Below are 72,089 nucleotides of genomic sequence, written 5' to 3'. Positions count from 1 at the left end.
AGGAAAGAAGGCCTAGAACAGAAACCTGAGAGACTACAGGGTTAAGGAATGACAACTGGGTCTTCTCAAAATGACTTATAAGCAAGTGACCAGAGAGGGAGAAGCGTTAGAAAGTATCTATTCCCTAAGAATGTCGGGAAGGGAACAGAAGCCTCAAGGACTGAGGAGAGGGCTAATAACTGGTCAGTGGATTTGGCTGCTGGACAATTACTAATGACTTTTCTAAGGTGTTTTTAAAAGGAGGTGGCACCTAACCGACTGGACAAAGGTGAGAGAAATGGTGAGGGAAAAAAAAAAAAACAAAACAGGAGTGTAATGTCTTTCTAAAAATTTCTCCGATAAATAGGGGCGGTGGCCTAGAGTGCAATACTAAGAGAAAAGTGGATCCAGTAAGCAAGTGACTGTTCTTAGGGGCTTCAGTGTATTTGCAGGTGGCAGAGAGGGAGCAGTGGAAGAGAAGTCAAAGATGTCGATGTCAGAGAGACGGGATGAATGATGGATGGATGTCAGGAGGAAGTATAATGTCAGGAGGCAGCAGAAAAGATCCTGTTCTCTGTGTTCTTCAAACCAGCATCAGACACACTGATAAGAGAAAAAAATCCAAGTGAGGTTTAATAGCAACATGTACAGGTGGGAGAGACCCAGCAAGAGGGAGCAGCTCCCCACAGGGCCACAGAGGCCTCTTAAATAGCTTAGCCGAGACATGTAGACAGGAGGCGTGGTGGTGGAAGGGAGTGTCAGAAAGGGTTTATCAAGGGAGGCACAGTAGACAAAGGGGTGTAGGTTGAGTTTTGCCTTCTCTAAACAAGGGAGGTAAGGACACTGGTCTTTCCAGCACCACGTGAGAGGGTGCCTTACCAGAAAAAGGTGACATTTAAATGTCTTTTTCAAAAGCAACCTCCACCCGGTCTTCAGAGCCCGTCCTTGTACCAAAAAGGCATATTTTGGCGCAGCGCACTGCTGCTGCCCTACAAAGGAATTAGGAACAAAAACACAGCTGAGAAGGACGAGGCACAAGTCTCCTTGAGGTTGGAGACAAAGTTTGACGGGGGGAGGAAAGAAGTTCTTGACTGCGATGGCTAGAATTGCTGCTGCGCTCACTGAATCTACAAGTGCAGGACTGAAATTTATGCAGGACTGAAACCTGCCTTTTCCTTGTCCATTTTGGAAAGGTCTAATATTGATAGTCCAGCAGGGAGCCATCAGCGCTCTCACCAAGGGCGTTAATTTTGAAGACATCTCATTAACGCCCGAGAACCACCCACCCCGTTGTCCGTCAGCAAAGACAAGCTCTCGTTGGCAGTCCACAGCTTCTGCTGTCAGGCTCAAGGAACACAGACCAGGGCGAAAGTTCTCTCTCTCCACTTCCAAAAAAAATAAAGGAAAAGAGTCCGGAGCGCTGAGGCGTCCTGAGGCAGCGTGTGGCGGGCTCTGGCCAGGAGACTCCAGGACCCCGGCAGCTGCCTCCATCCTCTGTGCTGGACCCCAGCGCCCCGCCCAGCGCCACTCCCGAGCCCTGGCACGTCTGTGGGAGCAGCGACAATGGACAAATCTCTGGTCACAACCTCAGGAGATTTTTTAAGTGTGATATGAAACCACTGCCATCCATGGAGGGCCTGGAAAGATCTTAGAATATTGTCATATGTCCTTGGGCAGCTTCTAGGAGCAAGGAAGGCAAACAGAATGTATACTGATGGGAGAAGAGACGGTGGTAGTAGAAGACACTTACGAGCTAAGAAATATCTGGAGGATATGGAGAGAGAAATCACTGCACCTTCCAAGATGATTCTGAACAACCACTCAAACTATTCTTTTTTTTTTTTATTAAATAATATTTTTTTTTATATTCCCCCATACAACTGCACATGCCCCATTCTGACCCCAATCCTCCCCTCCCGGCCCCCACCCCAAAAAGTGTCTCTGGTTCATAGTTTTTTGTTGATTTTGATTTTCACTTTCTTATAGTTATTCATTTTCCTGATCCCTTATTTAAGTTTTCTAGATTCCTGCTATGAGTGAGACCATCCGGTATTTTTCTTTTTCTTTTTGGCTTATTTCGCTGAGCATGATCCCTTCCAGCGCCATCCATGTTGCTGCAAATGGCATGTGTTTATCTTTTTTGAATGCTGAGTAATATTCCATGGTATATATGTACCACATCTTCTTGATCCAGTCATCTATTTTTGGGCATTTGTGCATTTGTTCAATAAATGGTGCTGGGAAAACTGGGTTGCTACATGCAAAAGAATGAAGCTTGACCACCACCTCACACCATACACAAAAATCAACTCAAAATGGATTAAAGAACTAGACATAAGACCTGAAACCATAAAATACATAGAAGGAAATATAGGTGAAACACTACGTGATTTGCATATCAAAGACATCTTTACAGACACATCACCCAAAGCAGTGATAGTGAAGGCAAAGATCAACAGCTGGGACTACATCAAATTAAAGAGCTTCTGCACAGCAAAAGAGACAATAACAAAAACAAAGAGAAACCCCACCAACTGGGAGAACATTTTTGCACCCAACACTAATGATAAAGGACTGATCACAAAAATCTGCAAAGAGCTGATGAAACTCAACAACAACAAAGAAAATAACCCAGTCAAAAAAATGGGCAGAAGAGCTAAAAAGAAACTTCTCTGAAGAGGAAATGCAAATGGCCAACAGGCATATGAAAAAATGTTCAACATCACTTGTCATCAGGGAAATGAAAATCAAAACTACCATGAGATACCATCTTACACCAGTGAGAATGGCACATATTAAAGAAACTAGCAACAACAAATGTTGGCGAGGGTGTGGAGAAAAAGGAACTCTCCTGCACTGTTGGTGGGAGTGCAAACTGGTCCAACCACTATGGAGAGCTGTGTGGAGATTTCTGGACCTACTAAACATAGAGCTTCCATAGGATCCAGCAATTCCACTCCTAGGTATTTACCCAAAGGACACAGAAACATCCATTCCAAAGAACACCTGCACCCCTATGTTTATAGCAGCACTATTTACAATAGCTAAGCTTTGGAATCAAACTATTCTTTAATGCCCAGAAATGTATGGCTTCTTCTACTTAATCCATTTCTTCTATACAACGTGAAGAAAACAAGTGCAAAGGATAGACTAAGGTCATGGACTACAGGTGCTTTGCTGGTTTCTGGGTTCCTGCTATGAGTGAGACCATCCAGTGTTTTTCGTCTTCTTTCTGGCTTATTTCGCTGGGCATGATCCCTTCCAGCGCCATCCATGTTGCTTCAGATGGCATGAGTTTGTCTTTTTTGAATGCTGAGTAGTGTTCCATGGTGTATATGGACCACATCTTCTTGATCCAGGCATCTATTTTTGGGCATTTGGGCTGTTTCCGGGCCTTAGCTATTGTGAATGGTGCTGCTGTGGACGTGGGGGTGCAGGTGCTCTTTGGAGTTGATGTTTCTGTGTCCTTTGGGTGAATACCTAGGAGTGGAATCGCTGGATCCTACGGAGGCTCTGTCTTTGGCGGGTTGGGGAATCTCTACACAGCTCTCCATCATGGTTGGATAGGTTTGCACTCCCACCGGCAGTGCGGGAGGGTTCCTTTTTCTCCACAACCTCGCCAGCATTTGTTGTTGCTGGTTTTTTAAATACGTGCCATTCTCACTGGTGTGAGATGGGGTCTCATGGTGGTTTTGATTTGCGTTTCCCTGATTGCAGGTGATGTTGAACATTTTTTCATGTGCCTGGTGGCCATTTGCATTTCCTCTTCAGAGAAGTTTCTTTTTAGCTCTTCTGCCCATTTTGTGGCTGGATTATTTACTTTGTTTTTTTTGAGTCTCTTCAGCTCGCTAAGAGCATTCATTATTCTATGAGGACATCAGAAGTCTGCATACTTAAATCTCTAGAAACTTCTAAATACTGATTTTACACATTATCATCACCAAAGAAATCTTTCAGGATCAGTACAATCCTGATTACTTTCTGAACTGTGTAGGTTTTTCTTCTGATTCATCAATGAAAAATACTTTAGACTTGAAAAATCCCCATACTTTGCCCCCTCTTGTCACCGATGAAGACAGGGAGGTGCTGCTGAAAGCCATCTTCCCTCGGCGCCCACGGGCCCTAGGAGGAGACAGTGATGATCACTGAGGGAAGGGAAGGGAAGGGCAGCCGTAGTCTCTTCTGACTTGCTGGAGAAGCAGCTGTCAGTAGTTCTCCTGAAGCCGCCTAATAAAGGTTAAAGGCTCCATTTAACTAAGCCCCTGGCGGGGGCCTCCAGGTATGGCCTAGGGGTTAGTCTCAGCGCTCTCACCGCTGCGGCCTGAGTTCGAGCCCCAGCCAGGGAGCTACCCGCAAGGAGCGTGGGAGTTAGCCCCCAGAAGGGGGCATGGAGCTAGAGCGCATGTGGTGCAGCAGAAGGTCTCTTCTCTCTGTGCCTGCTGCTCAGCTATGCTCTGTGCTTCAGATCTCCTTCCTCGCCCCGCCCCCTCCTTCCTCGCCCCGCCCCTCCTTCCTCGCCCCGCCCCCTCCTTCCTCGCCCCGCCCCCTCCTTCCTCGCCCCGCCCCTCCTTCCTCGCCCCGCCCCCTCCTTCCTCGCCCCGCCCTCCTTCCTCGCCCCGCCCCCTCCTTCCTCGCCCCGCCCCCTCCTTCCTCGCCCCGCCCCCTCCTTCCTCGCCCCGCCCCTCCTTCCTCGCCCCGCCCCTCCACAAGTTCTTCCTAGTAAAATCTAACACCTAGATACTCCCGAGTGCAATGTGAATATCAGTCGATTAACAACTACCATGCCACTAAACACCCCTCCGTATGTAAAGCATCTATTACCCCGTAGTACCTTGAGTTTTTGTCATAAATAAACTACACCATTTGTTCTCTTCCCCCCCCCCCCAAAAAAAATATAAAGGAAAAGAGAAGACGTGAACTGCCCTGTTACAGACACTGCACACGCGGGCAGGTAGTGGCGCTGGAGCGATCCTCCAAATGCAACAGCTGCTTGATTACGAATAGATGAGCACAGCTGGCTGTTTACTGTGTAGGGAAGTGAAATAAGGAAACAATCACAGAATTGCCCAGGAGAAATCAGGCAGGCAGCAGTGCTAACCTCCTCAGCCAGCACTCATACAAAGATCCATTCTGGAAGTCCTAATCATTCTCTTCCCGGCCGGAAATTTGGTTCCTGCCCGTCACTCCGCTGGCGCTACAATTCCCAAGGTCACCAGCGACCTGCTGATGGGCGGGCTCAGGGGCCTTCCTCATTTTGCTCAACTTTTTTTTTTTTTCCCAACTCTAGATACCACTAAATTCCAGCTCTTTTTAGAATATGTCTCTGCATTTCTGTTAGACTAAGCAACCCTGTCGTATGAGGATTCTGGTTTTTTTTTTCTTCTTCTTCTTGTAATTGTGTACTTCTCCAAAGCCAGAGCGATCCTTCTACTCTTCAAAATCATGTCCAGGGCAGAGTATGCGGTGGAGCAAAGGTGAAACAGGGTTGGCTTACTGCTGATGGGCACAGAACAAGGATGGAATAGAACTAAAAGAGCAGTCGCGAGGAACAACACAAAAGCCAGGGAGACCACACAACAAAGCACATTATGACTAGTGTTTTTGGTGATGGGCCAGATAGTAAATATTTTGGGGCTTGAAGGCTGGTCTCTGTGGCAACATTTCAAATCTGTCATTGCAGCATAAAAGCAGCCATAGGTAAACAAATGAGCAAGGCTTGTATACCAATATACCTTTCTTTATAAGAACAGAGGTCCATGTGCTGAACACTAAAAAAAATTGATAAAAAAATTGACCATTGGTTTATAATACTAAGATTAAGAAGTACTGCTTCACAACTTGATACATGCATATACCTCACCATACCCACACTGGAGCTGTAGTGCCATACTGACCCCTTATCTTTTCCTTCCACCCAACTTTCCCTTCCCCTCTGGTAACCATCTTTTTATTATCATAATCTAAGAGATGCTAGATTATTTATTTTGTTTCTTTATATTCCACATTTGGGTGAAGCCATCCACTATTTATCCTTCTCAATCATGTGAAGTTCCATCCATGTTATAAAAAAATGGGGGGGTCTAGCATGTAACAAGATTTCATCTTTTTATAGAGCTGAGTAGTATTCCATCGAATATGTATATACCACATCTTCTTTATCTAGTCATCCATTGATGAGCATTTAGGTTGTTTCTATGTCTTGGCTATGGTGAATAATGTTGCTGTGAACATAGGGTGCATATATCTTTTCAAATCAGTGTTCTCATATTCTTTTTTTCTTTTGATACATATCCAGAGGTAGAATTTCTGGCTCATATTATGTTGTGTTTTTAATTTTTTGAAGAATCTCCGTGCTGTTTTCCAAAATGGCTGCACCAAGTTACATTCCCACAAGCAGTGTATAAGTATTCCTTTTTCTGAACAACCTTGTCAATATTTTTTAATAAAGACCATTTTCACAGGTGTGAAATATGTCATTGTGGTTTTGATTTGCATTTTTTTAATTAGTTATTTATACAAGCACTGGGTACAGTCAGAAGCGCGGGAGGGTGAGAGAATTCACCAGAGCGGGGAACAGAACAGGCAGACTGACGAAATACACTGCTGAGGGGAGCAGTGGGCGCAGCAGAGGTCTGCAGTGCCATGTGGGACCCTTGCCAGTGGCCGGGGAATGAACCGGCACTGCAGAGGCTGCCAGCAGCTTTGCAGCCCAGCGCTCAACCGCTGTGCCACCGGGGAGGCCCTGATTTGCATTTCTTGATAATAAGTGATGATGAGCATTTTTCTTGTGCATGTTGGCCATTATCTATGTCTTCTTTGGAGAAATGTCTATTCAGATCATATGCTCACTTTTTGATTGGTTTTTTGCTATTGTTTTGTTCTTTACATATTGGTTATCAACCCATTGTCGGATATGATTTGCAAATGTCTTCTCTCAATCAGTATGTTGCCTTTTTGTTTTGTGTTGGTTTCTTTTGTTGTATAGATTTTTTTTTTTGTTTGATGAACTAGTAGTCATCCCATTTGTTTATTTTTACTCTTTTCCCCTTGATATTGTAGTCAACCTCTTCAAAGGCATTTCTTCGGTTAATGTCATGGAGTGTATCATCTGTGTTTTCTTCTTTGTGTTTTATGATTCAGGCCTTATATCCCAGCCCCTTAATTCATTTTGAATTCTTTGCATGGTATTATACAGTTATTGAGTCTCATTCTTTTGTATGTGGCTGTCCAGATTTTGTTGAAGAACACCTTTTGGTGAATTATTTCTTTTCTTCATTGTATGCTTTTGACTCTTGTTGTAAATTGTCCACATATGTGTGGGTTGATTTATGGGCATTCAATTTGATTCCATTGCCTGTTGTTTATCCCAGTCCCACGCATATGTTGAACTATGTTCAGCTCAATTCTAATGGAAGCTAGTGAGGAAGAAAAACCCAACACCTAAGTCCTGCAGGTGGAAGCCATATATGTAGCAAGAGGATCCTGCCTCTGATGGTGAATAGGAGAGTTGTTTGGAGACTGCCAGAGAGACTACCACTCGAACGCCTTTTATACATGTCATTTTAAGTTTAAGAAATCCCACTGGAAACTGAGGCGCAGCCTACAGATACTGCCCCATTCTTGTCTTTATGCTAAGACAGACCTTACCTCTCCCCTAAGCTCCAGGACTTTATCTCAGTTAGTCAGGATGGCCCCCACACTTGCCATGCAGAGTCTTGTCCCCACGTCATATTCTCAAATAATGGTTTTTGGAAAGAACAGGATTTAATGTGTGTGTGTGGTAATGTGAACTACACTGACTGGGGTAAACATATGTGTATATCAAATCATAGCATATGCCTACAACTAATAGAATATAACATGTCAATAACATCTCAATTTTTAAAAGAAATTGTATTGCTTCACTTTGAAATTCTTTTTTTTTTAATTATTTTTTTAAAGATTTATACAAGCACTGGATACAGTCAGAAGCGCGGGAGGGTGAGAGAACTCACCAGAGCGGGGATCAGAACAGGCAGACTGACGAAGTACACTGCTGAGGGGAGCAGCAGGCGTGGCAGGAGAGGTCCGCGCACCATGTGGGACCCTCACCTGGAGGCCAGGGATCAAACCGGTGCTGCAGAGGCTGCGGGCAGCTTCGCAACTCAGTGCTCAACTGCTATGCCACCGGGGAGGCCCCACTTTGAAATTCTTAGCAAGAAAGATTATTTTTCTTGGGCTCTCTGGTCAGATAGATTCCTTTGTGTACTGGCTGTTCTTTTCCTTTTCCTATTGATTTTTTTATTCTTACCGGGCAAGTTTTAGATGTATCCAAACTTGACAGAGTATGGTTTCTTCCCTCAGGGGTAGTCCTGTATTTCTCCCACCACTGTAGCACCTGCGATCCCTCGCCACAGTCCCTGTGCTCTTCCCACCCCTGCTGTAGGCCTCAGGTCTACGGTCAGCTTGAAAGTTTTGTTTTCCTGACCCTTTGTTTGGCCTCTTTATATTCCACATATAAGTGAAATCATCCAATGTTTCATCTTTTTCCTTCTGACTTACTTCACTTAGTGTGATGGAACCGGGAGGGATTATGCTGAACACATTTTTCTAATTTAAAAAATGAACACAGTTGACTACTACTCGCCTATCAAAAACCTTCAAAAACTCTCAAATTCTGTAGCCATCATTCAGATCCTAAAATGATGAGTGCGTGCTCTAGAAGAAAATGGAGTTTGAAGTTTGGGCTGGTACTTCAGGCAACCCACTGCCCTCTTAATTCAGAGACCCTCCCTCTTCCATTCTGAGGCCAGTCGCTAGTCTTCCTCTCTGCTCTCAACAAGCTGACGGGAAATTAGAGTTTTCCAAAAAAGCACGTGTTTCTGCAGACCCCCCTCATGGCCGCTGCTGGGAGGGGCCTCCAGTGTGACATTAGGAGGTGAGCTCTGGGGAGAGTTAGCTCATGTGGAACCTGGGCTGCTCTGAGTGTCTTCCTTCTCGTTTGCATGACTGAGCCCCTCTGATTCAGCTATATGAATTCAGCTGGCACATGAGTACAAATGACAGCAGGATTGTTATGAAGATGACATTAAATAACTTAGGAAAAATGCTTACTGGTGTACCTAACCCATAAGTAAAGTACCTAAATACTAGCTATTACTTTTAGTCAAATTAAGTTGTCTTTTGTTTTCTGATTCCTTCTGTTCTTGTAACAGAAATAAGGGAAGGGTTAAAAAATCCTATACAAATGTAAAGTAAGATAGAACATAAAAAATCAAAATTATCCATAATACTGACAGCTAAAAACTTAAAAGGACACATATTAGTGTTTTCAATGTATTTGTTTCCAGACTTTATGCACAGGTACACATACATTTTGAGACATGATTTGTTGGATTATCTTTTTTTTTTTTTCCTTACCCTTTGGTAAGAAAATGTGATGTTTTTTAAATGTCTCTTAGTATTTGTTTTTAATGGAATTTTACCACTCTTCTATTAGATTTTTTTTTCTAACCATATTCTCTGAAAGATTCAAATAGGAGTTGAGTTTTTTAAAGATAATTAACAATAAATACTTAGAAACAGTCCTTCTGTTCTCCCCCAGCTATTGAAATCTTTGCCACTGCAATTATTTTTAAACCTTGTAGTCGAAGCTTTGAAAAGACAAAGGCAACACGTGGGTCTCCTCTTTCGCTGCCTTCTGAAACTTGGAAGTTGCAACCTTCTTCCCTCTCTGACAGGCATTATGCCAGCCACGCTAGGCTTCGAGTCCAGAGCTGTGTCGGGGGTGAGCTCGGTAAGGAAAACTGTGAGCGGCAGAGCTGTGCAAAGCCTGTGTCGAATGACATCCTCATGAGACTTGGCTCTCTGCAAACACACCTGTCAGAGCCGCGGTACAGCACCAACCTTGGGCTTTAAACTCACTAATGATTTCGAGCCTCTCAGCCCCCCACATTTGCCCTCTTCTCCAAAATCTCTTTGGAGGTCCTGGGAAAAGCAGGTCCATTTTATTTGCAAAATCTATTATTTCATTTATTCCATTTTAATAACTACCATTGAGTCCCTCCTGCTTAGCAGCCACTGCTCACTGGGCGATGCAAGGACGGAGAAAATGCAAAGATAAAAGGGACTGGTCTCTGCTCTTGAAAAGTTTAAAATGTACTAGAAAGCAATAAAATGTGTGAACAAATACCTGATAACAGGCAGAGTGAACTAAGGCTGAGCAAAGATGCCTGCATTATGCTCACTGATTGCAATGGAAAATATTTAACCAATAGACAAAGAGGGGATGGTGGGTCCTATTTCGGGGTTGCACTTCTCTGAATGCTTTAATCCCCAGGCCCTAATGCTTTGGCTAGGAAATAGCAGATATTTACTGATGAGGAATCTGAGTAATATAATCATGTCTGTAAATGATAGAATTGGGACTTGACCTAGGCGTGACTGCAAGTCTCCCTGGAGCCCTTCGAGACTGAGGGAACAACACAGGAATAAGCATGACAGCAAGAACATGCAGGGTGGGCTCAGAACATTGCTGGCAGTGTCTGCCACATATTGATAGTAGATGGTCAGCAAATTGTACCCAAAAAGCAATTTTCAGTTCAATTTAGTAGGTACAACACCTTAGCAAGCACAACATCTCTTACCCTAAGGAGGAAGAAAGGGTGCATATATGTCAGGTGAGTAACCTGCAGTTCTTGCTCAGGGGTCTGCTGCAGGGCTGGTGGCCCTCAAGGGCAGGCCCCTCCTCAGCTGTGACATGGGTCTGCATATGGCTAGCATCTTGCAGCTGCACTGGCCAGAGCACCCCAGCAGTTAAGCCACCCACACCATCCAGGCAGCCCCAGGAGGAGAGACAGTGTGCAGTGAACGCACTCTCTTTGGCTCCTCTGTGCTTTGGCCTCAGTGTGGCACATGTCCTAGCACATCCTGGCAGATCTGGTCCCAAGGTCCATCCTAAAATAAAGGTGACTTCTTGTGTGCCCAGAAGACAATGAAAAGAGGCGTGGGGAATACAAAGCATAGCTTTCAACAAACAAGGCAGTGATAATTTAGAATATATTTTGTGTGAATATATTTATATAACACGTATAATGGCATGACATGTAAAACAACATACATGTTCTAGATGATACAGCATGCACATTATAGTATGCTTATATAACATGTAGGTATATACATATACGTATAATACATGTATAGTCTATACACAAGGGATAAGTATATATACACAAAAATATAAAACACGTATAATACATAAATACATATGCAAATATAATCAATATAAAAAAAAATGGGAGGGCAACAGAGACGTTTGTGTCTCACAGCTTGTTTTCACTGTGACAATCCAAAAAACATTCCTCATACTTTCATAAAATAGCCTTAGTTAGAATTTCAGCACCTGCAAAGGTCTGTGGTTTTGAAAGTGCTGCCGATACAGCTAGGAAGAGGCTGTCCAAGGATGTGTGGCATCAACTGGAGACGATGCTGAGGGCCCCCGCCAGTGACAGGATGACATGGCATGACCCCCACTCCACAGAGGAGTGGTGTTCTGAGAGTATTTGCTAGAACTTAATGGCAGTGATTGGCTAAGGGGCGGGAGGGAGAGCGAGCAAGTACAGATTCATGGCTCCCGACAGACAAGGAGGGAACAGTGGGCCAAGGCACTCTTGGGCACTGAAGTGGAGGAAACAAGCAAACGCCACATTCAGGGAGGGCAGGAGATAAAGGAGCCTGCAGGGCATGTCATTAGAAAATAAGGAGAAGCATCTGGGATCCCCGAGGAAGATGCCTGGACGTGGTGCTGAGGCCCAAGACAGAGCCATGGCAGTGGGGAACGGACAGTAAGCATAAAACACTTGCTTGTCTCAAGAAAAAGAACAAAATTCTAAAAGTGAGTGTAGGTTACTCAAAAAATTCTTAACTTCTCTTGACTACAAATCTCCAAGTTGACTGGGCCAGAGGTCAGGTGGCACTCCTGAAGAAGCAAAGACAAAGGGTTAAATCAGACAATACTGTTTTAGAAACTGTATCAGAAAACACTGGGGGGGGGGGAAGCTACCCCGCCCCCTGGAAGCTGCAGTTCTGCCATCAGATTTCAAGAGTTTGGCTGAGTTTCTTCTGCTCCTTTATATTTCACAGTATTGAAATAATTTGGTACTTGTCATATCTGACTTATTTCATTTAGCATAACCCCCTCCAAATCCCTCCATGTTGTCACAAATGGCAAGATTTCAGTTTTTATAACTGCGCAGTATTCCACTCGGTATATACATATCCTACCTTCTTTATCTGCTCATCTGCTGCTGGACATTTAGGTTGTCTCCATTGCTTGGCTATTGTAAGCAGTGCTACAATGAACATAGGAGTGCATTTATCCCTTTGAATTAGTGGGGTTTTTGTATTCAAGTAGACACCCAGGAGTAGAATTGATTGCAAGATCTATTTGTAATGTTTGGAGATATCTCCATATTGTCTTATAAATAGGGGCTGAAATTAGTTCCTACCAACAGTGTAAGAGGGTTTCTTTTTCTCCATACTTTTTCTCTAACACTTGCCATTTCTGGACTTTCTAACATGGGTCATTCTCCCAGATGTGAGGTGTATCTCATTGTAGTTTTGATTTGCATTTTTCTGATAAGTGATAATGAGCATTTTTCTATGTGCCTGTTGGCCATCTGTATGTCTGCTTTGGAGAAGTGTCTATTTAGCTCTTCTACATTTTTCAGTGGACTATTAGCCCCTTGTTGAATATATGATGAATATGTTGAATATTTTCTCCTATGCAGTGGGGTATCTTTTCTTTCACTCCGAAGAAGCTTTCAAATTTGATGCAGTACCATTTGTTTATTTCTAATTTTGTTTCCCTTGCTCTTGGAGTCTAGTCCCCAAAGACATCATTTAAGAGAATGTCACAGATTGTTTTGCCTGTTTTCTTCTGTGTTTTTAATGGTTTCAGTCCTAACATCCAAATCATTGATGCATTTGACATGATTTTTTGTGTACGTGTGATAGTGATAGGGCTTCATTCTCTTTATTGTGGCTGTCCAGTTTTCTCACATCATTAGCTGAATAGACTTTTCGCTTTGCATTGTATGTTCTTGGCTCCTTTGTTACAAACTGAGTTGATTTCTGGCCTCTCAATTCCATTGATCTGTGTGTCTATTTTCATGCCAATACGGTATTTTTTTTTAAAGATTTATTTTATGCATGCAAGAGCTGGGGTGTAGGCCAGAGATGTGGAGAGTGAGAAGATCCACCAGAGACAGAGTAGGGAACAGAACAGGCAGACTGACTGAAATACACTGCTGAGGGGAGCAGCGGGCGAGGCAGGAGAGGTCTGCTGTGCCATGTGGGTCACCTCCCTGGCCAGGGATCAAACTCGTGCTGCAGTGACTGAGGCTAGCTTCATAGTGCTGCATCTTAACCCCTTGCGCTACCAGGGAGACCCATTACCGTGCTGTTTTGATTACTGTTGCTTTGTAGTAATGGATAAGGCCCATTCATATGTAGATGTGTGCTTTGGTTACCCAGCTAGACACTGACAGTTCAGGAGTGTCCTTCCCAAACTAGCTGTTTCACAGGACTCAAATCTGTGACCCCAGCATCACCACCATCCCTGCTCTAAGTTTTACACCCCAAGCAATTCAAAGGCCAAGTTCTCAGGAAGAAGGACAAACTACAGCCTAGAGATGCAGGGATATTGGTGCAGTGCATCTTGGGTCTGCTCTCCTTGTCCCAGTTTATCATTTCTTCGATTGGGTCAGCTCTTTTTTTATCCTAAGACCTCAACTGTAATAAATGTTTGTGCACATTCAAGGATGTTAAAGAAACCACCTGTCTTAAAATACTGAGCATATGCCATTTTCCAAACTCCCAGCCTTAATTCTCAATATAATTCCTTATGCCAGAGGTCACAAACTCAAACAAAATCAATGTGAATTGGCAGGTCCCCTAAATATGTGACATAGAAACAGTTGGGAATATGAACTAGAGAGACTGCATCTTCTTGAAAGGGGTAAGCAGTAAGTTCAGCCAATTTTGTTGATAATTAATACAGACAGTGGTGAGCTGACTTGTAAAGGTTTGCAAAAGCAGACTATATGCATCTCTTCAATAACATCACATTGGTAACTTGAAATCGGTCATTCTGGGAATATTTACACCATAGAAAATGGCAAATGCTACAAATCAAGACTTTTTTTTCATCAGCACATCATTGGAAATAGGTGACGTGCTCCTAGATTCCCCCAATATTTTAAGAGAAATAGAAAATTTAGATGTTTTAGTGAACACTTAATTTTTAAATCTTGACACAGTGTTAAAAAACCACATTGGCAAAGTAAAACCAGCACCATGGGCTTCTGCATGAACCACTGCCTTATGCCAGCACATCACACCCTTACTCAAGGTGCCTACAAAAATGGTTGGGCGCCAAGCTGTTATAGAGCAACCCCGATATTAAACGGGTTCCTGGCTGTGGGTCCTCACCCGCGCGCTTTAAAGGGACTTATGAATACTCTACTACAGACACATGCAAAAGGGTTAATAAAAGGTTTATTTACAAAAGAAAAGGAAATAAGGAAAATGTACAACTCAGGGAAAAAATAGGGAAATAAAGTCTTTAATGCGTCCTACCCGATCCGATGACCTGGAAACCCCAAAGTCACTCTCAGAGCTGACCGGACGCTGCTGCTGGCCAAGAGCCCCAAAATGGAGAGAGCCCCAAAGCCCACGTGTCTGCCTTTTGTATCCACCTGGCTGCTTAACCTCACCCTCAGGTCCCAGCCACCTTCCCTTTGGTGGTGATGGGATTTGGAGTTCCCAGTGTCTTTGGCTTTGACCTGGGGTGGGGGTGGAGTCCACAAAGCCTATATGGAATTTGCTTTGGGACATCCTTTTCCCCCTAACAATACCACATTGGCAAAGTAAAACCAGCACCATCGGCTTCTGCATGAACCACTGCCTTATGCCAGCACATCACACCCTTACTCAAGGTGCCTACAAAAATGGAGCAAATCTCTTATCACAGGTGGTTCCTTTAGCATCCTTGATGTAAATAAACATTTATTATAGTTGGAAAGACATTGTAGATATGGAAAAGTCAATTGTAAGGCTGGGAAGAAAATCATTCTGTCTGTTAAGCCACAGTGATTCATAGATATTAATGATCCAGCCCTACTTGCATAGTGAAATACTTTGTAATGAGAAGATAAATACCTAGAAAATTGGATGTCCTTATAGGAGCAAGGGAAGGCAAAAGTGGAACATTGTAATCCATTTTACTTGAATCAGAAGAAATTACCAGCTGCTGAGGTCAGAGTTTGACATCAGAGGTGATAAACACTCTATCCTCTCAAGGTCCGAGATGTTCCTCTCAGAAACATTTGCTTGCTTTAATCTTCCCCAGTCTTCTGAGCACCTGCCAAAATCTTGGCCCTTTCCATTATAGCAGTAACATGCGCTCTCTAAAATTCAGCCAGTTTACTTTGCATTTCCAATTTGAACTTCCTGCTAACATCCCTGAGGACAATTCATCTTACCTCAGCTTAGGGATTGTTATCTGGGTTTTGTATTGTAGTATAAGCAGGTTAGAAAGATAAGAGAGTCTCCTCGGGTTAATCACTGTGGCACTGAGATACGGAGATGACATTTAGTTCAGAACCTATAATGTAATTGGGAGCTATAATCTCCTGTTTGCTGCTCTTCAGTGACTTGTTCCCCAAATGAGATAGAAGTTTTATAAAGTTTCATAAAAAAAAATTAAGAGCAAAAAACTATATACAAAAATGTCTAAAGTGCAGTGACATTTTAAAGACTGAAATTTAATTGTGCTGGTTTCCCAGTCTCTTTTCATGGGCAGTTCTTTGAAATGCAGAGTAAATGTTTCTCATCCTTCCTTATTTATGGTACAGATGAAAATTTCAACAGCTAGGTCACCCCATAATCTCACATACCTTCATAAATTTTCTGTCTTTATCACCAACAGAACAGTATCCTCACCCACTTTGAAATGGAAAGCAGGCCAGGACAGAAATTCTTATCCTTTTACATTAGTTATCCTGTTACAATGATCTGAAAATCACCTCGACTCTGTTTCCTTTATTAGTGGCCCAAGCTCCAAAATAAAGATGACACCAAATTTGTTAATTTCAACTTGTCACTGTAATTTCTAGAGGAATGTGTATGCACGTCCTCATTAATATTATGAGAGCATAACTGCTCTCAATTTAAAGTAATGCTGAAGCAGATCAGAGGGGAAATCTCAGTATATTGGGTGCTTTGAGATGAGCAGGTTCTCAAGGAAGATATTTATATCATGTGCTCACAAGGCAATTTGGAAAATAGTCATCCTCTGGGTTCATTCATGGAAGCCAAACATTGGGACTCGCTTGACACTGTGGACTTAAGTTAAAAGAAAAATCTACTTTAAACCAAATAAGGTGCCAGTTCTTTCTATGGTATAAAGTAAAACAATGGCCAGGATGACAGGGCTACTGGCGAAAGCACATGGTGGTAAACCTTGAGCGGCCAGTAGGAATCCAGTGATCTGAATTCTGAGAGTCTCTGAGTGCTAAGATTAGAGTCACAAACTTTTTTTTTTTAAGATTATTTATTTATACAAGCACTGGGTACAGTCAGAGGCACAGGAGGGTGAGAGAATTCACCAGAGCGGGGAGCAGAACAGGCATACTGACGAAATACACTGCTGAGGGGAGCAGCGGGCACAGCAGGAGAGGTCTGCAAGCCATGTGGCACCCTTGCCTGGTGGCCGGGGATCGAGCTGGTGCTGCAGAGGCTGTGGGCAGCTTCACAGCCCAGCGCTCAACCGCTGCGCCACCAGGGGAGGCCCTAAAGTCACAAATTTGACAGCTTTGTTTAGGTAAAGCTAAACTCAGTTTATCCTATGCATTCTTGTATTTCGCTTTCAAATTTCACCAGGGAAGCCTGTTTTCATGTGGGTGTGTCTGCTATGTGCTTGGCCAATGCCCTTCGGGGCCCTCTCATACTGGCCACATAGGTTTGTTAGTTTTCTCTTGTCCACAGTCCCACGAGGGTTGGGGTCTCATCTGCGTTGCTCATCCTTAAAGACCCAAGAACAGGGCGGGGCACATTGGGCTATTAAATATTGATAGGATGAAGGTAAGATATAAAGTTACTAGTCCTGACCCTCACTGCTCCAAATTATGTGAAATTTGTCAACCTCTGCTTTTCTTTTGGTCTAATTAAATGTCATGAGTCCTTACAATGGACCTGAACTCCAGGGACGGCCTGTCACGATCTCTATGATTATGGCAGGTCACTTGTTTTTTAGATTTTCATTTCCTCATTTGCATATTATGGGTTTGTACTTGATTATCCTTCAACCATTCATGGAGATCCAAATAGACATAAGAAATTAGGGTCTGTTGAGGTTCATGTTTTCATTCAACAGATGTCTACTGAGCACCTGCCATGTGCCAGGCAGTGTCTAGGCACTGGGGATACAACAGAGAACAGAATGAAAATAGTTGTCCTTATGGGGCTTGTATGCTGGTGAGGAGAGACCACAAACAGACAAGAAAGGAAAAAATATACAATGCCAGATCATAAATCCTCTGGAGAAAATACAGCAGGAAGGGAAAGAAAGTACAAGATGGTGGTAAGCGGGACAGGTGAGGCTGTGATTCCCAACAGGATGTACAGAGAACTTTGTCCACGAGAAAATAACTTTTGATCAAAGACCTGAAGTGGTAGGGGAATTACCGATGTATTTGGATATTCTAAGGAGTGAGCCTAGAATAAGTTCTGTGCCTGAGTAACTGGATGCATGTGCTGCCATGTATGGAATAAAGGGCTATGGGAAGAACAGCTTTGTGTGGACGGGGGCACAGTAAGGTAAGTTAGCTCAGGGGATGGGTGTAGACATGTACTTTTGGAGCAGCTAACAAAGTGAACACGTAGGCAATTGGAGAAATGGCTGGGAGCTCAGGGGTAAGGTCTGAGCTCCAAGAAGTAACAAGTAAGTTATCAGAGGGAGAGTGAGGCGTGGGGCTGTCAAAGTTTGGAAGTCAGGACAATGAGAAAGACAGCAAAAGCAAAAACATAACTAGATAAACCGACTGGCCGAAAGCAAAGGGTGTGGATTTCTAGAGGCCAAGAAAGACTCGTGTTTGAGAAGACCATGTAAAAATGCAGCTGGCAGAGGTAGGAAGACGTGCACTGTGAACTGACCCCAGAGGTGGCATGAGGGAGTGAGTGTCAGAGGTGAAAGCTGACGTGGAGTGGGGTCAAGAGAGAATGGGAGAAGATGAATTCAAGATGGTGAATCTGGCAATATTTGTAATGTTTGGAAGCAGAAAAATGGAGTAGTATCTGAAAGAGAGAGTAGAGTCAAACAAGACATTTCTCCTCTTTGAAATAAAGTGTTTGCCAAAAGAGATTGTGATTAAATAGAGATGGTAAAGTGATGATTCATCAGAGAATGACCATGAACAGATCATGGAGTCTGAGAGGGAATGACCCCTAACGTGCAGGTGGAAAGGCTGATCTTAATGTAAAGAAGGACCAGTTTGATCATAACACGTAGGAAGGCGTGATAAATGGACACAAATTCATGTAGTTAGTTATGGTGGTGAACACCTTCAGAATTTTCTTTTTGTTTCTATTATCTCATTGAAATAGAGGAAGACCACTCAGCTGAGACTTAGGAGAGGAAAGAGGGTGGAGTTTTAAGAATACAGCATACACCTGCCATCTAGAAGAGGAGCTAATAGCCAGGAAAATGTGATAGGACTTTAGAGCTACACTAAAGGCTTGAGGTTAGAACTACTAGGAGTCTAAAGTTTAATTACCATCATTGTCTTAGTCAATTCTGGGTGCAGAAGAAAATGTCACTTGCTGTGTGGCTCATAATCAATAGTGACTCACAGCTCTGGAGGCCAGGAAGTCCAAGGTCGAGGCCCCAGCACATTGTGTTTAGTGAAGACCCCTGTCATGATGCACAGGCTGGTGGTCTTCTCACTGCCTCCCATGGGGGGAGCTCTCCTATAAGGTTGCCACCATCATGGCCTAGACACCTCCCAAAGATCCTACCTCCAAATACCATCACACTGCGGATTAGGTTTCTATGTAAGAATTGGGAGGGAAGGCACAAACATTCGTCAATAGCAGTTATGTTTGAATTTCTCTAGCCATGTTCAGTAACCAGGACAGACACAGAATAGGTGGAAGATTGATTTAACCGAGGCTGGGATTTTCCGAGGCAAGTATGATACATAAAGGTGCCAGATCCTGATCGCGTATGGAAGAGACAGTTTAAAATAATGAACCATGAAATTTAAACTGAGTAAGGGGATAGTAAAGTCATGAAGGGGTTGAGGGCACAAGAAAAAGTTATTAGATCAGTGGACTGAAGGCCCTGGAAGTGAAAAGAAACTTGGGTGTATGGAGTACTTTGTGGGGTAACTGGAACTAGAATATGCAGGAAATTGAGTTAATAGAGAGGTTGAAGTTACTGGTAAGAAGATGTAACTGTAAGAGTGAGAGATTGGGGTATGGGTGGCAAAAGACAATTGGAGGTGAGATGATCCAGTAACTAACCTTCTAGATTCTTGGGAGGATTATCTTCATGAAGATTGACTTCCCAAGAAATTTATAGAGTAGTATTAGAAAAAGTCAGTTATCAAGCAGTTAAAATTGAAGGAGTGAGTGGGGTGTTTGGGGGGCATGTATCAGAAATTATAGCAAGGTGGGGCAGACAATATGCTATTCACAGGTGAGAATCCAAGTTTGGAAGTGATAAAGAGGACACTATCCATCTTCATACCCTGTGGTATGTGGAATGTGTGACAGAAAATACCACCCCTTGCAGGCACCACCAGAGAAGCGGCAACCTCAGGGGAGAGCCAGTCAGTTTTCAGTTGAGCAGGAAAAGAGGGCATTTTGCTGAGACCGACTACAAAACCTGGAGGGTATGGCAGGAGTGTTTCCAGAGTTTTGGAGTGTGAGGTTGATGGGGCTGACAGGGAGGTCAGGAGCCACAGTTGATGTCAGGTGATGAAAGGAGTGGCCTGGGGGTTCTGGGTCCCTAGGGCTTAGTGATTAAGTCAGTCAGCAGGATAAGTAGCACAGTGAGAAGACAGCAGCAGTCACAGATACGCTGGAAGGTGAGGGAAGTCAGGCTTATGCAGGTTCTAGATCTACTCAACTCCAGCAGATCGAAATGCGGAGGTGAAAGAGCTGTGATCTTTCTCCTGAGGTCTGGGGCCACCCCTTCATTCTCAGAACATCAGAAATGCTAGGGTTCATTTTCTACTCCAAGCTGAAACACACTCTGCTTTGGGCTTTTACTACACACACCCCTCATTTTTCTTCTAGCTGACTGACTCTCCCCTGCCCAGCCTCCCTGGTCGCCACTATTTCTTGATGTACCTCTAAATGTTGGGGGGGGGTGTCTTTCCTTAATGCTCTTCTGTTCTCCATTTTCAATTCACCTCCATTCTTTTAAATATCTTGCTTGGATTTATGACTCCTAATCCGACATCTTTCCTGAGACAAATCTTTATTTCTATCGACTTGCCCGATACTTTCACTTGGATGTCTAGTCAGCAGCTCAACGGGGATATCTGATTCGTCGCTTCCCACCTTCCTCATCTTCCTAATTTCACCTTGTGTTTTCGATCAAGAACCAAGGGGTCATTTGCCGGGGACCAGCCTTGGCAAAATGTCGTGTCAGGGTTCCTGAAAGGATGAGACGGCGTCGGCGAAAACGAAAGGACAGAGGGGAAGGGGACGAGGTAGAATGAGGAGACACTGACACCTGGTGAGGTGCAAGTATCTTCTGCCGAGAGGCTCAGCAGGTTTTTTATTTATACATTTTTTGCAAGCAGTGAGATGACATTATCGTGTGCATAGAAACAAAGCAGAAGCAATCAGTGCATCTCTTCTTCCATGGGCTTTTGGCCACTACGTGCTCTCAGTAAGAAGGCAACCTTCAAGGGTAATAAAAAACTAAGCCTTACACTAAAACTCATTGTTTCAGCTAAACAATAACCTAAGACAGCAGATAGCCGCCAGGACATCCCTATCAGCTAAAGCCTAAGCAAGAAAAGACTTTTCTTATTCTCATGGCCTTTACACCAGGGGCCGGCTGCTACTCAGCTATCAGAACTTTTTTCTATTTAGAAACTCCTAACTCAAATAGCTTCATTTAAAAACTTTCCCAAGAAACTTCAAGAGAAGGCAAAAGAAGGACCCACTACAATTGTTGTGCTGGATTGCTTGTCAGGCATGCACAACAAACCATCTTCCATTGTCAGGTGGGCCAAACGGCCCAACAACTGATTTCTAAACAAACAATTTTCCGTGCTATTAGAGTATGCTGATACATATAATTTATTGCCTAATATACTTTCTGATAAATTTTTCTCTCTCTATGACCAAGAACAAAAAGCAAAGGGATGCCAGATCTTCAGCCCCATGGTGTGAGGCCTTTTCTCTTAGCTGCTTGCCAGTATCCTATCTGGCTGGGGCAACAATGCCCCCTGCAGCAGTCAATCTTGAACCATCTCTTTCTTTTAACCCCCAGGAAGTACCATTGGTTCTCCCTTCAAACTGTACTACCTCCCCCCTGCCCACCGTCAGGGTTCAATCAACGATGACCCACTGGGATGTATGCATGTGTGTGGTCTCTTGCAAGAATTTGGCTTTCCTCATCTGACATAGCTGCTGTGGTCTTTGATCAGACAAAAGAACTCGAAGTCTCTAGTTTAGGCAACAGGGGAACATAACAGAGAACGGGGGAACATGATGGGATACACAAGTGCAAAATGGAACCCACTTCTGTTCTCAGTGCCTCCAACCTTGATGGTATGTTTCCTGCTGGACAATCTGGTGCCCTTTATCACAGAACTAACACACGGCTGGCCCCACAGGTCAGAGACGCGGGAGGAGAAGCCAGGGGGAGCTTGCGCAGCTGTAGACCTGGTTGCTGCTCATGCTGCCTCAAACTACCGGGTGGGTGTAAAGCGCAAAATGACTGCAGTCTTACTCTGCCCTCCAAATATCACCCAAAAATATCTCCTGAGGCTCACTTCAACCCGAAAAATGCAGGGAAGAGATTTCTTGGAAACTTGCTTCAGCCTAAGCAAGTTGTCATATTCCAACTCCCACAGCACACACTCTGCCAGCTTGGGAGCCATATACATCTCTTTAAAACACAGCTGCAGTGACTTCCAGAGAACACAGTAAATGATCACGCCTCCACCTAACGTGGGCCCTACCCCTCCAGCAAAGGAAAACATGCCAACCCTCTCCCCATGAAAGGGACACAAAGGTGCTTTTGTTTTTTGTCTTTGGGGGACATGTATTCTAGCTGCCCCCTTCCTATTCACTGTATATTCAAGACTTAATGAACTATTATAACTATTGAAGTAAGAGGAGAGAAGTAGGCATTAGCCAAAATTCTTATATTCATGAAATATAAAATGAAGGAAGAAAAAAACTCCTTGCAATTTCAGCCTTTCTCCATTGGGTCCCGTTGCTGTAACTGGTATTTGTGATTTCCCTCTCGCCAGCACCTCAGCAGAGATATAAGCTGCTCTATTTCCTATCTGGTTGGGTCAGGAATCTGGGCGTGGGGTGTGGAGCGGGGTGATTCTGGCTCAGGTTCCCCAGTGATTGCTGAACAGATGTCAGCCAAGGCTTGGCTGGGGCGGTAGCTCTTGTTTCTAAGATGCTTTGTTCACTTGACTTTTAGCAGAAGCCTCAGTCCCTTGCTTGGTGTTGGACACTGACCTCAGTTCCTCGCCCTGTGGAATTCCCCAAAGCGCTTGTTTGTGTCATCTGGCGTCCCCCAGTGATAGGAGGAATGACCTAATCTCTGAAGTCACGCTGTCATTGTCGTCATATTCTTGTCATTACATCCAAGTCTCTAAGGCTGGTACACACTCAAGAGGCAGGGGAATTAAACTCCACCTCTTGAAGAGGGGGTATCAGAGACTCTGAAGACAGACTTTTAAAGCATCACAGCGTTGTAATTAGTCCATATGGATCATCTTCATAGCCTCTTTCTGCTACTGATGGCAGCAACTATATAGTTCATTCTAACCTCCACAGCTAAAGTGATTATTTTAAATGCCAATCAGATGATCATTTGGCTTCCCTGATTGAAGCTTTCCAGTGGCTTCCCATTACACATAGTGAAATCCTAACGGTTACCAATGCCAACAGCCTCTGCCACCCTCAGCAGCTACAGTACCGCTCTCCCCTGCCAGCCCATTATTCCACCTCAGGATTACTGACATGTTGGATCAGGCTGTTCTTTGCTCTGGGGGCTGGTCTTGTGTATTACAGGTTTGTTTGTTTGTTTGTTTTTTTAATCACAATAACCTAGAATAAAACCCAGTCTCAACGTGTAACGTTGTGTGTAAGCAATTCTGAAGTAAAGATTATTTTGTAGGATAGGCAATACTGCCAAGTTGTTAAATTAATACCCATATATGCCACCTACCATAGAAGTTAGAACTAAAATGTGTCCTTCAGAGTCCCTCTGCTCATAAAGTTTTGAGGTAGAAGAAGCTTATGTAGTAATGAAGAATAGGAAGCATTAAGTAAAGGGCCTTGATCACCATGAATTACATCAACAATATGACACTATAATGAACTACACTCAATCTAGCTTAAAGGTGTGGAGGTACTTTATCAGGAAGATTAGAGGGTTTACTTGGCTTCGATCACACCTGGGTCTAGGAATTTACATAATTTCATTGGGCCTCTCTTTTCATCGCTCTGTCTGCTTTCCCTGAGAAAGGACTGTTATGAAATGCAGAGCACTGAGGTCCTATTAGCGGACTTACAAAAATGGGACCATCAGGCCAGTTATTCTGCCATGTGTTGAAGCTAATAAAATAGCCTTGCTTATTGATCTTGTTGTCCCATTAAGCAGAGATGCCCCCAAGGACAGTTGCAGAGCAAAAAGGAACCAAGCCGAGCATGGAAACAAATGACGGACATGTAAATAAAACTTGTCATCTCAGCATCTGGACACAATAATCAAACATTTGGGGATTCAGTTTTTACTGGCATCTGTTTAGCAAAGGTAATTCTGTATGCCTATGGCATAACTTAGAAAAATTTCTTTCTGGTTCCAAGAGAGGTAATGACAATACATTTTGTATTAAAATAGGAGGTGCCAAGAATGAAAATATAATCATAAGTGAAATATTGGATGCAGGAGGAAGTATCCCCCAGTGTTTTCCAATGAGAACATTGGACCCAGGTGGATCTGCATTCGAGTCCAAGACCTAGCACTTGCTGTCTGAGCTAAGTTAGGCAAGTCACTGGACCTCCCTCGGTCTGCTGAATAGACAGCATGTGACTGACAATAATGATACCTTTTCAAAGTTTTGTTTGGAGGACTGAATGGGAAAACGCATGTAAGCTGCTTAACATAGTTCCTAGCACATAACACTAAATAAGTGGTCATTATTAGTATAAATCATTAATGGTTTTCATCAAGCACTAACATTTTGTGGTTTTACAACTTTAATCATCTCTGGGTCCTAGATTCCCAAGCATGTAGGAGCTGGCAAGAGTGAATAGCCCATATGGTGGCAAGTCATTGCTTCCCTACCTCCCGTCCACTAGGAGGCGGAAGAGAACACTTTACAGAGTGAGTCTGCTCTGCTCTGCTCTTTATGCCTGACGGAGGCAATCATTGTTCTGCTTAATTTGGAAAATTTGGGTTCTTTTCTTCTTCCAGACACTGGAAATCTGAACCTCATGACCTTTTAATGTCTTTATGGTGCCATAACTATTGCTGGTCGATGCATTGTAAGCACAAGTGATGTGTCTATTTGTGGTTTGAATTTTTAATTGCTTGTGTGAGACTTCCCAGAGCACGTTTTCACTCTAAAATGACAAATTTTAAGATGATGGCTTCTCCATCAGCATATCATTAGGGCAGAATGACACCAAGAAAAGCTCCCAGCAAAACTGACAGATTTATAAGTGTCATTAAGAAGTAAACCTTTACTATTTTAATTTTCAAGGCTGTGACTTAAATCAATGTAATTTAGACTATACTGACTGATGGAGAAGTGACTACTCACAATGAGACCACCAAAAAAATACCAGCCTACAGTGAGTATCACTAGCTTAGGGATCAGATGGTGGGTGGGAACAGAATAGATTCTGAAAAGCTAGCGGAAAAGTTGGGATTTCTTTCCGTATTATATACATTGGCAAAACACTTGGTAGAACTTATGGTTGCAGTAACTTGGGAAGCCAATCATGTACTAAATGAACTTATAGCAACAGGAAGGAGGTTGAAAAACATAAGGTTATTAATATGTATTCATTTCTGGTAGCTGTTTTCAGCAAGGTATCAGAAGGAAAAAAGAATAGAGCAGAGCAAAGAATTGGTCAGATTTCAAACAAGAATGAACAAAATTGGGAGGGTTGCAATTTCAGAGACTTAAGTTCAGGGGACATAGTTACCTCTTGAATTCAATAATGAAAGCTTGAAATGAAAAACTGCTTTGAATAACTGAAATTTGCAGCAAGAATCAAAGCAAGGGTGTAGCTATTATAGTGACTATGTAAAGTAACCCCTTAAAATCCTTTCAGGTAGATAAAATGAGTTGGGGGGGGCGGGGCGGGAAGACTAATGAATGGCCATGGTTTCCCAACCAAGGACTCAAATCACCTTCAACTAAATGGAGAGGTAAAGGCAGGACAAGGAGGATTCCAGGCATGCAAATGGTTTCGAGATAGATTTGAGTGTGATTATTGACAAACGGAATGGAGTGGAATCAAGTATTTGTAAGAAACAGTGTCTTGAGGCACGAGTTCTCTCCCAAAAGGACCACTGGTCTAGACCCAAGGAGACTGAGCCTACTCAGGACCTAAGATAACCTGTGGGCCTAACCCCAGCTCCCACTTTAGGGCTGACCAAAATGGGTCATGGAAAGTGAACGGTATCCCAGAATGGAGAGACACAGTTCATGGAGGATACAGACAAGGGGTTTTTTCTTGGAATATTTCCCTCCCCAGGGATCATCAGTCTGCCAAGCAGGATGGCAGAATTACCCAAAATTAGATTCTGTTGCTTACTTCCCTGTTCCATCTTCAAATGAGAGCATTTGCTGCAATTTCTCCTATTATTGGTTTCATCCTTGTCTGCTGGGTGCGTGGGGAGCAAGGGGTTCAGTAACCTAAAGCTGTGACTGGATGGGGGCTTCAGGTGGTTTTTCTTAGGGAGAGGGTGAGTATATTTTGCATGTGAGGAAAGTTCACCAAATATTTAGTGACCAGGAGGGAAAACTGTTCCACTATACTGCTCATTCATATAAGTTCTCTTTTATTCTGTCACATGTAAACCACTTTCCTGGCTCTCTTGGTGTTTGAAAAGGCCCAAGTGACCATTTCCAGCCAATGAAATGTCAGACATGATGTCTGTTGTCTCTAGGCATGGGGACTGATTTGCCTGTACTAGCGCGAGGATGTCCCTGAATAGACTGCCAAGCCCACCTGTGTGGTACGTGCAGGGTCAGTGAGATTTCAGCTGCTGAGACTTAGAGGTCATGTAAGTGCAGGACCTCTTTCTGCGTGAAGGTGGCTTTCTTGTGTGAGCGGCCCATGAGAGGTAGGCCATATATCAGCTGAGTCCCCAAGAATGCAGCCAATGAAAAGGCAAGTCCCAAGCTCCCTCGCTCCTCCACACCCCGATGAAGTACATTCTACACAATCTCCTGAGATTCCCGGGAGGACTTGATCCTCAGCTGGCCACAGCGGTGACCTGCTCATGAATGTACCTGAATCTACTTCATTCTCTTCACCACCCTACTTCCCTACTCCCACTTCCTGGCACACTCCCTTGCTTCAAATTCTCAGCTCAGGGTGTGCTTCGCAGAAATCAAACTATGACACAGGAGCCATTTAGAGACTGAGTTTCTAGAGAGTGATTTCATACACAGATCAAAGAACGAAGGGGCATGGTAAACCTTTCCTGCTTTTTTAGCATGTTATAAAGCTTCCTCTCTGCCCTAGAAATTCCCTCTAAGACACGAAATGGAAGAAGTAAAGATACAGCAGAAGAACACTAAATATTCCTTTCCTGATACATTTTACCAAAGGATGTACTTTCGCAATATGAGCTAAGATTTTCCTGGTGAACCTGTGTGCCCCGACCCCCAAATCCCAAACCTCCATTAAGTATCATATACTGCTTTAGGAGAGGAGACATTATCTAAAAGGAATGTTATTACATCTTGTCAAGACGGTCATCTCGTGAAGAAAAGTGATGATCTTGAATATTATAAGTTTGTTTTTAAATAGTAAAAAGAGGAAATTCCTGAAGCAGGAGGACATAGTATTTTAGTCTAAAGAGCCATACAACTCCAGACATGAGGACAGAGGAGAATCTGCAGAGCTATTGATGGGGAGGAACATTGGAGGGGGCAAAATCATAAAGCAAGATGCTAAAGTAGGAGATATTTCATGGAGCAGAAAGGAAATCAGCAACTAGAGGGAAAAAAACTAAAATCCGCCCCTGAGAGTATCCTTAATGCACACTGGAAGCCAAGTCAACGTATATCTGTTCCTGCTGCTGTTCAGATAAGCGATGTGAACTTCCTGCAGGATTGCCCTAGAATAACCCGCCACGAGGGTCTTCCTGCAATATCTGCTGCTCTATGGCACAATGAGGAACCATTTGCAGAGCTAATATTTTGTTCAGCTCTTTGCAATTATAGTGGCCCAGAGCATTCCTAAATGCCCGCAATAGTGATTTAATCACCTGGCAAAGCTAAGGGAAAGCCTCCACGTCATATTTGTACTTGAATGGGGACTTTGATAGAACAACTGGAGCTTTTTGTCTGGCTCAAGTCAGAAATATAGTGAAACCCACCCCCACAGAAAGTGGGGTGAAAGACATTGCAATCAATGTAATGAAACCAAGAGTCAGAGTTCACTGCTCCCTAAATTTGTTACCATAAAGAATGATGACTTTAGCATAATTTAGTAGCTAAATGATGTTGGCTAACAAGACAAGCAGTCCTTATGGTAACTTATTCACTTACAGAATATTTACTGAGTAGCTATTGTGCTATTTCTGTGTGGATGGTAGGAAGTTCCTGGGTCTGAATACACTGTACTAAATGTCCTTTAGTAGTCATCTTTTCTTTATCTGCACTCTGTTATATACTGAATAGTCGCTAATCCATATTCCTACCTTATATCTGTCATCGCCAGGCTAAGGCATCTTGCTGTTCACTTGACATGTCCATTTGGATGTCTGTCTTCTAGAATGGTATCCAAAAAAAAATCCCCTCACCTTCCCACCCCACCCAACTCCTGTTTGTCTTACTAGTCTGATAAAATGATAAAAATCCATCCTAATGATTCTGAAAATGATAGAAAAGCCAACAAGGATACTTTCAAGGCTGATCCAAACCATGAGTGGTTCCCTTGGACCCACTACCAAAATGTGATCAGTCTGACGTCTTTGCCACCTCTTCCCCTGCTACAGCCAGTCTAAGCGCCAAGCTGCTTCTACCATCACTTCTGGACCAAACTCTTCACTGCTGTCCCAATTGCTGCCTTTGACCCACTCCTGTCTATTTTCTGCATAGGAATCAAGGTGATCTTTTAAAACTATAATCAAGTGCACATCACTTCCCTGAATAAAGTCCTCCAGTGGTTTTCAAATATGCTCAGAATCAACTCCAATCCTTCTCCTGTGCTGTTATTCTCCAAGAGGCTCTGTTTTGAAGGACTATCTTACTAGGTCCCCTCAAATTGACTGTTCTAGAACCTTATTTGTTGGCTATGATTTCTATCTCCTGTCTCTATGATTGCATTTCTTGCCTAGAAGCCTCTGCCCTCATCCTCTCGTTCTAGATCTTAGCTCAAACATCAGCTCCACAGTGTATCCTCCCAGGCTGTGTCAGCTGCCTTTGTCCATCTCCTCATCGCACCTCAGTCTCTAGTCCTTGCTGTAATTCTCCAGAGAACTTATCACTATTGGAAATGAAACTTAGTACAGATCATTTATTTCATTATTTTCTGTCTCTCTTCACTAAAATTGTGTATCACACTAGGGACCTTGTTCTGTTTTTCTGCTGTATCTTGAATATCTAGAGTAATGCTTGGCACATAGAAGACCCTCATTAAGCATTTTTTGAATAAATGAAAGGATGATTTATTCAGCTGTCTCAAAATATGATGGAATTTTACATATGCCTATCACCAGAGAACTGATTATTCTGTATGAACTTGCAAGAACAAAAACCTCACATATCGTAAAACTTCTTTCCCTTTCTCTTACTACCCTCCCCTGCCTTACTCCACGCAGCTAATTTCTACTAGGTTTACTCACAGAATGTGTTCAGTTCAGCCACCGCAGAAAGGAGAAGAGACTCACAAAACAAATGTAGGAATTTGTGTGAAGTGTTGCACAGGGAGAATAATTTCCTTTTTCATCTGCCTCCCTCCACTTACCTGGGAATATACATTTCTCTTTGCAAGTTAAGTTTGTAATGGATATGACCTTTTAAAACTTTGCTCATGCTGAGATTAGACTAAAGCACTATCACATCTCTCATTCCTCTAGCATTTGTCTTAGGCAGTATTATAGGAACCACTAACACTATTTAACAAATACTGTGGCTGAAGCTGTGGGAGGATACATGTTTTATTCCAGGCTGACCCTTGGCAAGTGTTAGTGCTGCAACTGGAGCCCAGGTCTTTCCTTTCATTCCCAGTCCATTTCCCACTACAACTAGGATAAGTCCAAAGAATATTAGCCCAGAAAATGTCAGTCATTAAGCAGATGGAGAACTCTATAAAATAAAGTCCAATATCAATAAGATGTTCTCAGGTGTCTTTCAGTAAACCCAGTGGTGTCCTTCATATGTTCAGTGAAACCAGGGACAGTGCAGGTAACCATTAACAAGTGACTTTAGCTCATTCTGGCTTCCCGGGTAGTTGAATCTAAAGCTGATAGCCCAGTGAGTGCCCATCAGTGGGTTATGTGGAGTTGCAAAGGTCTAGGTGTGAAATCAGACCAGAATAAGACCCACATAAACATTATCACATCCAAATAATGAAGACAGGAGAGTAATGGGGCTGTGTGGGCCCTCTGGCCTACTACTCTCTCACTGAACATTCTCAGACAATTATATTTCTTTTATACCTTTCTATGGCTCAATGTTACCTACAAAATAGAACAAATCAGTCAGTTCCCACTAGATTACACTACATAACAAATAACCTTGTTTGTGTTCCATATTAGCTGTGCTTCATGTGTGGTTATGCATGGCAAGTGTTATTCTGTCTCAGATTCAGGCTAAGGAGCATTCTATGCCTGGAAAATGTTGCAGTGATAGTACTCAGAAATGAGCAAGGGATAAAGTCAAATGGCTAACGCCTTTTGTGATCATGTGTTTTTTTTTTTTTTTTGGGGGGGGACACAAAGTATTTGGAAGAAATCAACCTAATCTACCATATGAGGGAACATACTTTATGGGATAATTTTAATGATTAAATTCTTATAAAATGTTTAACCCATCTTAGCATGTCCTGAAATTATACAGATATGAAGACATAGATTAGCTTAGTTAGGCACCTCCGTCCCAGTTCCCTATGCCTGCAGAGCTGTGCACACTGGAGTAGGGGGCTGTCACTAGGAATGTCTAGAGCAGCACTATGTGGTACTTAGCATCATTAAGAGATGAGCAGCTGTTTTAGCAGAGAACTTATTTTTGCACAGATGAAGGGTGACATCTTATTGAAATAATGTCATAAAAGTATACTCCACTTTGGCTTTCCTTTGTATCTTAGTCTCTCAGTCTCATGAGATACTCTTATCAGAAAAATAGCTTGATTTTATTTGGAGAATCTGGATTTTAGTTATTTTTTATCAAAATTATCACCTTCTCCAGCTTGTTTACTCCCTTCTGCCTGTCATCCCATGACTCCTACTTACATCCTCTTGCGCCTTACCTAGTATTTCCCTTATTCTCTTTAAGACTCAGCCTCTTAGATATATGTTAACACCTTGCTCTACTTAATCCATATGTAAGTAGGTCTTTTCCCAAACCCTGATTAGTCAGAACTGTTATTATGTAAGTTTCTGCCATTACTAACTGCAAAATGAATATAAATTTCTAAGAAGGCAGAAGATTGAATACAGGTGTAGTGAGAATATGCCAGAGTGGAAAGAAAAATATATTCTTTCGTTGAATCTAGTTGTATAGATTTTTTTTTTTTGGCACAAAAGCCCATGGTTTCTATTTCTCTGTCAAGTACACTTACATTGTGAATTCCAGAATCACTGAAGTTCATTATGCTGAACAAGTACTCTCTCATCCTACACCTGTTAGTGGCGTTGATGGCTCTGAGTAACAACTACCAAGTCAGCTAAGCCCTCTCCTGTGTCAGCATCTTCCAAACTATTGTCTTCTCTCTGACCCAGCCATCCACTCCTACTCTGCATATTCTGAACGTGTTCCTGACTTTTCTGACTCAGAGACCCTACTCCACTCCTCCTGTTATGGACTAAATGTTTGTGTCTCACGAAATTCATATACTCATGCATCAGTGAAGGAAATTCTATAGGGAATATACCTGAGGAAGGTGGGGGGAAATATTGTTTAAAAATGAACAATGATATAAAAAATAAATTTAAAACATTTATTTGTATTATGATTATAAGAAAAAAAATTCATGTACTGAGAGAGTAATCCTCAGCGTGATGGTATTTGGAAATGAGGCCTTCGGGAGGAAATTAGGTTATGAGGGTGGGACCGCATGCTGGGATTACTGCCCTTACAGAAGAAGATGCCAATGAGCTGTCCCTCTCTCTCCCCCTGCCCCTCAGCTTTGTGAAGACTGAGTGAGAAGATGTCTGTAAGTCAGGAAGTGAGCCTCGCCAGGAGCTGAACTGGCTGACACCTGGATCTCAGACTTCCCTACTTCCAGAATTGTGAGAAAATTAATTTTTATTTACCTGGAGGGCTGATCATAGATCTGAGATATTGGGGCAGGGGGAGGAAGAGCATAATGGACTATGGGTGCTTCGGTGGTGGGAGAAATCCTACGCCGTCAGAAAATTAACAAGGATGTAAAACAATGGCACTTAATTAAAAAAATCATTTTTTGTTGTTTATTTTGTATGGTAGCCTGAACAGATTAATATAGCTCCTTTCTATAATTAGAGAATGTGAGTTTTATGAAATTTGGAGAACACCTGGAGAATGTCAATATTGAAGGGAGAGGCAAAGACCCAAAAAGGCATAGAATGAATCTGAAAAGACACAATTTTATAAAAAATGTTGTATAATTTCAAGAAATAGGTAATTGAGGAGAACTCCTAGCTGTATGTAGGTGAACCCTTTCTACAAAATAAGCTCCAGAAAGCTGTATAAAATTGTTGAAAACAACAAATCTATTGCTCTGTAAAACTGACAAAAAAGCAGATAACAAATTGAGAAGTATTCCTGGAGAAACTGCTACAGCTTCAGATAGGATCAGGGAGAATCTCTGGCTTCCTGGCAGGGCCATTCCTAGCCTGCCCACCCCACTTCCCCGCACAGCACATAGGGCAGTAGTATTATCATTGTGTCTGAGAAGCCCAGCCGCTTTGTTGAGCCGCTTCTGCCTTGCTTGATTTGAGAGGCAAGGTAGAATGGGTGGGGGCCATTTTTATTGGTTAAAAGTGGTGAACTCGATAAAAAAAATTGGAGATCTATCTTTATTTTCCTAAGTTTGTGGTCCTGTCTGGAGAAATGGCAGGCATCTAGCAGAGTCTATAAATGAGAGTCACAGGAAAGCTGGACAAGCACCCAGCCCTCCTGACTGAGCAGTGGTATGCACGGGAAAGAGATATTGGAAAAAGCCTATAAAACAGAAGAATGTATAAAAGACCTGTCTTGAAAACAGGCTGAAATTTGAATTTTCTCTCAAACCCATATACATTGAATGGACAGAGCTACAGAAACTATGTAGGCTTGGAGTATGTGAGCACAATTTTTGCTAGCTCTGCAGATGCAATGGGACCCCTGAAGTTAAGAATGAACATCTAAGCCCAGACATCAATAACCACATATTGTAGTGAAGACAGATTTTGCAGTTAAATTCCCTTTTACAAAGAGACAAATCAGAATTCAGATTTGCCACAATGTATTATTGAAAATGTACCGTTTTCAGAAAAAAAAATTGATATGTGAAGGAACAAGGAAGTTTCCCTTTCACTGGGAAAAAGGTAAGTTACTAGAATTAATACTGAGTGAGCTCAGATGTTGAACCTGTCAAAGAATTACCAAAGACTGTGTGGTATATTCATTGAATTAAAGTAAACTATACTCAAAAAATTAAAGAAAATGTGAGAACAAGGACTAAACAGAGGGCCTCAATAGTGAAAAAAAAAAACCTATTAGGAAAAAAAATTGTAAAGTTGATATGCACCATTACTGATATAAAAATATACTAGATTAGCTCAAACAGCAAATCTGATGACAGAAAAATAAAAGTATATAGGAAAGAAGATAAATAGGAATTGTCTAATAAGAGGACTAGTGAGGTAAAGAGGAAAATGAAGAATTTCAGAAACTTAGGAGTCATACCACTGTAAGCGCAATGAGAGTGACAAGAGAGAGAAATGTGACAGAAAAAGTTTTGAAAAATTAATTTAATGAGCCAAAGACTCAAGCAACACCAAGTGGTATAAATATAATAACAACTTGCAGCAACATAGTTAAAGGAAATGCTGGGAAAATGACTCATCGCATCCAGGGGTGCATCCACACTCACAGTGGACAGCTCATCGGGGACAAAGAAAGCACGAAGGTTGTGGCGTGACATAGTGAAAGTGCTGATAGGAGGGAAGAGAGATCACTCAAGGACTCTCCATCTAGTACAAGCGTCCTTCAATATGAAGGATTTTTAAAAATGGAAAAGTTTGTTGCGAGCAGATCTGCTTCTCGACAAATGAAAGATGTTCTTTCCTTTCAGGATTAAGGACACCAGATGGGAACTCTAACCTATCACTGGAAATTTATAGATCACAGGCAGTGGTAAGCATGCATTATATAAATCAGAATTCAAAGATACATACAAATAGGCAGAAAATCTAAGAATAGCAAAAGATACACCAGACAAGTGGTAATCATAAGAGAATTACAATAGCCATATTATTACTGGGCAAAATAGACTAAGATAAGAAGTAACATGGGACAAATAGTATATTTCACGACAAAAATGATACACCAGGAAGATACAATTATTTGTGCATATACACCTAAGAAAAATTCTCCAATTACTTAACGCAAATATTTAGAAAGGAGAAATAGATGATTCAACAATTACATATTTTAAAGTTCCTATGCCTAAAATCAGCAAGCATATAGGATTAAATGGCCCTATAAACTAACAAAAAGTAATGATAATTGTTACCTTTGTAGATTAGAGGATAGTTGTTGGAATGTCACATAAAGAAAACTTTCTAGGTTGAAACAGTTATACAAGAGGTGGAAACATGACAGAGATTAAAAGATAAGGCTATTAAGACTCATAGAACATGAATCAAAATAACCAAAACCCTGTACCTACTACTGCGTATGTTTAATTAGTTGTCATTCTACCAACAAAGCAAACGCCGAGACCAGATAGCTTTATGGATATGTTCCATCTACCTTACTTTCATCTTACACAACTCTTCCAGAGAACAGAAGGAAGAGGGACATTTTACATATAATTGCAGACTTGGTCTATGACTTACTGTCTAAAGAACAGGCTTTTAGACAAATGTACTGTGACAATTGGGAACCAAATGGATAAAGTAGCAGATTCAAGTCACTGTTAACTTACAGTCTTAGGTAGAGTTACTAGAGGACACAAAACAATGTTACAACTAAAACACAATGTTGTTTCATGGTTTTCTTCCGATGCAAATATTCTCATTGTTGTTTCCCCACTCTGGGATAGCCTTCTGTCCTGCACACAGGTTTGTGACACTCAGGTAGAAATCCATGAGTGACAGTAAGAAAAACGCTGTTGTGCTAACGGAATCACTGCTGGACCTCGGGTGGATATTATCTAAAGAATCCTTCTGGACTTGGTTTAGCTGTAACTCCCATTGGAATAGTTACTCTGCGGTGCTGTGTTGGAGACAGCTCTTCCACTGCCTTCACAACTCCTCACTTCCTCATTTACCTTCTTACTGGGGCATTGGGAGGTGAGGGTCTGTGTGACAGAGCCCTCTGGACATCACAGGTGAGGGACTCTTAGCTCAATCAAATGTATATGACTTCCAATCTAAGTAATATATGACTTTGTAAGACAACCGTGTCTCTCAATACAAAGAGTAAAAAGCTGTGAGTAATGAACTTGGAGGATGTGGACTCTAGCTTGGACACTAGTGAGCCATGAGACAACTGTATTTGTGTTCCAGCATCATGACCTCACTATCTCTAGAGAAGCAAACAAGATAACTGGTTTTCTATGGAGAAAAAAAAAAAAAAAAAAAACCCTTGCGTGATTGTTACAGTTAGATTTCCATTCAAAACAGCAGTAATTTAGTTATTTAAAGAATTATGCTGTGTGTTGATTGCAAAACAGATTAAAAGTCTCAGGACTGCCTGTCAGTTACGGCCCATGGAATTTTAATTAAATCAGGTTACACTTCAGTCCATTTATCAAGGATCTTCCATTTACATTTTAGGAGAGAAGAGCCAATGTCAAATACAATATGAAAGAAGTTCATCTCAGAAACCTCACGGCTCCTGTCAGCTCCTTTCAGATAGAAGAACCACTAGTTCCTGACAGCATGTGCCTGGCGTGCAGTTCAGGTAAGGCTGGAACTTGATCACTGCAACCTTGTTGAAAACACAGAAGAACTGCTCTTTGTGAATCTGGCAGCTGAGCAAACAATCTCTCTACTTCATAAAAGGGATGTGACATAATGGATCAAGGCCATTCTGTAGTCTGTGGAGCCATTACCTTTGCACAAAGAGCAAGTACCTGAGCTGCTACAAATGAAATAGCACACGCGCTCTGGAGAACGCATGGGCGGTGTGGAGACTGGGCATGCCTAGAAGACACGAGGCCACTGGGGCAGGGCCTGGGCCTCCAAGGACAAACACACCAAGGCGAAGTTTCTCACAGTAGATGGGTAAGTCACCAAGTCCTTTCAAGTTCACAGTGCTGCTTGTCACTCACTTCTCCTTTTCTGTGCCACCACCCTCGCTCAGGCCCTCATGACCTTTCTGTAGGAATGTTGCTTTGGGATATGGGAATGGCCTCATCTCTACTGTTGCTGCTTCCACTGCTGCCTTCCACGTAACTGCTGAAGATCATGTTCTACTTTCTGGTTGTAACCATCCCCCCAAATTTTTGTTTACCTGGAGAGCTGATCATAGATCTGAGATATTGGGGCGGGGGGGGAAGAACATAATGGACTATGGGTGCTTCGGTGGTGGGAGAAATCATGGTTCTCTGCTGCCTCTTTACTCTTTCACATCCTATCTTCATATTCTAGGCTAATCTCTCATATTTGGGGAGAATTTATATTCTCCCCAAATTGGGTTGTCCTTTTCTGGTTTGCAAATTAAACCTCCTACTCATCTTTCAAGACTCATTTTACTTGCCTTTTGTCTATTTCTTTTCCTGACAGGCTCCTCCACCTCTTCTGTAAAGCTGGTCTTACTGTATTCTAGTTACTTATGAACATACCTATCTCTGCTTCTAGAAGCAAGCACCTTGAATTCATGGGCTGCCTCATTTATTGGTATCCCCAATCACCAGTGTATCGCCTGACAAATAGAATGTTTAATAAATGTTCATTCAATCAAATTGAAAACAATACTAAGTGGATACATTTTATTGCCTGCGTCTGAAAATACTTCCTATGCTGGGTAAACGTCCCATCCTAAGAATCTATTTGGGAAATAGTCTGTCTCCCTTTATGGAAAGTGATGTGCTTTCACAGTCCAAAGTGAGGGCTATGACTCAGGACCCCCCATCATGACCCCCGCTCTGGACTTCAAAGGAGGATGTGAACATGGAGAGTCCTCTCTGAGGGCCGAGGTGGGGGCTGCTGTGGCAGCATGTAGTTTGGTGAGCCAGAGGTGTTGGGGCTGTTTTGTGGTGTGATTTGGGGAACTACTTTGTTTAGGTTGCCTCTCAGCCCAATCCTTCAGCCTCCCAGAGATTCTCTGCCCAAAACCATTTCTTCATATTTAACCAGGGCAAAGGCACTTCTGTTCCTTGCAACAAAGAAATCCTCACTCCTTTGCCCTGGCGGTGGTTGTGGTTTTGCTTAAGTTTTTCGGACCCATCGTCAAAACCATTATCTCCAACAATCCACACCTCCTGCCTCCCACTCCCCCAGCCCAAAGCATTTGGTATCTTTAATATGGTTCTTACAGTACTGTGCTCTAACCAAACAATGATCTGTATACTTCACAGTTTTTTGATGGCGGAGATTGAGTTTACACAACAGCATGCTAATAAATGATAAATTGCTAGGAGAAAATATACATTTTCTACTGCCCCCATTTAGTTATCTTGAATCCAACACAACCACAGATTGCCCACAAGTAGTCTGGGGCACTGTACCTGTGTCCTCCATGGCTCCCGATGAGCACATGTTCCTTGACTTTTCTTGGTACTATTTTTAGATTATCCCTAGGAGGCTGAAATACCACAGGCCCCAGATATTTGAATTCAGAGATTTCAAAGGACAGTATATAATGGCTGATATTTTGTAACCAATTAGCTCTATGTCAAATTCAATTTTAACCTCACAAATTTTGTAATCATAGATGATTCATTAACTTAAGTGTCCTTACTAAAAGAGAACTAAATTACTGGCTGTTATATCAAAAATCAGCTAAAGGAAAATTACGCATGCCCAGGTATTGAAAGTGTAAGCACACTGAATTGCTCCTCCATGCTCTTACACTCTGTCTTTCTCTCTCTCTCACATACACACACACACACACACACACACCACCACCACCCCCAACACTATTTTTATCAAGGAAGAAAGCACTGTATATCTAACTCCCATGATCTCTGTTCCTCACCCACATAGCCCTTGAATTCCAGTTATCGCACTTTTGATTGTATGTGGTAGGACCTTGTCCTTTCATTATTTAACACTTGTGTATTTTTTTTCCTATTTCATACTCCTCACCACTCCACACTAGATAGGAAGCTTCTGAGGACTGGGATTTTGTTCATGAACTTTCACCTCTTACAAGTGTCTAGTAAAGGTTTACCATGTGGGCATCAGTAAGTATCTACAGAAAATGATTCTCCAATCACATGATTCTCCAATCCTGGAGTGCAGAAATTAATTTCTCCTAAATAAATACTTTAGGTTTTACAGGTTGACTGGTGTCTCATGAAGAAGTACCTCCTAAGTTAATTTCTAAGAAAGCCAAATTCCATTTGGAACTGGAGGTAATGATCTTGGCTAAGAGGTTGTCTTACTTGCTTCATTACCCAACAAATTAGCACGACAGCAGAATACATGACCCCCAACTACAAATCTGTTTTACTGGGTGACTAAATCACATTATCATAAAGGCTATGACCTGACAGATTTTTCATGCAGGACAAATGAATTTTTCCTTATCCTTTTCTTTTTTTTTTTTTTATCATATTTCCTAAATGTAATTCCCTTCAACTTGATACAAATTGCAATGAACCCGTAAATAACTTGGGTAATATTGACATCTCAATAATAAGTCTTCCTACTCATGAATACAGGGTCTTTCAATTTATGACTGCTTTAACCTCCTAGGTCAAATTTATTCCTAATGCTTTATTGTTTTATACATACTGTTATAAATGGAATTATTTTCTGATTCCAAGAAACTAAAAATATCTATTGAAACTGAAATAGAGATTGTGTTATTTCATATTTTTCCAATTTAGATGCTCTTTTTATTTTCTGATTGTTGCTGCTAGGATTTTCTAAAGAGTGTAGAACAGCATTGTTGAAAATGGACATTCTTGTCTCTTGTTCCTGATCTTTGGAGCAAAGTTTTCAGATTTACAATTGACTATGATGTTAGGAATTTTGCCACATTAAGGGAATTTCCTTTTATGCCTGATTTTCTGAGCTATTCTTAAAGGTGTTGTACTTGTCAAAAGTCTGTCAGTGGAGATGATTGTATTTTTGATTTGTTCTATTATTGAAGTTTATTTAAAAGTTGATTATATTATATTGACCCATTCTTAATCCTGGAAAATCTCTTACTTAGTCATAGTGTGGTCTCTATTTAAAATCCTGTTGGGTCCAGCATGCTAGTTTTTTGTTGAGGATATTTGCATCAATATACATAAAGGGTATTTGTGTGTGGTTTTATTTTCTTGTGTTATCTTTATCTGGCATTGACATTGGGGTAATGCTAGCCTTATATAATGAGTTCGAAGCAGTCCCTCAATTTTTTCCAGAAGGGTTTGTGTTAATTCCTCTTTCAATGTTTGGTAAAATTCACTGGGGAAGTCATCTGGTTGTATGCTTTTCTTTGTGAGGAGGTATTTTATATCTTTGTTAAATGTCTTTTGAGATTTCCTGGTTTTTGAGTCATTTAGATAATTTGTGTGTGAGATTTCCATTTCATCTAAGTTATCTAATAAATTAGCATCAGTTGTTCATAGTTATTCTTTTCTCCCTTTAAGTTACATATTAATGTCTCCACTTACGTTTCCCATTTTAGTTATTTGTGTCTCCCCCTTTTAATCTGTCATCAAGTTAAAAGTTTGGCAATTTTGATGTTATATTCAAAGAGATACTCTTGTTTTCCTTGACTTGATCTTTATTATTCCTTTCTTCTCTAACTTTATTCTTTTTCTGGCTCATTAAGGTGTAAAGTTAAATGGCTGATATATATTTTTCCAATGTGTTTATAACTTTCAATTTTAATGTCTATGGCTGATATATATATACACACACCTGTATGTCAATATACTAATATACATGCATACACACACAATGTCTTAACAGTGATAGCACTGCATTCCCATTAGTTATGGTATGTTGTGTTATGTAGTATTTTTATCTTCATTTAGTTAAAAATCACTTTTTGTTTTTCCTGAGACTTATTTGACCCTTTAGTTATTTGGAAGTGTTAATTTCCATCATTTCTGTCTGTTGTACAACTATAATTGTGTTGCTTTCTAGTTTAATTCCATTGTTATCTGAGAATATACTTTTTGAGTGATTTCTATTTTTTAAATTTGTGCTTTATGGCCAATCATGGTTAATATTCTGTGTGAGCTTGAGATAAAAATGTATTCTGTTTCAGGGAAGAGTGTATTATAAATATCTATTAGATCAAGTTGACTGATAGTGCTGATCAGGGCAACTATATTCTCAATGATTTTCTGTCTGCTAGACCTATCAATTACAGAAAGAGGGATGTTGATTTTGCCAGATATGATAGTTACTGTCTATGCTTCTGGTTCTATCAATTTTTGTCTTATTCATTTTGGCTTGATGCTACTAGAGTCATACACATTTGAGATTATAATTTCTTTTTGGAGGGTTGACATTTTCTTACATCATACGGTATATAGCATTATGATATTATGAGTTGTACACCATTCCATACTGAGAAATAGTAGACTAAGTACATCATTGGACATTATTTTTCATCGTACAATACTGCATATTACAATACTTAACATTATGATATAGTACATGTAATGGTGTAATGTTCAATATCAATTTTATACAATGTAGTGTAAAATGTTTGACAATATTGTGCAATTATGTACAATACTGTTCACTGTACATGATGATGGTATAAAAGTACAACACACAAAATATAATGTATGTCTATCTACAATAACAAGGCAATACTACATATTGTGTTGTGCAATGTACAGTATTGTAATGTTCAATATTGGACAATACAATCTACATTATCATATTCAGTATATAATATTGTAATACTCGACAGTATCCTGCAGTGTACAATAATGTCTAGTGTCCTATATGGACTAGAAAATAAAAATTGTACCTTTTTCTCTGTTGGAAAATATCTACCTATGCCCTAGCCAGGCTGTCTCAAAAGGTGGAGTAGCTTTTACAACTCACAAAAAGAAAACAAGCAACCCAATCAAAAAATAGACAGGACTAAATAGGCACTTCTCCAAAGAAGACATGAAGATGGCCAACAGGCACATGAAAAATGCTTATCACTTATCATCAAGGAAGTGCAAATCAAAACCACAATGATGTACCACCTCACACCTGTAAGAATGGCCCATATTAAAAAAAAAAAAATACAAACAAGTGTCAGTGGGAATGCAGACTGGTCCAGCCCCTATCGAAAGAAGTGTGAAGATTTCTCAAAAGACTAAAAATGGATTTACCATCAAATCCAGCAATTCCACTCCTACGTATCTATCCAATTTTCACTGAAACAGCAACTCCAAAGGAAACCTGCACTCCTATGTTTATAGCAGCACCATTACAATAGCCAAGATACGGCAAACAAATGCCCCAGAACAGATGAGTGGATCAAGAAGACGTGGTAAACATACACTATGGAAAACTACTCAGCAATCAAAAAAGATAAATTCATGCCATTTGTGGCAACATGGATGGAACTGGAAGGCATTATTCTAAAGGAAGTGAGCCAGAAGTAGAAAGATAAATACTTTCAAGTATATGTGGAAGCTAGAGAAACCAAACAAAGGATCAGAAAAAAAGATACTCTTTGAGACTGACCCTTGAAAGTGAACCATAGATCTGAGACTCTCAGGAGGAGAAGGCAGAGAATGGAGAGTGTATGTGCTGGAGGACTGTGGGCTCGCACCTGAGGGGAAAAATCCTGTATTGTGGAAAATAAACATGGGTGTTAGAAAAAAAAATTTTTTTGAAGAAATGCTACAAGAGCTTTCCAACTCCATTAGGAAAGACAACATAAGGATTATGGGTGTCCCAGAAGAGAAAGACAGAAAAAAGGAAACAGAACACATTCAAAGTAATAGTAGCTGAAAACTTCCCAAATCAGTGAAGTGAATATACAAGTCATGAAGTTACCAGTATACCTGTTTATCTAAATGTAAAGAGACTTATACCAAGACAAATATTAGTGAAACTATCACAAAGATAGGTGGTTTGGTGCCTTGGGAAAAAAAGCACGAGACTTAAAAGTTTTCATCATATAGCACTACTAGTGAAATTTGCCACATTTTCAAAGAAGAATTAAAACCTATCTTTAAATTCTTCCAAAAAAAAAAATGAAATGAAAGGAATACTTCTAAACACATTTTATGAAGCCAACACTATCATGATTCTAAGACTGGAGCAAAATCACACAAAAATGCAAGCTACAGACTAATATCTGATGAACATAGATGCAAACATCTTCAGCAAAATAACTAGCAAGCTTGATGCAACAATGCTTTAGAGGAATCATATGCCATGATCAAGTAGGATTTATTCCAGGGTTGCAAGGATGTTTCAACAGATGCAAAGCCCATCAACAAAAGGAAAAGCCATTTGACAAGATTCAACATCACTTTACGATAAAACCCTCAACCAAATGGGTATAGTAGGAATGTGTATTATCTAACAAACCATAGTGAACATCACACTCAATGGTGAAAAACTAAAAGCTGCTCTAAGATAAGGAAAAAAATGAGGATGTCCAGTCTCGCCACTATTTTTAAAAATATTCTTAGATGTTACAGCAATTACACAAGATATAAAAGGTATCCAAATTTAAAGAATTAAAACTATCACCATTTGCAGATAACATGGTAAAATTGATAGAAAAATCTCAAAGACACCAGAATGAAGATATTAGAAATAATCAAATATATAGTAAATGGAAGGCTACAAAATAAACCAAAACCTGTTGTATTTCTATATGCAAATAAAAACCAAGCAGAAATCAGGAAGAAAAAACTCATTTATAATGAAATAAAAATGAATTAAATACCTTGAAATATATTTTACCAAAGAAAGGAATCAGGTGTACACTGAGCTCTGTGAGAAATGCTGAAAAAAATAAGACACACAAAAAAGCAAAGATATTCTATGTTTGTAGACTGGAAGAATTAGCCTCTTCCAAGATGAATAAAAAGCACCATCTTTGTAATCTCATTCCCGTTTCTCTGTCCCTGTCCTTGCAGAGAGAGCGCCTTGCACCTAATGAAGGTCTTGAACGCCTCAGAAGGGTTTCACTCAGTGTCCTGCCTTTGTCCCAAGCCTCTGGTAGATGGATTGCTAATGGACCCCGGGTGTATTTCTCTTAGGTCTCATGCCCCTTCTTTTATGGGGAGTGGCTGACCCCTGTCTTCAGTGTTCCTGTGTCCCAGGCTTTGTGTACTAGCCTTCAGCTTTGATGCACCCATGGGAGGATGGGTTCAGGTTAACTCTGTGGCCAAGGTGCCTTCAAATTCGAATCTATTGTGCCTGTACACATGCTGCCAAGTAATTTAACAGTTTGGTTAGTTTCTCCATTTTCCTGTCTGTGGTAGATTCTGCCTCCTACCACTCAATCTGAAACAAGAGAAACCATGAGTGTCTTCACTTCTAATTCATTTTCAAGAGACTAGTTAACCTCAATGTGTTTGTATCTTCTTCTTAGCTTTTTGACGAGTTAAAAAAAAAAAGTATGATTTGTGGTCTATGCGGATTATTTTGATTGTTAGGAGTGATGGTCTCTTGGTTTTCTATCTGCCAGATCTATCTTGGAATCAATGCTGTGCTCCCTGGAGGGATCCATAACCCACTCACTCCAGCAGTTTGTCTCACATGGAAGCACCAGGTAACATATCTCAGGAATGGGGCTTACTTTTGATATTGCGATGCAATGCTCATTTCCCTCTCTATATTGATAATTTACACATTGTTTCTTGACATATTGATATCTACAAAATTTACCCTCTCGATGAGTTAATATAGATTTCTATGTTCACTACATGATGTATAAGGCATTACTTCCTTTTAAGAAATAATTCTTAATCTCCACTTACTTGTGACCTTGATTGAATTAGTTGTTCACGACTCTAGCCAATGCTCACAACACATAATGATGTCTTCATACACTCCCTACAGCTGTATTTTTTGCTCTGTACTTCCAGAGTCATGAAGCACTCATTAAATAGTATCTGAGTATTTACATGGAATGGAACCTGTACCATTTTCACAGACTGTCCTCCTCATTATCCACATCTATATTTGTTGTTTGGTTGTATGAGCCCTAGGGCAGCCTCCTCACAGTGTCATGCTGGGGGCGGGGGGCAGGGATAATACATCTGATTGATTTTCTATTGTTTCAGAGCTCTCTATAGATGTATGTGTCTCAGTTAGAACATGAAATGTTACTCTGCTTTGTACTTGGGTGTTTGGCTCCCTGGCCAGATGGTTAAGGTTAGGGACTGGGTCATCTTCTTTAATTTTATATTTTGGACCCCCCAAAACAGTCAGGGATCCTACATAAGGCTATGTAGCATGTACACCACATAATGACTGATCAACATGGTAAGTCAGGATTGAAAAATGATCACCATCTCTTTGTGCCCTCATCCAAAACTTAGGAAGGGAATGAAATGCTTTCTCGCACCAGGCAAAAGCTTCATATCATAAGTTATCCTCCTGAAGGTGGTGCCTTTTTTAAAAGCACCACAAAACCACAAGAGCCCTGAGTACATTCAGTGCCCAGGGTAGGTGCTCAGGAAACTTTGTTTAGTTTAATTGAAACCCATGACAAGCTTTCAGCGAGAGCTCCGCCTCTGTGTAAGTGTTCTCAGAGGCCAACAGAGCTGTCAGGAGTCTGCAATTTGATTTTGTGAAGAGTCCTTGATATGAACACAAACACCACTGCTGTATTCCCACCCCAGCAGAGAATCTGCTGCCCTCTGGACATGCCAACATGTATTAAAGACATGATGCCCACACACTAACAGAAAATTCTCCTCAATCATTCCATAGATTGCTGAATCTGTGGAGGTCAACTGCAGAACTACAAGGGCTTTCTCCTATGGGCCTAGTCCTCCATGATTTCTAATGTAAGAAAATGTACACAGTAAAGAATATTTCCTGTATTTGTGTACTTGTGTATAGTTGTAGCTTAAGAAAAGAACAGTTATGACTGTGACTAATTCCAAAGACTCTTAAAACCCAAACCGTTCCTAGAGTCTTAATCACATTTACTCAGATCCAGAGGGGAGACTGACCCCCATAGTGAGTGCAAGAAAGGCACCACAAGTACTTACTGACTATGCTTCATACTACGTATGAGTACATAAAGAAACAAGACATCAGCCCCGCCTGCAAGAATACTACAGCCTGGTTAGAATGACAGTGAAAGAGGTCGTGTCCAAGACGTTTGCAATGAGAATTGTATAATGATCTTACAAACTCAGAATTCCAAGGGAAAGTGGACCTTCCTCCCATGAAGGTCTGATTCCTGCCTGAGCACTAGATTCTGTTTCTTCTGCGCCTCGGGACCTCACTCCCCTGGTCACCTCCTTTCTCCACAAACTTTCCCTCTCTTCTCGCTTTCCTCAGACCACACTGACATCTCTTTCAGGCCTCCTCACTCATGCCAGGGGGCAGGGGTGCGGCAACAACCTCTTAGCTCCCTGAACAGAGACATGGCTTCCCATGGAGACAGTGCCAACTCACTTGTAAAATCCAGACTGACCACACTACCCCCCTACTCCAACCTTCAAATTGTCTGTGTAGTGAAATCTAACTCTTGGTTGACATACAAGGATTATTGTGGTTTCAGTCCATTTATGTCTCTAGTTCCATTTCCTACTGTCTCACCTTTTAAAAACCAGTTTTGTTGGGGTATAAGTGGTGTACAAGAACTCTACCGATTTGCTGTGTACAATTTGATGAGTTTGGGCATATACACACACCTGTGACACTGTCACCACAATGAAGGTAAGAGACATAGCTCTAACACCTCCCAGAGTTTCCCCGCATCCTTGTTTTTGCTGTCTTGTTTTTATGCAAGAACCTTAACATGAGAGCTACTTTTTAAAAAAGTACACAATACTGTATTATCGACTAAGTCATTATGCTATATGTCGACCCTTAGAATGTTTTCACCTTGCATAATTGAAAGCTAATACCCTTTGAATAACAACTGCCCACTCCCCCAACCCCTTGCATTCTACTGTTTTTCTCTACTTATGCCTTTGACTATTTTGGATACCTCACGGAAGTGGAATCATGCCCTTCATATCCTCTGTGACCGATCAGTCACCTAGCCAAGTGTCCTCCCGGTTCATCCATGCTGTTGCAAATGGCAAATGTCCCTTTTTACAGGATATATAATATTCCATTGTATGTATACAATACATCCTCTGTATCCATTCATCTGAAGATGGGGCACATTGGCTGCTGTGAATAATGTTTCAATGAACATGTCCCGCTGTCTTACTTCCTTATCCATACCTTGCATGCAACACTTGGCTACCTTTTCATTACCAATACACATCATCATCTCTTGTCTGCAAATATTTGTAAGAAATATCTTTCTCCATGACACCTCAATAACCTAATCCAAACTTAACACTCAGCTGAAGCACCACTTTTTGTATGAAATCTTTCCTGATAACCAATTCCACTTCATCCCCCACACACTAATTGTTTTTCCCTCCTCTGTGATTCCATAGCATCTTACATACACTTTAATGATCCTACACAACACTGCAGTTTTCTGTCTCAGCACCTGTCTACCTCAAAAACTGTAAACCTCTTGAGGGGGCGGAGCAACATGGCGGCGAGGAGACGCTGCGAGTAAGATCTCCCATTAAAAAAAGTTAATAGGGAGGAAAAGCGGCAGGTCCCAGTGAGAACTGGGACACGGAAGATAAACGGACGACTCCAGCAAACTGCCCGAAGAAGAAAGTTGCCATAAAAGAGGACGAGAAGGGAGGGAAGCGCAGAACCCTGCTCCCCTCCCCCGCCCACAGAGGCGGCACTCTCCGACCGGCAGAGACGAGGGAAACAACAAACCAAAACGCCCAACAAGAAAAACGGACACAGCAAGCGGGACTGTGAGTGGAAAGGAACTATTTCAGCCACCACACCCCGTGAACAGGAGCTGAGGCGAACCCTGAAGGATCCGCTGCGGAGGTGAGCTCCAGGCGCCAGTAAAGAGAGCCCCGCCCCCCAGGAGGAGCCCAGCACCAGCACACAGCCCCAGCCGCCCGGTAAGCTTGCACGAAAGCGGCGCTCGGATTGCAGCTGCCCAGGGCCCTGCGCCTGCGACCTAGGCTTGCGGGGAGAAGGCGGAGGCCCTCCCTGAGTGAGCAGGAACAAGGCGCCCAGGCAGGGGAGCGGGATTCAAAAGGCGCCATTCCCGCGCCACTGATCTGGGCTACAGCCCGCATCCTGGAACTGAGGGCTTTGGAACTGAGACCCGGGGCACGAAATTAGGGGCGTGGGTTCCCCACGACGGTGGGGCACAAGGCAGACACAGCACCCCAAAGCCGTTGAGGTGTACCCTACCATCCCCGCTCTGCTCCCTGTCCCACGGGGTGGAAAATCAGCTCCCCAAGGGCTCTAGGAGAGATCTCTGGTGCCACCTAGCGACTTGACCCCAGCACAGGCTACTGAAGGAGCTAGTGGCCAGCTGGGGAGTTAGCCCACACCGGGCCCCTTCTGAACAAGTAGTCTGAGCCCACAGGGAGAGCGAGCACCCACAGCCGGGGCAGACCAGGCGCGCAGAATAGTGTGCCTGAGACCAGAAGCGCAGGGAGTGTGTCCCACATCACCATTTTAGAACAGGGACATTTCTTCAGTAAAGACTACCTGCAGAAGGCTTCCTCAGGAGCCAGAGGTGAGCGGGGGAAGTTCGCCCACGCCAGACCCCCTCTGGCCTGCAGTCCAAGCCCAGAGGGGAGCAGGAACCCACCGCCAGGGCAGACCAGGCGCACAGGGGAGTGTGTCCCCACATCGGCATTTTAGAACAGGGACCTTTCTCCAGTAAAGGCTGCTTGAAACTGACAGATGACTCCTGGAAGAACCAGAGGGGAACAGAGAAGCCCACCCAAGATGCCGGCAAGTCCCAACAACACAGTGTCCCAACGCATACGGCAAATTAGAAAACAGACAGTAGGGAGGAGAAGAACCACACGCAACCTAGCAACTCTCCAGAGAAAAAGCACACCACAAAAAGAAAGCCAGCCCCAAGATTGCAACGACAATAACTTGGAAGAATTTCTGAGCCTTCCAGAAAGAGAATTTAAAATTGCCGTGATTAAAAAACTGACAGAAGTCATAAAGGAAAACAAAGATAAGGGAAAAATAATCAACGATCAGAAGAATGCAATTGAGTCCCTAGAGAGGGAAAACAATGGTCAGAAGAAAGAAATTGAGTCCCTAAAGAGGGAAGTAAAAGAAATGCAGGAGATCAAAGAATTAATGGAAGAACTAAAGAATTCTGGGAAAAGCAATGAAAGCAGAATAGATGAAATGGAAGAACGAATAAGTAATCTTGAAGACACAGAAATAAAAAGAACCAAAACAGAGAAGGAAAGAGAAGTACGAAGGAAAAAGAACGAAGAAAGACTTCGGGAACTATCTGACTCCATGAGGAAAGGAAATATAAGAGTTATAGGAATACCAGAAGGAGAGGAGAGAGATGTAGGAACAGAGAAAATATTCAAAGAGATAATTGAAGAGAACTTCCCAAATGTGAAGAAGGAGCTGAAAATTGATATACAAGAAGCAAGAAGAACACCAAACTTCCACGACGAAAGGAAAAATACAGCAAGACACATAATAGTAAAGCTCCCAAGAATCCAGGACAAGGAAAAAATAATGAAGCTGGCAAGAGGGAAGAAACAGATAACATTCAAAGGAAAACCAATCAGGCTGACATCAGACTTCTCCGAAGAAACACTACGGGCAAGGAGAGAGTGGAGGGACATAGTCAACAGACTCCAAGAAAACAGATGCCAACCAAGAATACTCTATCCCGCAAAGCTCTCCTTCCTCTTTGAAGAAAGAATATGGACCTTCCCAGACAAACAGAAACTCCGGAATTTCATTGCAACTAAACCCCCACTCCAAAAAATACTACAAGGAGTCCTAAAGCCAGAACCTCAGAGGGACGAATAACAATGAAAGAAGGCCAAAAAAAAAAAAAAGTTATTAAAAGAATAAATAAATAAAATCAAAGGAAAGACAAACACAATGGCAAATACAGATGTTAACATATCAATATTAACTCTAAATGTAAATGGACTAAACTCTTCAATAAAAAGACACAGAGTTGCAGCCTGGATTAAGAAACAAAACCCAACCTTTTGCTGTCTCCAGGAAACACATTTAGCTACAAAAGATAAAAATAGGCTCAAAGTTAAAGGATGGAAAACAATCCTACAAGCAAATGGACCAAAAAAGAAAGCAGGAACAGCTATACTTATATCAGATAAAACAGATTTCAAACTCAAAAAGATAAAAAGAGACCCCAATGGTCACTACATTATGATCAAGGGGACAATACTTCAAGAAGAAATAACACTCATTAACATATACTCACCAAACGAAGGAGCACCAAAATATATCAGACAACTGTTGTCCTCTCTGAAAACAGACATCAGAGAAAACACATACGTAGTGGGAGACTTCAACACACCACTATCAACAATGGATAGATCAACAAGACAAAAAATAAGTAAAGAAACCAAAGCTCTAAATAAGGACCTAGAGCAATTGGGCTTAACAGACATCTATAGAACACTAAACCCCAAAAAAACGGAGTACACATTTTTCTCAAGCGCACACGGATCATTCTCCAGGATCGATCACATACTGGGGCACAAGACAAACATCAACAGATACACCAAGATTGAAATCATATCAACCATCTTTTCTGACCATGAAGGCATCAAACTAGAAATAAACCATAAAAAGAAGGCAAGGAACTTTCCTACCTCATGGAGATTAAAAACCACACTACTGGAAGACCATTGGACTAATGAGGAGATCAAAGAAGAAATTAAAAAATTTTTTGAATTGAACGACAAGGAGGACACCAATATCCTAAATGTATGGGATGCAGCAAAAGCAGTAATAAGAGGAAAATATATAGCAATAGAAGCTCACATCAAGAAACAAGAAAGAACGCAAAGAAACAACCTAATCTCGAAGCTCAAAGATCTAGAAAAAGAACAACAAGAAAACCCCAAAACCAGTAGAAGAAAAGAAATAATAAAAACCAAAGCAGAAATAAATGAAATTGAAACTAAAAAAACAATCCAAAAGATCAATGAAACCAAGAGCTGGTTCTTTGAAAAAATCAATAAAATAGACAAACCCCTAGCCAGGCTCACAAAGGAAAAAAGGGAGAAAGCACAAATAAACAGGATCATCAATGAAAGAGGAGAAATCACAACGGACACAGCAGAAATCAAAAGAATAATCAGTAACTACTATGAACAGTTATATGGAAACAAGTTTAACAATCTACAGGAGATGGACAAATTCCTACAACTCTACAATCACCCAAAGCTAGATAAAGAAGAAATAGAACACCTAAACAGACCAATTACAATTAGCGAAATTGAAATGGTAATCAAAAACCTCCCCAAAAACAAAAGCCCAGGACCTGATGGATTTACAAATGAATTCTACCAAACATTCAGAGACGAATTAGTGCCTATCCTTCACAAACTCTTCCAAAAAATTGAGAAGGAAGGGACAATACCAAACACGTTCTATGAAGCCAACATTACACTAATACCAAAACCGAACAAGGACAACACAAAAAAGGAAAACTACAGGCCAATCTCCCTAATGAACACTGATGCAAAAATCCTCAATAAAATTTTAGCTATCAGAATCCAACAATGTATCCATAAGATAATTCAGCACGACCAAGTTGGATTCATTCCAGGGGCACAAGGATGGTTTAACATCCGAAAATCAATCAACGTTATCCAACACATCAACAAAAAGAAATATAAAAACCATATGATAATATCAATAGATGCTGAGAAAGCTTTCGACAAAGTGCAACACCCATTCATGATAAAAGCCCTTGAAATTCTTGGGATACAAGGAACATACCTCAACATCATAAAGGCCATCTATGACAAGCCAACAGCCAGTATCATTCTCAATGGTGAAAAGCTGAAAGCAATTCCATTAAGATCTGGAACAAGACAAGGATGTCCACTCTCACCATTGCTTTTCAATATAATACTGGAAGTCCTAGCCAGGGCAATAAGACAAGAGAAAGACATCCAAGGAATCCAAATAGGAAAAGAAGAAGTCAAACTATCACTATTTGCAGACGATATGATATTATACATAGAGAACCCCAAAAACTCCACAGAAAAGCTAATTCAACTCATCAATCAGTTCAGTAAAGTGGCAGGATACAAAATCAACACGCAAAAGTCAGTAGCCTTCCTATACACAAACAATAAATCTGAAGAAGAAGAAATCAAAAAGACCATCCCTTTTGTTATTGAAACAAAAAAAATCAAATATTTGGGAATAAATCTAACAAAAGAGGTAAAGGACCTATACAAAGAAAACTATAAAACACTGTTAAAAGAAATAGAAGAAGACACAAAGAAATGGAGAGACATCCCCTGCTCATGGATTGGAAGAATAAACATTATTAAAATGGCCATCCTTCCAAAAGCAATATACAGATTCAATGCTATTCCAATCAAAATTTCAATGTCATTCTTCAAAGAAATAGAACAATTATTGATGAAATTCATATGGAATCACAAAAAACCCCGAATAGCCAAAGCTCTCCTGAAAAAAAAAGAAGGGAATGGAGGCATCAGACTCCCAGACTTCAAACTATACTACAAAGCCATAATCATCAAAACTGCATGGTATTGGAACAAGAACAGACATACAGACCAATGGAATCGAATAGAAAATCCAGAAATAAACCCACAGATTTATGGTCAACTAATCTTTGACAAAGGAGCAAAGACTATGCATTGGAGCAAAGAAAGTTTGTTCAATAAATGGTGCTGGGAAAACTGGGTCGCTACATGCAAAAGAATGAAGCTTGACCACCACCTCACACCATACACAAAAATCAACTCAAAATGGATTAAAGAACTAGACATAAGACCTGAAACCATAAAATATATAGAAGGAAATATAGGCGAAACACTACGTGATTTGCACATCAAAGACATCTTTACAGACACATCACCCAAAGCAGTGATAGTGAAGGCAAAGATAAACAGCTGGGACTATATCAAATTAAAGAGCTTTTGCACAGCAAAAGAGACAATAACAAAAACAAAGAGAAACCCCACCAACTGGGAGAACATTTTTGCACCCAACACTAATGATAAAGGACTGATCACAAAAATCTGCAAAGAGCTGATGAGACTCAACAACAACAAAGAAAATAATCCAGTCAAAAAATGGGCAGAAGAGCTTAAAAGAAACTTCTCTGAAGAGGAAATGCAAATGGCCAACAGGCATATGAAAAAATGTTCAACATCACTTGTCATCAGGGAAATGCAAATCAAAACTACCATGAGATACCATCTTACACCAGTGAGAATGGCACATATTAAAAAAACTAGCAACAACAAATGTTGGCGAGGGTGTGGAGAAAAAGGAACTCTTCTGCACTGTTGGTGGGAGTGCAAACTGGTCCAACCACTGTGGAAAGCTGTGTGGAGATTTCTGGACCTACTAAACATAGAGCTTCCATATGACCCAGCAATTCCACTCCTAGGTATTTACCCAAAGGACACAGAAACATCAATTCCAAAGAGCACCTGCACCCCTATGTTTATAGCAGCACTGTTTACAATAGCTAAGCTTTGGAAACAACCCAAATGCCCAAAAATAGATGACTGGATCAAGAAGATGTGGTACATATATACCATGGAATATTACTCAGCATTCAAAAAAGATAAACACATGCAATTTGCTGCAACATGGATGGCGCTGGAAGGGATCATGCTCAGCGAAATAAGCCAAAAAGAAAAAGAAAAATACCGGATGGTCTCACTCATAGCAGGAATCTAGAAAACTTAAATAAGGGACCAGGAAAATGAAAAACTATAAGAAAGTGAAAATCAAAATCAACAAAAAACTATGAACCAGAGACACTTTTAGGGGGGCGGGGGCGGGAGGGGAGGGATTGGGGTCAGAATGGGGGGCTGCAATTGTATGGGGAATATAACAATAAAATTTATAAAAAAAAAAAAAAAAAAAAAACTGTAAACCTCTTGAGGAGAAAAGCTGCCTTTCCATCTTCCAATCTCAGTTTTTATAGGGCCTGGAACACAATAGACTCTCAATTGATAGTTGATGAATAAGTAATTTTAGATATTTTATCTGAATCTTATTCTGTTCTTTAAAAAGCTTGCTCTTTTGTATGGAGAGTACATAACCGGAATAGCAAGAAGGGACACTTTATTTAGTCATCTGAAAAATAAAAATGATCGTCTCTTTTATAAACCAGTTGAAGAGTAGGCTATCACTCTTAACTCCATTGCTTAGGCAAATGATTGCATGTGGAGTGTCAGTCAGTTACTGTCATCGAGAAAACAGCTCTGGGAGGCTGAGGTGTGGATGGAGCTGTCTGTTTGCACCAGTAGCTTCAGATACACATGCTCACACAAATCCATCTGACACTAGCAAACATCTGTTATGTCCATGCTCCTCTTTCCTTCAACAGATGTTTCTTGGTGGTCTAAAGTGTACTGGTGCTCTGCTAGGTGACGCAAAGAAAGACGGACATGAAGTGTAGTAGTGTGGAACTTTAGCTTCCCAAGAATGCTTTTCATCGAAACATCATGCTCCCAGCTCTTGGGATGCTCAGAACCATGACTCCCAGAGAAGGTTGGGTGCCTCAGGGACTAAATATATCTCTCTGTGATTATCAGTGCATTTCTCTACCCTATTGACAACGAGCTGCCAAAGGAGAGACACGTCTCTCATTTTTGTTTTGCTTCCCCAGTGCGCAAATAGTGCCCAGTGACAGGGAGGCAAGAAATCCACGCACCGTAAATAAACACGCTAGCAGGCGATCACCTGGTGTGAAGCGCGGCACCTCCTGTCAGTACAAGTGCGTGTTTCACCGTGATAACTGCATCTGATGCAGCGTCACGCCTTTAAAGATGATTTTAAAGGAGAAAGTCACTACCTCAAAAGGAAAATGATGGCATTTTAACTCTTTGACGCTACAGCTTTAACATGTTGTCTTTTATTTTCTTCCTCAGAACAAGAAGCAAACACAAGATTTCAGGGCTCTCCTGCTGCTGCTTCCATATTAGGTGGTCGTCAAGCGACCACAGCCTGACAGGCCATTATTATCCCATTAACTATGCCATTGACTTATACATCATCTAATGTGTCCTCTTCATGGTATGTTAATGTCCCTCCGAAAAGAGCTAAAAATAATGAATGTTTGTCAAACATAGAAGAAAATCCATTTCCAAAGACGACCTATAGTGAGAAGGGAATAGGAGCAAAGCGTTCATCCTAGAAATTTAAATGCTAAGTACTTGGGGTGGGAGGGCGGGAAACACTTTCACTCCATAACAGAATCTTGACTTTTCTGCATTTAGAGAAGCTAGGTCATGCCAGGAAGACTGGATACCAATTTTCCAGAGAGAATTATTTGCAAAATTCAGAAAATATGAAGAGCTAGGTATTGTCATTTGGAAAACTGATTTCGAAATGTTAAATAAATCATGCTTGAAAAAGGTATTGTGTGCTTTCAGATTAATATCTTCTAATAAAATTTGAGTGCTCGGAGCAAGATCTCTGAGGTTTTGAGAGAACTTTAACTACAGGACCCAGCTTGAAACGGAGTCCAGTTGGGGTTATCTAAGTTTTTCACAAGCCTATTTAACCTAACAGACCCAAAGAAGAACATTTGTTTCAGAAAATGCGATTAGAATTTCATTTAATCTTAGTGGGTTGAACATTAGACATTTATCTTTGTTCTTTCCCCCAAATCTCATTAAAATGACTATAAAGGATTTTTAAAGTAAAAACCCAAGATGTTAAAGCAAACAGAAAAACGGAGAAGATACCTTATCAAAGAGACCTTCCTGACCACTCTATAAAATAGCAGCTCAAACCCCTATTCCCGAGCCTTTGATTGCCTTGCTTATTTCTCTCTATGGTACTTATCATAAATCATGTTCCACAGTATAGCATACTAATGGATTTATTTCTGTTATATTCTTAACATTTAAAATAGTGCCTGATAGAGTCATAATATTTGTCAAACAATATAGCAATTTTGGAAAGAGGAAGGAGTAATAGAAGCTAACTTACCAGAGTGGAGAAACTAAATGCTAAGCACTTGCAAAGAGATTCTGATAATGCAAGTTAATCCTACCGAAAACCCCAGAAAGTCAAGACAAAGGTTCTTTGAAGGACAGAGATAAAGGATCAGGCAAAATTTAGGAAAAATAATTGAAAATTTCAATAATGAGAAATTAGACACCTAGGTCCCCTCTCTAGCTCATTATACCAACAGTTCCACTAGATGTTAATGGAATAAATAGTGAAATGAAAAGTTTGACAGATAATACTAAAATAAGCAAAATCTAAATATCTATTTATACTCTCTACTCTGAATAGACATAGGTCAACATAGGTTGAAACTTAGAGAATGGAAAAATATGTACCATGCAAAACCCTAAGTAGAAAACTGACTTAGCAAGATTAATATCAGAAAAAAATGGATACTAGGAAAAGTATTACCAGATAGAAACTTTATAATGACACCTGTAAGCTTCATTAATATATATGCCTAATAATAGATCAATATGCAAGAAATAAAAACGGAGAGAATCAAAGACAAATGAGTAATTCAAGATTTTTATCTTCAGTTTTTAGAAATTTGATTTTGATGTGCTTAGGTTAACTTCTTTTCTCGTTTAAGTTTAACTAAACTTCTTGAGTCTGTAAATTTAGCCGTTATTATTGAAAACATTTTTCTGCCCCATTATCTTTCTTCTGAGACTTTAATTACATATTTATCTTTTCCTTATTATTCCACAGCTCCCTCGAGTCTATTGTTTGTTTTAAATCATTTTCTTTCCCTGTTCTTCAGACCAGTTCATTTATATGGCCCTGTTTTCAAGTTCTCTGACTCTTCTGTCATTTCCACTCTGCTAGCCCAGCCAGTAATTTTTTATTTCATATCTTTTCCTTTTTAGTGCAATAATTACTGTTTAGTTTCCCCTTTTTTATTACTGTGTTTCTCTTTACCTCCTTGAGCATAGATAGAATGTTTATTTTCAAGCCCCTCTCTGCTATTTCTAACATGCAAATCATCTCAGGGGTGTCCCATTGGTTCTGTTTTCTCTCAGGAATAAATCAATTTCCCTACTTCTTCAAGCTTCAAGTAATTTTGGATTGCAGCCTAGCTGTTGTGAATGCCCCATTATAAAGACTCTGGATCCTATTAGGATCCAGACTTTCTCACAAAAGTGAGAAACACTTCAACACTTTCTCATGAAAGTATTGGCATTTTTGTCCTATGGTATTGGAACAAGAACAGACACACAGACCAATGGAATTGAATAGAAAATCCAGAAATAAACCCATAAATTTATGGTCAACTAATCTTTGACAAAGGAGCAAAGACTATGCATTGGAGCAAAGAAAGTTTGTTCAATAAATGGTGCTGGGAAAACTGGGTTGCTACATGCAAAAGAATGAAGCTTGACCACTACCTCACACCATACACAAAAACCAACTCAAAATGGATTAAAGAACTAGACATAAGACCTGAAACCATAAAATACATAGAAGGAAATATAGGCGAAACACTACGTGATATGCACATCAAAGACATCTTTACAGACACATCACCCAAAGCAGTGATAGTGAAGGCAAAGATCAACAGCTGGGACTACATCAAATTAAAGAGCTTCTGCACAGCAAAAGAGACAATAACAAAAACTAAAAGAAACCCCACCGACTGGGAGAACATTTTTGCACACAACACTAATGACAAAGGACTGATCACAAAAATCTGCAAAGAGCTAATGAGACTCAACAACAAAGAAAATAATCCTGTCAAAAAATGGGCAGAGGAGCTAAAAAGAAACTTCTCTGAAGAGGAAATGCAAATGGCCAACAGGATATGAAAAAATGTTCAACATCACTTGTCATCAGGGAAATGCAAATCAAAACTGCCATGAGATACCATCTTACACCAGTGAGAATGGCACATATTAAAAAAACTAGCAACAATAAATGTTGGCGAGGGTGTGGAGAAAAAGGAACTCTTCTGCACTGCTGGTGGGAGTGCAAACTGGTCCAACCACCATGGAGAGCTGTGTGGAGATTTCTGGACCTACTAAACATAGAGCTTCCATATGATCCAGCAATTCCACTCCTAGGTATTTACCCAAAGGACACAGAAACATCAATTCCAAAGAGCACCTGCACCCCTATGTTTACAGCAGCACTGTTTACAATAGCTAAGCTTTGGAAACAACCCAAATGCCCAAAAATAGATGACTGGATCAAGAAGATGTGGTACATATACACCATGGAATATTACTCAGCATTCAAAAAAGATAAACACATGCCATTTGCAGCAACATGGATGGCGCTGGAAGGGATCATGCTCAGCGAAATAAGCCAGAAAGAAAAAGAAAAATACCGGATGGTCTCACTCATAGCAGGAATCTGGAAAACTTAAATAAGGGACCAGGAAAAAGAATAACTCTAAGAAAGTGAAAATCAAAATCAACAAACAACTATGAACCAGAGACACTCTATGGGGGGTAGGGGGCGGGGAAGGGAGGGATTGGGGCCAAAATAAGGGGGTTGCAATTGTATGGGGAATATAAAAATAAAATTTATTTTTAAAAAAAAGTCTATGAACGTGATTGGACTCAAACTGAAAACTCTTTCTCGGGGAAGGGAATAGTTCAAATTTCAGTTAAGCCCTTTACCTTTGTTGGATGCTTTGAGTCTGCTCTGAGCATGAATGGTCAAGAGGTCAGTCTGAGATTTTAAAGCGAGTTTACACAAAGATCTGGGGATCCACCTCGAACCCTCTCCAGAACTCTGCTGTCTGCTTCCTCAGGCAGGTTTCCTATCACAGTTTCGTTGCTCATCCTTCCCTCATGCTAAAGCTCTCAACACAGGAAATTTACCTGTGATGTCCTCTTTATCCTAATCTGTAGTCCAAAATGTGCCTGCTTTTGCTCACTCACCAGGGCCTTCAGCTGGTTGCTTTTGCCTTTTGTCTAGAGTTTGCAGTTTCAAATTAAAGATCAGTCTGTTAAGAGGTTACTCAGTCCAGGCTGGAAACAGAATTCTTCCTCCATCTTTGTTAACTGTCAAATCATGTTAAGTGCTGAGAGCAAGTCTTTGGAGGACAAGAAATCATAATAAAAGCCAGGTATGTATATTGAATGTCTAAGAAAAGGATCAGGAAGTATCATGGTGAAGGATCTCTCCCCAGATCACCCTGAGAAATCCGGCTGGTTTCTGGATGCCTCTCAGCAGGAAGGATGAATCCAGGCTGGAATCAAGAGAAGCTTCGGGTTTTGATGAAGCAGTTGGAGATGGCAGGACTGACAGCACGGTCTCCCTTTAGGACAAAGCCCACACCCTGGGAAACGAGACAAAGGCGCCGGCCTCAGGAAGGGCACAGGAGCACAGATGCAGGGGGCGGGCAGGTGTCTACTGAGGCAGAGGATGTTGATGGAGATTGTGTCTTGGGTCATAGTTGTAGCCCAGAGACTAGAGAAGAGGAAAACCTTCAGAAAGTCATCAAATGGCCTCAATTCTAGAAACAGATACTAGAGATAGGGCCTGGACCCTTCCACTGTTAGGAAACTGGTTCTGTAAAAACTTTTTTTAATGTAATGAATTTAAAAAAAAAAAAAAAGAGTTGCTAAGACAAAAAAGACGTTGTTCCACGTAAAACTTGTCTTTGCAAGTGCATTTAATTTACCTCTATAGTACTAGTCATATTACTTACAAATGTCAATTTTCTTTCCTGCTCATAAAAATAAAACTTCTGAAAAAAACTAAAAGTGGTTCCCTTAAGTAGTGATTAAGTGCCCTGTTGCCTCACCCCTGCATGAAGAGCTCCTGTCTTGGGATTCTGTACTCAGCAATGCTGATCAGCCACAATGTGCAACGACCTGGAGATCTTTTTTCATTGTGGATTCTGATTCTGGCAGGGGGAACTAAAATTCTGCATTTCCAATAAGCTCCCCAAGTGAGACCAGTGCCAAAATGGGGGCCACATTTTGAGTGGCAAGGTTTTAAATGACCTCAGTAATAGAACTCAACACGTTATTTGTTCGCTTGCCTTCAAAACCAGATCGTATTGCTGTTGTGCTAATGTGCCACCCTCTTAGGGTCCCGATAGAGCCCCTGTGGAGACACAGTTTTGACTTATAGTAATTGTCACAGATGTGTATTTCGGTTTATACCACATGTCAGCCAAAGCCATCAGGCTAGAGACAGTCATTTGATCACACAGGGGTCCTGTGAGGGATTCAGGGCCAATGTTTTGAACGAGTTTGGGAGGAAGAAAGTGGACGCCCGACAGGAATGACTGAGCTGCTTACACACCGGCTGGCTGGTCACACCGGGATGCACACTCAAGCCTTCTCACTCTGAACACCGTGCCTCCCGTTAGCCAGCGTTGCTGACCAGGGTTTGCCCTCCACAAACCGTGTGAAGAGGGGGTGAAATAGCATGTGAAGGGGAAGACTTACAGAGAATGACCAAGATTCCGGTCCCTGGAACAAAGCATGTTGCTATGCACTAGACCCTGAATGTCTAGAAACCAGCAGGAGGGGTTCTTATAAATTATTTTCCCACCCCAAGCCTTTGCTAGCTGCCTAAACAAGACCTGAGAGCAGATTCAGAATCCTCAGGATCAGCAGGAAGGTTCAGGGGGCACCAGAGGGAGAGCTACAAGCCCTCCTTGGCGATAGCCTCGACCACTCTGTCCAGCAAGAACGCACACACTTGGGGGCCGGAGGGAGGAAGCTGACCCCGGGTCTACTTCATGTTACCAATTGGTCACGAAGCAGGATAAGCATCGGAAGGGATTTTTTTTTTCCTAATTAACAGCAGAAATGTCTGTTATAACAATATGCTCTGTGGAGTGAAACAGAAGCATTCAGCAGCGGCTGCTGAGGTCCTGTTAGATCCTCTTTACCACGCAGGGCACCAGCAGCCCCCCACCCCCACCCCACCCCGCCCCAGCCCCAGGGAGTGTTGTCTGCTGACCGTCCCCAGCTGCTCGCTTCTGCCGCGCATTGTCCTCAGCAAATGAAAGCCACTGCCCCGGGAATATCTAGGACGATGTGCCTTCCCCTGGGGTGTACACGGGGAACCCCAGGCCTCAATGTGGAATAACTCTGTAGAGCCGTTCACTCTCCCAAGGCCCCTTGGAACAGGGATTAAGCTGAGTCTAGATTCACCTGAATGGACATCTTCGCCCCTTTGGAGAACTTAACCTCTTCTTGCCTCTCCCCCGACAGGTTTTTCCTAAAAGCTCTCCCACAGGCACTCCCCAATACTGCTGTACACCAACGCTACCTCAATGAAAAAAGTTTTCAAAAACAAATTACTTGTATAAGAAAATATCAGACCTGCTTCTAGCAGACAAGCCCGAAGACCAGAGCAATGTGCGCATCCCCAGGGATGAGCCCCACCTCCCCACCCCACGCTCCATGTATGACGTGAGCTCTGTAAATGTGTTTGCCCGTATGTGATGCTCTCTTCCGGAAGGGGCAGCGCCCTGTTTTATGCCTTGGGGTGTAAGTTGGCGCATGAATGACAGTCAGTGCTGACCTGTGTAAGACCACGAGTAGGGCTGGGAGTACGGCAGCATTTAACTGTCACAATTCTCCAGGCTGTGGTAGAGTCTGCGCTCATTCCCATCGCATAGATAAGGGAACTGTGGCCTAGAAAGATGAGTCTGCCCAAGGCCATAGAGGCCGACACATCAGAACCAGGAATAACCCGGTTCTGTGTGAATCCAGAGCACAAGGCCTTAACCACCAGATAGCATCACCACTCTGTGTGGTGCCAGGTTTTGTGGGGTTTCCAGCCCTCTTTGTTATGGGGCTGTTGCCTCAGTGCCCAGAGTTCCTGCTGGTCAAGCTAAAACAGAGTCAGGCAGGGGCCTCATACCAAGACAGGGAAACCAGTATCTGCTGAAAACAGCAGGCAGACTCTATGGCCGGATCAGCTAGACGACCTTACTTGTAAAGATGAGCAGGAAATTAGGTGAGAATAGGGACTAGAGATGTATGCTTCGGATGGATGAGCGGGAACTGTGGAGCCACTCCCCCACTTCAAGCAATAGCCCCTGTCACACACACACCCCAGTTCTCAGCAGGCCATCACGCCTCCCCTCAGCAGCTACATTCCCATGTCCTGCCCACCTTCTCTGAGCCTGGTTCTCAATAAATCTGCCCTTGGGCCGGGGCTGCACCTTTTCAGGTGTGAGCCTCTCCGGGCCGCTCTACCTGGACTCCGAATTGTCTTTCCTTTGTCCTGCGCCGCTCCCAACGCTGCCGCCCGGTGAGGCATCAAGGTTTACACAAAATGATTGTGAAACGACTGCTAGTTTGGGGAAGTTCATCTGCTCAGTCTACTCACTTGCACAACAGCTGAAGCCCCTTCCGCCTGGGAGGAACCTGGGTGAAGATGGGGCTGACTGGGGCCTCTGTCAAGGGGCAGTGAGGGCACTTGAGTGCTGGGATCTTTAACTCTGGGTCTCAGGAGGCAGATAAAAGTTCACATACTGGATAACGCTCGTCTAACACTGGAACGGTACCGCAGACTGGGCACCTCACGAAGCAGAGGCTGTGACAAGGGCTCAGTAGGACGTGGTGACACAGGAAACACAAGGGCAAAGAGGTGGGAGTGGACAAGCGTCCCTGGGAGACACGTCAGGATCAGTCCATCCCGAGCAAGGAACCTGAAACGTACCCACCGACCCCCTCTGTCACCCAAGGGCCCTCCTCCTGGGTGTGCCATTCCCTGGGAATTCGGGCACCACAGGGAGGAGGCGCGGGCGCCCCGGAGCAGGCGAGGCTCTCAGGCAGGGCAGGGAAGCACCCCCACGAATCCACGTGACACTCGCTCGTGTCGAGGGGACAAGGGGAAGACGCAGAGAGCATCTGCTGCCGATAACAAGACTGAACGGGGTCATGGATCCAGAGTCCGCGGGAGAGCCCGTGTGCACACGGGAAGAGCTGGGAGAAGCCACAGCGAAGTCCCCGGGAGGGGTCCGCGCCGTCTGAAGAGGACGCTGGGCGGCAAGACAGGCCCCCCAGCGGGCTGGGTGGGGGCGCTGGCCTGGCTAAAGGGGACAGGGGTGGCGGACTGTCGGCAGAGTGAGTGGAGAGGGGTGAGTCAGGGAGGAAGCGCCACGATCGTTTTAGCAGAAATTCATCTCCTTCCTGCGCGAAGGTATCCTTGGCTGGAAAAGCAAACTCTCCCAGAAGGTGAGATGTTGAGGACCGCGCTAGTGAGTGGGCCGCGCAAGTCAATTTCAGTCTGGTTTCAGGTCCAAGGAGAATGGCTTGGACCCTGAAGCCCACCAGGGAGCATCCCGGCACTGTGGGGGGAGCTGGCGGCGGCTGCCACTGCTGTACTGGCTTATCCTACTCCTGAGCTGGGGCAGGGGAAGCACACTCTCTGCAGGACTCCCTGCTTGAGTGGGCTGCTGCTGAAACAGCGATGCTTCACTGAATATCCAGGTGCGTTAGTTTCCAAATTTGGATTTATTAATTGAAAATGGAGCAATAGGGCCTCCCTGGTGGCATGAGGGGTTAAGACACAACCAATGAAGCTATCCGCTGCCACTGCAGCACAAGTTCGATCCTCAGCCAGGGAGCTACCCACATGGCGCGGCAGACCTCTCCCTACTCGCCCGCTGCTCCCCTCAGCAGTGTGTTTCAGTAGATTTGCCTGTTCTGTTCCCTGCTCTGTCTCTGGTGAATCCTCTCACCCCCCACACCTCTGGCCTGTACCCCAGCTCTTGTATGCATAAATAGAAGGAGGGAGGGAGGGAGGGAAAAAATAGAGCAACAGAAGTCAAAGTGCCACTAATATGTCCCGTCAGTTTTTAGAAGGTATTTGGGGCCCCCATTCAAGGAAGGAAAAAAAAAAAGAATGGAAACATCATTGAGGACCAAGTGCTGAAATTTTCATCAGAGGTCTCAGATGACGTCGGTGTGACACCTTTAAACCAGCGGTGAAACAATATACTCGGCCTGTCTTTTCTGGAGCAGGTTATTTGAGAACTATGGGGCACAGAGAAAGGTCAGTCCCCCAAGTGCATCTTCCTCCAGAAGACAAACTGCAGCCCACAGGACGGGTCGGGTGTGCCGCCTGGCTCTGCTCTGCTCCTGCCAGCTGCCCTGGCCTCTGCCAAAGCCCCACAGGACACCAGGAACCTGGCTCGTCTGTAGATAAGTTACAGTCCAGCGTCTGCTCGAGGAGTGGGTGGGCTTCACCGGCAGATGAGAGGACAGTTGCGGCACAACGTGTGCACACGGGGAAAGCCACTCAGCCTCAAAGAAATGAAATCCTGCCCTGCCCCACATGACTGGGCCCAGAGGGGATTATGCCCAGTGAATCCAGTCAAGACACACACACATCCCATTTCACTCCTACCTGGAAGGCAAAGAAACAAAAGGAAGAAACAAACTCAGACTCCCAGAACAAACGGGCGGTTGCTAGACGGGAAGGAGCAAGGGGGGTGGACAACTGGGTGAGTGGAGTCACCTGCGTGGCGCAGGCGGGGGCTGCACTGGCTGCCCACACGGGCTGCACGACCCCGGCTGCAGCGCGCGCTCCCGAGGCCCGGGTCGTGGCGGAAACCGCCCTGGGCCGCTCCCCCTTCTGTCGTGGGCGCCCCGGCTGTGGGCTGTGTTCCCTCCTACACAAGGTGCGCCACAGGTTCTCGTGGCTCCTCCCCCAAGCCACAGACACAGCACAGGTGCCGCGCCGGTCCGCTGCCGGCTCTCCAGCCCTCCGGCCTCCGCCTCCCCTCGCGCCCGCCCTGCCCGCAGGCTGGGGGCACCACACTCAGTAAGTTGCTCCCCTTCACGCCGCTGGCGAGTCCTGGGGGAGGGTGGAGCCCGGGGGTCGGCCTCTCGACCCTCCGCCCACAGCCTTGCCTTGTCACAATTCCAGAACAGGACCCCTGCACCGGCCGCCCCTCTCCCCGGCAGTGCTGGGCGCAGGCGGCTCTGAGCGGGCAGGGATTCAGAGCGGCGCCAGGCCGTGCTCCTGACCGGGCAGGAGAGCCGGGCGCGAGTGCGCCTGCAGCCCGCCAGAGAGGAGAAATCCTCCCCGAGGCCCAGGCCCAGCCTGGCGCCAGCGAAGACCCTGGATGGGAGGAGAGAGACAAGCCCCAGAGGGCGCATCTGCCCGAGGAGGGCCCCGGGCTCCGCCACACTGCGCCGGCCACGAGCGCATCGCCCCCCTCTAAACCCCGCGAGGACGGGCCCGCCTTGCGGCTGCGGCTTCGCGAAGAAGACACTGAAAGGATCGTGCTGGCGTGCTCCGGGCAGCTCCCCGCCAGTAAATAAATGACAGTGAAACCTTCCCAGTCATTCTATTTACGCTACGATCTTTAAATGAACAGCCTCGTTAGGGCTCCTTCTTCCCCACAAACGCCCACCCCTCCATGTTCCCCCCATCTGGGCCTAACTTCACCGCCCTCCCTCTTTACCCGGCTCCTCAGGAAAGAACCATCTGACTCGCGGGGCTGAGACGCGCACGGCCTTCCCCGGCCCCCAGGGAGTGAGTGACCACCGTCCCGCGCGGCCCACACGAGCAGCCGGCGGGCGCCCGAGGGCTCCCCGCGCGGAGCCGCCCTGCCTGCTTCCAAGCCCGGCTCTGCCCCCGCGCTGTGGGGGGGGGTGGCTTTGGCTTGTGTCAGAAGCCCTGACTTCGCCAGGGCAGAATGCATAATGGTGTTGCCTTGAGAAGGAAAGAACCTGCCTGAGCTCTGGTCCTCACAGCAGGCCGCGCGGCTCTTCCACGCCTAGGAAGATGACAGGGCTCAAAAGCTGGGTCGTGTCAGTCCCTTCCAATGCTACGTCAGAGAGTCAGGGCGTCTGCGTCCCCCGGTAAGTACTTAGCAAGCCTGTGACAGAACCCCGAGACCCCTGGCCCCATTCCACTCTGGATATGTGACCAGAAATAAGCTTCCCCTCAAGAGGCTCCTCTTCCCCGCCAGGTTTCCAGTGTGCTGCTGGCGCCCCCTGGACACGCGGCTGAAGACTCCAACTCCTAAGACCTCTCTCCTGATACTGAGACCCCGCCAGGAAGGATCTTCGGGTGGCCTGGGCTGACCTCCCCACCGCCCACCCCGAGGTGCTTGCGGTGAGGGTCGCTCGGCCGCCTGCGGCCAAGGCGGCGGGTGTGAGCGCGGCCCCTCTCCCGCTCTCTGCCTTCGTCCCTGGGCTCCTGCGCGCACAGAAATAATTACTCGAGTTTGATCAGGAAAAGTCACAGGGATGGTAGTTTCGGAACTCTCAGATCTTAATGTCTCTGAGCCTCCATTCTTCTTCATCTACGAACTGAGAATAATACCCTAAAAGTTCTCCCTGGAGGCTTGCTGGGGCACCTAGGGCAATCACACCTATTGAGTCTGAACGGCGGGTCCTACCTGGTAGCACCAAAGTCCTGCCTTACATGGGGCTGATGTGTTCCCGTAAGGAAAAAGAGCAGAGGTTGGCGACACTCTATTGGGTGAAACAGGGTCTTCCTGGAGATTCTGCCTAAGTCAGTGGTGAGTGTCGGCCTGAGGAGCTCCTGGGAAGGGCTGGCATCAAAGAGGCACAGAGAATGTGACCATCACAGGCTATGGGGGCCAGCACATCCTCACAACCCCCCCCCCAACCCAGATGACCGACCCTGAACCTGAGTGAGGGTGTAGACTCAGTGTTGACCAGGCCTCAAGAGGCTCTGCGGTCTCAGGGGATCCTCCCTGTGCAGGGGGAGCTGTGTCGATAAGAACCCAAAGACACCCAGTCCAGGGCCTGTTGGCAGGCGCAGAGGGTTGGCTGGTGCATGTGCCCAGCCCTCAGCTGGTACATCACTCCATGAGGTCGGCTTGGTGCTCACTAGATTATCCATCAGGCCTGTTGAGCCTGAACAAATAAAAGCTGTTATTTTAGCAAAGCATTAAAGTAGTTGCCATGGGAAAAGCTGGAACTTTCTAATAGATTTCCTTATTTAGCAGTTTCGTATTGTTTTACATTTGATCACACCGTGGGGACAGCCTGGGACACCACCTGTTTATCATAGACCTGAGGGCGCCACAGCTCTCAACCCACTCTGGGGCCTGCCGGCCAGGGCAGAGCCGAGTGGCATCCACCAGCTGGACAGGTCAGAAGGTGCCCAGGTCACCCCTCCTGCCTCCAGGCCTGCCCCAAAATATTCCTTCCTCCCTAAGACACTGCAGGCTTCTGTGTGAGTGAGAAAGTAATCTTCAATCATAAATAGTGACTATTGGTGATTGACACCAAATATGCACTCGATGTGCCAAGAATACAGTCCAGAGAAGGAAACAGGAGGGCACACACATTCACTCTGAGTTCTCACAACAATGGTCCCCATAGGGAGTGTGATATCAGGAGGACAGACCTTCATTCACAAGGAGTGGGTCCTGCGTAGGGTCACAGAGTGAGGCAAAGGGCAGTTTGGAGAGCTTACCAGCACCCCAGGGCAGGCGGGAGGAGGGTTAAAGAGGAATAATGGGTTGAGGCAATCCTGCCAAGGGGCTGTCATGCTCATAACCACTGAGTGACAATGACATCATTTCTAGTCCAGAGGGACAGAGCTGGGTCTTTCTTTGCCTCAATTCCAGCTCGTACTATCAGACCCTGATGTCTCTGACTTCAAGCTCTTCACAAAAGTGGAATCTAAGGCTGCCTTTCTGGACGTGAGTGAACAAAGGCTGTACAATCAATGATCAGTTTGTGTTCATTCAACTTGGGCTTCCCTTTTATCCATAACTGCCCCTTGAACTTGGTTTTGCTTGTATTATTTCATTCTGGAAGTCTTGTCTCCCAAACTGAGTCATAAGGTTTTGAGAGAATTGGGCCCTACTTTCTTTCATCTCTCCCTTTCATCAAGTGCAGAAGACTTGATGGACTCTGAGAAAATGCCAGGTGACATTTGGAAATGTCATGTTCATTTGGCCTCAGTCCCTATGGTTGACTCACTGCTCCTGTGAAGGCTCAGGTCCTAAAAGCAAGCTTTTCTGGAAAATTCAGATAAGCATGGGTAGGGATGGTTTATGGTAGAGGGGCACTGCATCTGTGTAGCATTTCTGCAAAGATACAGATTACTGAAAAATTGCCAAAGGTTCCAACAGTGCTATCATATAGCCAAGTCATGGCTTGGGAATCGTCACAAATATCCTGATGATTCTTGCTTTGCCGCTGCTGCTGCTGCTATGATTGTGGCTCGACTCCCACAATACCAAAGAACTTCATCAGGTGTGTGTCCATAGCCTTTCCATGCATTCATTCCCTTGTTCAATGTTTTTACTGTATGAAGAACTACTACGTGGCCAGCAATCTATTAAAAACTGGAATGTGGGCCTCCCCGGTGGCGCAGCGGTTGAGCGCTGGGTTGCGAAGCTGCCCGGGCCTCTGCGGCGCCGGTTCGATCCCCGGCTGCTCCCCGGCCACCAGAGGAGGGTCCCACATGGCGCGCAGACCTCTCCTGCCGCCCACTGCTCCCCTCAGCAGTGTACTTCGGTCCTTCTGCCTGCTCTGCTCCCCGCTCTGGCTCTGGGGAATTCTCTCACCCTCCCGCGCTTCTGACTGTACCCAGTGCATGTATAAACAAAATAAACAAACTAAATAAATAAAAAACATGCCTCTATTAAAAAAAAATTAAAAAAAAAATAAAAACTGGAATGTTAGCAGCACAAAGAACATGAGATTGCCACTAATCACCTATCAGAAAACCACCCTCTCCCTTTGCCACCCAAACACCATAAAGGAGGCAAAAGCAGGAATGCACACTCATTGCCCACCACTGGTAGACCTCTGCGTGTATTTTCTCATTTAAGGCACCCAGTGAACCTTCATGAAACTGAAGCATGGAAAGTTAAGGAACTTGCCCAAGACTCATAGCTATCAAATGGCAGAGCCTACAATTTGAACTCAGGCCTCTCCCCCATAATGCCAGCTGGTGAATTTTCAACAAGTTCACCAACCCCCTGGGATTCCTTCTTCACAACATACTGGTTCTCGTTGCCATTCATTTCTCCTTCCTAAGACAGCCAGACAGGGTTCAGAGCAGAGCCTGTAAAACTCCGTAGTTCTCCGTAGGAAGGCCTCAGAATTGCAGCAAATGGCCAAGAAGTAATGTCAGAACACACACACTTCCAGACAGATGGAGAACTCCACCACCCTGACAGACGATGGGTCGTCATCCAGGAATTACATGATGGTGACAGTGCTCTTTCCTCAAGTCTATACAGACTATGCTAAGCTGTGGGCTAGCCGCAGAGCCTCATTCCGACAGTCTCAGCCTAACCTGGGCACAAACCCAGACCTCCATTTGAATGCCCTATTTCTAATGACTAATGATTTCATTTACTTCTACTTCTCAAAGTTCTTTTCTCTCACTCCCAGCACGAGCATCCTAAGAGTCCCCAAATATGCACAACTCTCTTACCACTCTGCTCCCAGATACGCTTTTCCTTCTGCCTAAAATGCTTTTCCCTCTCCTGGTGAGCTCCTACTCATCTTTCGAAGCCTAACGAAAGTATTATTCCTAACCCTCCCATGCAGACTTCAGCTGTTACTTATTGTGTGTTCCAAAAGTACCTTCAACATATTTGTTACCACAGCTAAACTGCTTTGAAATCTTTTGGTTAAGTAGACTGAGAACTTTAAGTTGGGAGCAGATTTTACCCCTCTTCCCTAGCTGAGAAGTGTCAGTGCTTAACACACTGTTCTGAAAGCATCAGTTTCTGACCTTCTTCATACCAAAATCTCTATTTGTGTATTTACAAGATTTGGGACTTGGGTAACATGGGCTTTCCAAATCCTTCCAGCCAAACAAACCTCCTCACTCAATTGACTCATATTTATGCGGCTACTTCAAGTCTTGTCACTTTCTTAGGGAGACCCTCTCTGACGTCCCTATGTCAAAATCGAACACTCTCTCTATCCCCTACCCTCCTTTATTGTCTCTACAGCACTTTTCTCCCTATAATTTACTCCATTTTCTTATGTGTTTATTTACAGTCTCTCCCCAATAGAATGAAATCGCGTGGGTAGGACATTTTGCCCTTGTTGCTCACTGCTGTATTTCTGATGCCGAAATTGATGCCTAGCATATAGTTGGCTCTGGGTGAGTATCTGTTAACCGAATGAAGCCTCAAATGTTACAGGTGAAAGGTCCAAAGAAGTCATCACATCAGTGGGAGAAGAAAATCAGTCAATGACATCTTCTTGGTGGCCAAGCAAGGATTACTTGTGAGAGAGTGGTCAAATCGGGGGGACAGGAGGCAGAATGACAACTGTCAGAACAGGGCAGTAAAACTGGAGCAAGAGAATGAACAAAGCTGCCTGTGAGTCTGAGGGCAGGACTACTCCAGGCAGGCCCTGCACACAGAGCTGTCCCAGCACAGATGTCCTCTCACACACAGCAACAGCCGCTACCCCTCTGTCTCTCCCCACAGGAACGCCAGGACAGGGGAGGATCCTGCCCACAGGGCAGAGAAAAGCACGCTTCTAGGCTTCCTTGCTCTTCCCTGGTGTCGTCTGTCCCTTCGTAACTTAGACACCTTGACTTCCTTCTCCCCCTGCATTCACGGGCCCTCCAGCAAAGACTGACCCAGGCTGAAGCACAAATGCTGGTGACCTCTGAGCTCCAGGGTACCTGGCAGTGGCCTACAATATAACCCACCAGAATCCAACTCCCAGCTTATTTAAGAGCTATAGGGACCTGACACACTGAGAGGAAGGGAAATGGTATCCTTCTACCCCACTGAATTCCTGAGTTCAACTGGAAATGGCCACCTATGTGTAAACGAGTGTCACTAATACTAATAACAAATCTCTGAAGCAGGTCTAGTACATACTGTGGGGCAGTAGATCACTCACCCTCCCACTCTCTCACCTCCATTTTAACTCTTAGCTGTGAGGTTGGAGTCAAAGTCCAGGACATGGTATTTACCAAGCAAAACCCCCCAATCTACCCTTTTCCTTTAGGCTGTACCGAAGGATGCCTTTCAGGAACCATACAGAGAAGTCTAGGGGCAACTGGGGGAGAAAAGTGGGCTCAAAAAATTGAGGAAGGTGGATTCTAAAGTTCTTACTCCCTAAGTCCCTGGACTCAAGTATAAACAGTAATCAAGAAGGGTCCAAAGATAAGCATTTTTCTGGGATCAGAGAGTCTGGCTACTCGGGTCTTTGGGAAATCTCCCTCGCTATAGCAGAGGACCCATTACGAGGCAGAACTACTACGCTACCTTCTTCCCTCGAGGAGGACAGTGGCAACGGGACAACGATGGTGACAGTAGATAGCCAGAGGCTTCTTGTTCCCGCTGTCTGAATGCAAGGCATTAAGAGACTCAGAAGTTCCATTTGTATCAGTTGAGAGGGCCCAAGATGCCTAGAACACAGCAAGACAGAAAAACCCTGTATTTGGAACAAAAAAAGCTCCTGCAGATTCCTATTTTGAGAGTAAATAAAAACATCCAGGACCCTGGGCTCCAGCAGTGGGTACAAGCTGGGATATGTACCAGGGAAGAGGATGTGGCTGGCTGACCCACAGCCCAAGCCAGCCAGGATCCCTGCTACGCTCTCTTCTCCCCATGAGATGACACAAATCATTCCCAGCTAAAACTATGGAAAGGGGCCTCCCTGGTGGCGCAGCGGTTGAGCGCTGGGTTGGGAAGCTGCCTGCAGCCTCTGCAGCGCCGGTTCGATCCCCGGCTGCTCCCCGGCCACCGGAGGAGGGTCCCACATGGCGCGCAGACCTCTCCTGCCACCCGCTGCTCCCCTCAGCAGTGTACTTTGGTCCTTCTGCCTGCTCTCCTCCCTGCCCTGGCTCTGGTGAATTCTCTCACCCTCCCGTGCTTCTGACTGTACCCAGTGCTTGTATAAATAAATAAATAAATAAATCTTTAAAAAAAAAAAAACCAAACTTTGGAAAGGAGCAGGAGAAAAGAAAAAAATTCAAGTTTAAAAATGTCCTTAAAAAGATGACCCTGCAAGTGGGTGACTATGAGAAAAATAAATTATAGAAAAAGTAGACACATTTGTGATGTTTTGTGCCCTGATGGGTGTTTCCCAGAATTCTTGAGAATCTATGTGCAGCAAGTTGTACACCATAGAGTGATAACCAGCCTCCAGATTAAAATGAAAAAATCCTGCATCACAACCAGACCAGAGAGGATTTGCAGATGCAGATAAAGAGGACAGTCAGCAGAAGGCAGAAAAACAGCATCAAGAAAAGTTATCACTAGCACCTCTTCTTGGCCTATAACATTTTGAAAAGTCAAGTCAACTTTTCAGAGAAGGAAACTTGGTAACATCAGCATCAGTTCAAGATTATGGCATAGTTAAGGTTCATGTTTTTGGAAGAGATTCGATTTCAACAATTAAACAGAAAATACCAGCCAGTATTTCATAAATGAAGCCCACCCAGAGAGATCCAAAAATTTAGTGAGCAAATCCACCATCAGTCTTGGAGGGCTAGCGAAGCAAACACCCATCCTGCGCTTGCACCACACAGCTAAGGCTAAAAGACTCCATCACTCCCGGGGCTAAAGAGGGCCGTGGCTAGAGCCTGGTTGTGGCTCCAGTCCGTTCTCCCTGCTCCTTTCGGTAATGACTCATCTCCTCTCCAGAATACAACACCCAAGGGGTACTTAGCCCAGCTCAAGGGCAACATTCCCCACCATGAACCTGCAGCTTCTAGAAGTAAAGGACCAGAATTGGGAAGAGGCTGTGCCTGCTTGGAGACCAAATAGTGACATAAGAAATGATTCAAGATATATTTTCCCTGAGTATAAGAATGACACTACTGCAAAGTATAATATTTAAAATAAAACTTAGTGTAAGTCTAAAGAAAAAAGTGATTCAATCAGCACTCAAATGTTCTAGTCAAACATGGAGTGATTAGCATGAGTTAGTAGAGACGTAAA

General features: G+C 43.2%; 1 long non-coding RNA gene across 3 annotated transcripts; it reads left to right on the top strand.

Moving 5' to 3' along the window:
• The first annotated feature begins 34,000 nt into the window (after positions 1-34,000).
• On the top strand, positions 34,001-54,436 carry LOC119239857 (uncharacterized). Of its 3 annotated transcripts, XR_005124023.2 has the most exons (6): positions 34,001-34,013; positions 35,660-35,786; positions 35,888-36,109; positions 43,653-43,736; positions 44,903-44,979; positions 54,154-54,436. It is a non-coding gene; the product is annotated as an uncharacterized LOC119239857 (long non-coding RNA). The 3 variants fall into 3 exon arrangements; XR_005124022.2 differs by lacking the exon at positions 44,903-44,979; XR_005124021.2 differs by lacking the exon at positions 54,154-54,436 and having other exon boundaries at positions 44,903-45,009.
• The last annotated feature ends 17,653 nt before the right edge of the window (positions 54,437-72,089 follow it).

The sequence above is a fragment of the Talpa occidentalis genome, unplaced genomic scaffold (assembly GCF_014898055.3).
Source record: "Talpa occidentalis isolate TD23 unplaced genomic scaffold, MPIMG_talOcc4v2.1 talOcc4.12, whole genome shotgun sequence".
NCBI classification, from domain to species: Eukaryota; Metazoa; Chordata; class Mammalia; order Eulipotyphla; family Talpidae; genus Talpa; species Talpa occidentalis.
The sequence above is the reverse complement of the archived record's forward strand: the minus strand, read 5'-3'. Positions and strand labels throughout refer to the sequence as shown.